The sequence below is a fragment of the Colossoma macropomum genome, unplaced genomic scaffold, assembly GCF_904425465.1.
Source record: "Colossoma macropomum unplaced genomic scaffold, Colossoma_macropomum, whole genome shotgun sequence".
Lineage (NCBI taxonomy): Eukaryota > Metazoa > Chordata > Actinopteri > Characiformes > Serrasalmidae > Colossoma > Colossoma macropomum.
The window spans coordinates 36798182-36848699 of record NW_023494785.1 but is presented as its reverse complement, the minus strand read 5'-3'; the positions used below and the strand labels follow the sequence as shown (position 1 = coordinate 36848699).

The 50518-nt window shown below is 40.2% G+C and overlaps 2 protein-coding genes across 2 annotated transcripts; both read right to left on the bottom strand.

The window, feature by feature from the left end:
* Positions 1-8841: 8841 nt before the first annotated feature.
* LOC118823401 (ictacalcin-like) lies at positions 8842-11218 on the bottom strand. The gene is made up of 3 exons (XM_036592977.1): positions 11054-11218; positions 9657-9811; positions 8842-9140 (listed from the first exon to the last, which is right to left on the bottom strand). Exons 2-3 carry the CDS (start codon positions 9801-9803, stop codon positions 8994-8996), a joined length of 294 nt encoding a protein of 97 aa, XP_036448870.1. The 5' UTR covers positions 9804-9811; positions 11054-11218; the 3' UTR covers positions 8842-8993.
* Positions 11219-33734: 22516 nt separating this feature from the next.
* LOC118814154 (protein S100-B-like) lies at positions 33735-41161 on the bottom strand. The gene is made up of 3 exons (XM_036579793.1): positions 41030-41161; positions 36355-36497; positions 33735-34079 (listed from the first exon to the last, which is right to left on the bottom strand). Exons 2-3 carry the CDS (start codon positions 36493-36495, stop codon positions 33912-33914), a joined length of 309 nt encoding a protein of 102 aa, XP_036435686.1. The 5' UTR covers positions 36496-36497; positions 41030-41161; the 3' UTR covers positions 33735-33911.
* Positions 41162-50518: the final 9357 nt, after the last annotated feature.

Here is a 50518-nt window from a genome sequence, read left to right as displayed (position 1 = left end):
GAGTTTTAGCCCATAGGCGGGGCGTCGTTTTAGCCACGCACCCGCATTTTACAGCAGGAGGTAGGACTACATCCCTGTCCCTCATGGCCACATGGTGAGGAGTTAGATCTCACTGTTTTGAAGCAATATGTGTCCCAAAGTCTGAAAATCAGTGTGTAACATTAAGAATTGTTGTTATCAAAACACAGATGTTGGGTAGTTAAGCACATGTCTTTGAGTTTTAATGACAAATATTATGATTTTATGTGTGTACAGCTGTTCAAAGCTGTAGCATTTTTTAATTCTTCTCAAAATTATCTAAAATTGCCACCACCAAAACAGTTTCAGAGGTGTTATTACTGTTTTATTATTGATAAAATGTAATGTCTAATTGTTTGTTTTAATAAGATAAACACAATTAAGGTATAGGGATTTTAGTCTAAAGCCAAAGAAAATAAAGTCCAAAAGTGTTTTCAACTCTGACTTTAAACAAATTTGGTAGAATGGTCCATATAGTCGTTTTTAAATTAAACTCACTTGTCTAATTTGTGCATGATGTGGTCTTTTAATGGTGAGAAAATTGCTTCTACAATATCTTTTTATTTAATAATAATGTGTAAACTTCTAATCTGTTTTTTGAAACTTTTACCTTTACTTTATTACATTTTAAATTAAACATCCTATTTTTCACTCCATTACATTCTGCACAACTAAATATGATTCACCTTTAAATTGGAGCTAACCAATCATAGCGCACCTTAAACTAAACCCCTCTCTGATTGTCCAGTTGTAGTTATGCTGCATTTGAGCGGGAAATACCACTTTTCCTAGTTTTCCTACATTTAAAGTTCATAAGTAAATGTCCATTTCTAGTCCAAATCATCTGTAGTTTATTCTCCTTCATAATATACTGTAACAGCAGGCCGCGACCTGAGGGAGGCGCTGCTGCTCTGATGCAGCGCTGCCTCTGCTGTACTACTAGAGATTGACTGACGTTCGGCCAATCATATCAGACCTCACACGTTGTAAGCCAATCATGTCAGCCCTGGGGGAGGGGCTCTGTTTATGCCATGTAAAGTAAACCACAACCGAGCTGAGGAGAAGATTTTGGCTGAAAGCTCACTGAAGTGAACATTACACCTCATTCAAAACCAACAATAAACAGTGTTAAACAGAGTGAATATATCCATTTGTGGCAAATCGTGGTCAGTACAGGTGGATATCTGTGTTGCTTAACTCTAGCTAACTTCAGTTATCTCTGGGTTTAAGCGAGGTAAAAAAGAGGCTAGGCTAACGCTAACATCAGCTAAGTAGCTCTGCCTGTTCGCCGGAGTGTAGTTCAAGTTTTCCCGCTGCGAGGCGCCAAAATGAAACTGAATGAAACCGCTGCAGCATTTAAGGTGGAAAATTAAAAAAAATAAGCTGATTCAGCCTTTGTGTTAAAAGATCATCATAACCCAGTTTGATATCCCTCAATTCCTCAACCTGTAGATGGAAATTAGGAGGCAGCAGCTCCATCGAAGGCCAGTCAGGTGAGATTTTTACCAGTTAATACAAAAAAGTAATTGACTGATTATAATTTCTCTGAGTTCTTGTAAATCTGAGTTTAATAAAATTTATTTTATTACTAAACACAGGAGGAGAGGGAGAGGAAGAAGCTGAAGGAGACTGACAGGACCGAAGGAGCAGATCTGATGGAGGGTAGTGATGAAGAAAGCGAGGGAGAGTTGTTTAAGCTTCTGTTAAATTAAAACTGAATTTAATTTAACTTAACTGGAAGAATTTAATATTTGTCACCATGACCATGAAATTCTGTTACCTGGGTTATTAAACATGACCACAGAGCAAAATCACACTCTTTCTGGCTGCACCAACTGAGACTGAACTGATCGGTAATCTGTGTGTTTGAATAATATATTTAGGACGTTGCAGCTTATCTAAGAGAGAGGAGACAGCATTGCTTGATTTCAGTACCTTTTCTTGATCTGTGCCTGTTGTAAGTGGATGGATATCGTGTTTGTTATAGTAGTTCTGTGCTTAATACAAACTATGAAGAGACAGATCTACTGTTTTGACTAAATACCAATTTTTTAATATACTTAATAGGCTGATGTACTTAACATTTTTTTGCTCTAAAAGTGCACTCTAAACATTTTGAGGGCCATTAAAAAAATTCTCATTGGGGACCATGTCCCCAGACCCCGCTAGTACAGGCTTAGCCCCCTTATCCATGAACCTCTAGTGACACCCCTGCCTTTAATGGTTTACAGGAGTGAGAAATGCTAAACTTGTAGTGAATGTGAAAAAATATATACCCGATGCTCTTCTGTTAGATCTGTGTGCTTTTTAATACAGCAAGGAGGAAGCATGATGCAAAGACGCAGGCAGTTTTCAAAATGGAGCTACAACAAAAACAAACCTGTGTGAACAGTGCCGGCTCTACCTAATAAACGACATGAGCAGCTGCCCCCTAAGGACCCCCTAACATCTTCTGGGTTATTACTGTACCATTATGCTGTCTAAAGAATTAGTTTTAGATGAGGAGGTGGGCCAATATGATTAGTACTAGAGGTTCTCAGTCATTATAGTCCTATCCGAATGCACCATGTCAGTCTTTTTTACTGACAGTGCATTAGGCACTGTGTGAACTCAACAAATTGCCTAATGAACGAACCTAGATAATGAAGCTGGTTCAACTTAGACATGTTGATTGATTTTCCTTGTTTTAAAACAGCGAGTGCTTTTACATGCATTTAATAATCTGATCATAATCGAATTTCTGAAGTTATCAGATTATTCAAATGGTCATGTAAACACCATACTCCGATCTAGAAATCCGATTAAGAAATCTGATACAGAGAGCTGAATTTTAGCTCAGTTATCCGATTTCTCAGTGCATGTAAACTCTTACTCTGATTTCTATCGGATTTCTCAGTCTGCGCAGGCACGAGATGTCGCGAGATGCAGCAAAACACTTTTGGAACGGTGCTGAACCCAAACACGAAATAAAAGATTTAAATATTCTTCATCTTCTACATGATGTGTGTTCATATTTTCAGCTAAAGTGGCTCAAAATTTTGAGTTTTACATTCGTTTTACGTCACGTCTTCTTCTGTGAGTTTATTGGCTGGTTGCAAAGCAGAAATCTGATTATTAAACTTTTGGACTACATAAGTCAGGTAGACCCAGAGTTTAATAATAGTGGTATATCTCCAGGACCAGGATTGGGCACCCCTGTTTTAAACAGTCTGTTTTTTTGTTTTTGATTTACAGTATTCAGTATTTTCCCATTGAGACATTCCAAAACGTTTCCAATTCTTTTAGAAATGCGACCATTAGAATAGCAAAAATAGTTCAAATGGCCGTTCCTTGTTTGGATGAAAAGAAACAGATTTTACCGTTTGGTTTCCCATGCTATGGACTGCAAAAGAACTCTTAAGACAACCACAAGATGGAGACATTTACCTGAATAGTTTACACAAAGTAGTCTGGGCTGGGTTTCCTGAAAGCATCTTAGTCACAAAGACTTAAAGGGTAGAAAGTACTTAAAGGGCAGAACAAGCATCACAGTGAACACTACCAGTAAGATGATCGTAACAAGATGTTCTGGGAAATTGATGCCTGGTCTTGAATTGAGCATGTAGTACATAAACTGAAAGCCCTAAGTCAATGAAAGAGTCATAAACAGCCTCCTTTTAGACTCAGTTTAGAGCTAATGAACTTGTGAATGTTCAGAATGCTGCATTCACTGAGCTGAGCATAATAAACGATTGAGTGTGCATGTGTTTTGCACAGGAATCCTTGCCTGCGTACCAGAAGGCTGCCAGTACACTTTACTCTTGAATAAATTGTGCTGCAAATGGCCTGGCATCAGGCTAAGATCATCCTACTTGAATTACAGAAACAGAGAGAGAGAGAAAGAGAGAGACCTGGGCACCGGCTGCCTGATTTAATCAGCGTGCTTGATATTATGCCTTGGCAAATCTAGAGATTCATTTTATGAAGAAAATGTACAGTATATAGCCCATTATGTTGTATGGAAACAATGTTATAGTTACAAAACATACCATTCACTTCCCAGGCTGTACTGCTCGTATATGGCAGGGGTCGGCAACATGGGGCTCTTTTACTGCCCTGTTGTGGCCACACAGCAAAATGAGATTTTAGGTAAAAATAAAATAATCCTCCTTTGCAGTTAAATAAAGCTCTGCTGATCGTTTTAACACAGTTTCATCAATAAATGGTCTTAAACGCTGGATTTAATGTAGTCTGTAACTGCTAATTCACCCTTTAACCCTGAAGATTGGCGCACAGACTGCTGGTCACCATAGCAACACAGACAACAATCTTGCGTAGCTAGTAGCTAACGAGAAGGCAAAGAGAAAGATTTAAGATCAACAACGATAATTTGGAGATGAACAGACTTACTCGCGTTTATAATCACTCCAGCTGGTTTCGTGATACATTAAATCTGCAGCGAGAAACTGTCAAACACAAAAAGTCGTGAAGCTAAAGTCAGCTTCTCATTCGCCAGCTTCTTATTTGAATCTTCCCGTTCCCGTTAAGCCTTGTAAACAGTCAAATGCTGAGACATTTTGTAAGAAACTATTCCATTTTTGTGGAAAAGTGTCCTGCTGGAGATGTGAGAAAAGTGGTTATAGCTGAGCTAAAGCTTAAAGCAGAGCAAAGTCTGGTTTTTCGTTTATATTATGTTTCTTAGTCTATGCTAGGACATTAGTACATACTGAGATATATTTACAGCCAAGATGGTAAAATGGACATTACATGTTGTGGCTCCCAAGGTGGTTTGATTTTTGTTAAAAGGACAAAATGGCTCTTGCTAACATTTGGGTTGCCATCCCCTGATATATGGAAACAAAGCTGCAAATGCAAAATAAACCTTGTACTGATGAAGATGACAATAGCAGATACTTCACTTACATCCTTGGAAGACACATCCTTCACCAAGTTTTGACTGAGTTCTCTTTGAATACTCTAATTCGCACGCAATCATCAGATTCATCTACTCGGGGAAGGGGTCCGAAGCCAGGTTACAAAATGTTCTTCTGCAAATTGTGGCAATAACGTATTTCCGTCTCCAAATCCCCAAAACTTAAATAATATAACTTAATACTGCTTTCTTACATGAAATGACACAAATATAAGGGGACCTCAGGGGGCAAATAAAATGCAGAAAAAATGTGTGACGTGAGCCTTTTAATAGTTGCTAATAGGGACGATAAGGAACTCGAGAAGCATTAAAGTTGGCCAAAGTTAAAATATCCCCCCAGTTTAGTTGTGTCATTGTGCAGTTCCACCCACTAGCTAGCTGTCCTCCTATCACACGATGCTACCAAGCTAGGAGGGTGAAGAATAGCATGTGCTTCCTCTGAGATACATGAAGCACCACAGCAACTTTTCAAATTGTTGATAAGGCAACGTCAATGATCAGTTCCAAAAGGATCATACAGGGAAAAACAAGGAGCAGATTTTTCAATAGCAACAAACTGCAACACACTGTGAGGCTAGTCTGAGTTAGCTTATTAGCTAGCTAATCAAACAAACTGAAACCCTTATTTGAGAAGTTGCATTGTAGAATATATAGAGGTTTTTAATAATTGCTACATCTGTTTTAAGCATGGTGCACTGCTCTTCTTTTTATTGTTGTTGGTTATGTAGCCCTTAGCTTACTAACTAAGACTCTGCTGAAAAAACAGCTTGGATCAGGATGAAAACTGGTTTTGAGCTGGACTGGTGCTGGTTTGGCTGGTCAATCAGCATGAGGATACTGAGTGACCAGCCAAACCAGCACCAGTCCAGCTCAAAACCAGTTTTCATCCTGATCCAAGCTGTTTTTTCAGCAGAGTCTTAGTTAGTAAGCTAAGGGCTACATAACCAACAACAATAAACATACCAGTATCCAAAACACAACATATTGTAGGCATGTTCTGAAAATGGTTTCTAGCATTTATTCATTTATTCTGACAAGGACTCTTATAATGAAAGTGAGACTAGCCTTCTTTGTTTGGGTTTTGCTTAGTTTAGGAAGTAGTGTGCCATTTTATCACTGGCAGCTGTGTAGGCAAAACGTAGGTAGGTCTAGAGCGAATCCTATTGTGGCATGGCTGATGCCAACTTAAGCCATCAATGAAGTACAACGATTTGTGCAGTAAACTGCCTTTTTTATAGTGTATAACACTACAATATGCCATATTTCAAGCAGTGTAGCAAGTTAGCAGAATAAACTTAAGGATGGTACGAAGGGTAAGTTGGTGTGAAGGGCTTATTAAAACATTTACATGCTATCTGTCACTGAATAGATTTGCATTCATGTGCACACCCCTCTTAATTGAGTTTTGGTGTTTCTGCCACTCGTGTATAAAATCAAGCAAATAGCCATGCCATCTCCATAGACAAACACTGTCAGTAAAATGGGGTCATACTGAAGAACTCAAGTGAATGAATGCAATTGTGGAACTGTCAGAGGACACAACACAAGTCATTTAATGAAATTCTGCTCTGCTAGATCTGCCCCAGTCAATTGTAAGTGCTCTCATTGTGAAATGGAAGCATCTAGGAGCAGCAACAGCTCAGCCGCAAAGCAGTAGATTCCTTAAACTCACAGGAGTGCTGCTGAGTGCTAAAGTGCGTAGTGCATCAAAAACAACTATCTATGGTGGCATTCTGTTGCATTACTCACTACTGCCTTTGGAAGTAGCATCATCACAAAAACTGTGCCTCGGGAGCTTCATAAAATGGGTTTCCATGGCTGAGCAGCTGCACACAAGCCTAAGACAACTATGCGCAATGCCAAGCGTTGGATGGAATGGTGTAAGGTATGTCGCCACTGGAGTCTGGAGCAGTGAGAACATGTTCTCTGGAGTGACGACTCACTATCGACGACTCACTATCTGGCAATCTGGGTTTGCCGGCTGCCAGAAGAATGCTACCTACCGGAATGTATGGTGCCAACAGTAAAGTTTGGTGGAGGAAGGATAATGGTCTGGGGCTGTTCCAGGGTTTGGGCTCAGGCCTGAATTTCAAGTGGAGGTTAATGTTAATGCAACAGGATTCAAACACATTTAAGACAATGATTTGCTCCCAACTTTGTGGCAGCAGTTTGGGGAAGACCCTTTCCTGCTACAGCGTGACTGAGCCCCTGTGCACTAAGCGAGCTCCATAAAGACACAGATTGGCGAGTTTAGTGTGGAGAATCTCCAGTGGCCTGCACAGGACCCTGCCCTCAACCCTGTTGAACATCATTTATTGCGAGCCAGGGCCTCTCATCCAACATCAGTACCTGACCACAGTAATACTCTTTTGAATGGGCACAAATTCCCACAAACAGACTCCAAAATCTTGTGGAAAGCCTTCCCAGAAGAGTGGAGGCTGTTATAGCCACAAAGGATGGCCAACTCTATATTAATGTCCCTGGTTTTGGAACTGAATGTCTAACAAGCTCATATAGGTGTGACGGTCAAGTGTCTATATACTTTTGGCCATATAATGCACATCGTGCATATCTCAGCATACGAAATGAAGTTTGCTAGACTCTTTTCTTCATTTTTTGGTTCAAAAATACATGCTAAAGCTCCAAAATTAGAGGTGTAAGCAACTGGAAAGCAAAACAGGTTCTGAACCCACAGAACTGAAATGAAACCTAAAAAAAAGGAATTGGGACTCAACGTGAATGGCTAAAAGGGAACAGATTAAAAAGTAGATTACTTTTCACATAAAAGTAATTGAACAAAAATAAGAGTATCATTTGAAAAAGTCTAGCATGACACCGCATAAACCAAGTTAACGCCTCTTTCTCTCAACTTGCACATGTGTAATACCTCCCGCAGGCTCTCTTTTTTTGCACAAGTTAATCTCCTGGCTTTGCGAAACAGCTACGGTTTTTATTGCTTTCTCCTGAGTACAGAACCTTCTTTATTCTCTCTCTCTCTCTCTCTCTAGCTCTCTCACACACACACACGCAGCATGTAATACTCTTATGGCAAAATGCCTTATTAGCAAGGTCCAGTTTAAAAATTGAAATATTTATATTGTTTGTATCGAACTTCGATGTTGAGTTGACTGATTCATCTGTAAAACAACTAAAATGAATGATATAGTCATATTTGGCCATTCTTAGTTGACAACTGACATTAAAATCAGTCAGTAAAGCACCACTTAAGTGGGAGTTCTTTTAATTTTGAACATTTATGCAAAAAATGTATGAACAAAGTCGTTTGGAGTGTGCATTGTACAGTCAGAATTGTTTACAGTAATGGTGATAGGAACCAGACATCCAAAGAGTTCAATGCCTCTGAAAGCTCCCTCACAGAAAGCTGTTGGTTACAAATACATTCCTTCATGCCTAAGACATTGTTTTACAATAGTTTTGACAAAAGATTTTGGCCTAAAACTCGTTTTTAAAGTCCATTAATGTTGGAAAGGTACATGTAAGTTCACTGGTAGTTTTGGATAGTGAATAAAATGGCTACATTTGTGTTGTAGACATTGCGACCTCTGGTTCCATTCAGCACTGTAAAAAAGTCTGTACGTTTTTTGTACCATGCACAGTTTTGCATCAAAACACAGTGAATGACTTTGTTTACACCACAACCATTAAATTATGCAGACATTTTGAAAATTTGGGAGACTAGCGGAATCTGTTACATTTTTACTGTATAAAATTATAGTAACAAGAATTTTCATTTTCATATTAGTGGGACCCCAATTTTCCATGTTTATATTGAAGTTTGCCATTAAGATTCTTCTTGACTGCCAGTGTATAATTGGTGCGTTCAGTCATCAACCCCAAAAAAAAACACACACACAGACCCACATGCACACGGAATTACCAGAAAACACCGGTTCTGTTAACACATATTAAAATAGTTTATTTCAGACCTGTTCATTGTACAGAATGAGAAAGCATTTCTGTTTACGATCAAGCAAAAATGTTTTACATTTTTAATGAGAGTATATATATATGCATGTTTGCGGCTAGTCTGTGTCCCTCTCAACTATTTCTTTTGGTCTTTGAAGAATTCGTTGCAGAGCATGGTGAGGCAGGCCACCAGGGTGACATACTCCTGGAAGTCCACGGTTCCGTCAGCATTGGCGTCCAGGTCCTTAAAGATCTTATCCAGTGCTTTCTGGTCTGTGGATTTCTGTCAGATAAAACACAAACCAAAGGCAGCACATGTTGATTCCACCTTCCTGCATGTAAGTCCTGCTGAACTGTACAGACTTTAAGGCCTTCAGTATACTAGTCAAAACATGTTTGGTGCCCAGCGTTTGCTTCTGCACTGGAGCTAAGAGGCTAATGTCACTAACGAATAATGGAAACGCATGAGCACCAGTTAGCACTGTGCAAACTGCACGCATAAGCCCTTCTTGCTTATCTATATGTTGTCTATAAAAATGGAAAAAAAGAAGTGTGTTTTCGCTGAAAACAGTGGCAGTAGCTCTTTTTTCCTTGTACTTTGTATGCTATATCGCTCAAATATGTAAATTGACCAATCATTAACATTGTTACACCAGTGCCAAAAACTAAAAAGCAACTACATTTGGGGTAAATTTGATTTACAGCTACACATTAAACATTGATTCTATGCTAAATTTGGCTTTCTGGATGTGAGATGGAGCTACTATACAGCTTATATAGATTGTCAAGTGACTCTCACCCCGAAAATGTCTCCAAGCTCATTAGTGAGCAGGTCCTTCAGCTCCCCCTTGCTCAGAGTGTACTTGTCTCCCTCCTTTCCGGAATAATTATGGAAGGCCGAAATCAGAAGTGCCATGGCACTCTGCACCTGGCTTGGCTTGGACATGGTGGCTTCTGGAGCAGAAAGGAAACGGTACATTTCATTTATATTTCATTATAGGTCAAAAACCTTCATTTCACTTTTGTGCATGCGTTTGCTTTACATATTGCAAATTGTACCATATTTTCACAGTGCAAGACAACTTGAGAAGATTATGGAACATTTTGTGGTAAATGCACACCAGAGTGCATATAATAATTTAGTGATTAAGAGCAATACAGTTCAGTATTATGGGTAAAAATTACAAGTGCATCCATTTATAGAAAGAGACATTTTGCATAGCTCACATTTAATTTGGTGCCACATGGATGCAAAGCAGAGAAATGAACCAAGACACCCCACACTGACTAATAGCGCGCCACACCCTGCTCTAGCCTAGAGGAAGTTAAGGGTATTCTTCCCTGTGTGCCGTGATAGGAGGAATCACCCAAAAGGAAGTGGAGAGAGAGAGAGCGCGAAAGAAAGAAAGAGGGGAGGAGAGAAGGAGAAGAAAGGACGAAAGTTGGGGGGAGAAGAGGAGTGGTGAAGTAAATGACCGGTTTACACACAAGCAGATTATGGCCAACGCCCTTCGCTCTGCTCTGTAATTAAGTCATTGGGTTAACGAATGAAGAACACATTTGCAGACAAAGCCTCCCACTTCTCACGTTCTCTGGCCTTCGCAGACCCACAGGTTTGACCTGAACGATCTCCTAGATGGAGAGCTAAATATGTGTACATGCTTTTACACATAAACAAAATGCATTCCATCAAGACGATTATGGTCATAAGTGGACAAAACTGTTAATACCGAAAAGACAAGTCTGTGGATCGCTTTTATTCGGTGAAGATGGATGCAGCTGCATTTCAGTGACCACCGGAAGGAAATTTCTGGTCTCATAGCTTTGAGGGTGAGAGGAGATGAGGAAGGAGCAGAATGGAAAAAAACAGGGAGGAGTGTGCTTGCGAGAGAGAGTTTACAAGTCCTACGCAGCTTCTTGGCTCGCCGTGCAGAGTGAATGAAACAAGCACTGAAAGAGGTTGTGGAGCCAGAGAGAATAACTGCGCGATCCTGAAGAGGAATGCCCTTTAAGAAAACACCAACAGTTTGCTGCGGTAACAGTCGAGTAGATCCCCAGAAATGCTGCCAAAGTCTGCACCACCAGGTCAGGAACCAGCAGCTAAAACTTAAAATAGTTATGCTAACATTTGTTGCACTGTCACTCACTCTTTGTAGAGCGCTAACAACAAGTTTGACAATCTTTTTCCCCACTCACCTTAGGTTTGTCCGGAGACCTCAATGAGCAACGAGTAGGAGAGAGAAGGAGGGAGTGATGGAAGGAGGGATGGACCTGCTGTTATATGCACTAGCTGCCACACCCTCTGGCTATATCCGTTCTGCCCCTCTTAGCTCATGGTTAACTCCCTCCTCCTCGTCTTCTTTCTCTCTTCATGGCCTTTTATGCCTCCCTGAGTGTTGGAGGGTTATGGTAGCACTATAATTACCCCATAAGATGCTAAAACATCTCCAGCCTTTTGTCCTGCCTAGGATGCAGCATTGAATTTCACCCTCAAACTACCATAGAAACTCTGTTTGTTCCTTGTGCGAGTTGTGGTGTAACGTCACTTGCTTTTTGTAATCTTCCAAGCTTGCAAAGCTCAGTTTTCCTGAGGCCAGGGTGGCTCAAACAAACCACAGTCAAACTTTTATTGACAGCCTGGAGATGTAAACTGTGACCTACTGTTAATACCCTCCCCACGATTCGCTGGACGAGCGAGTTTAGCCAGGTTTTCTGAAGCAACTAAGACTTGTGCACACAGTAAGGCTAGGTGTGTCTGCATGTAGGACTGGGTAGTATTATAATAATCCACATATTCTCAAGAATAGACGGCAAATAGAACCACCTGCAAATTAAGCAAGTGAAAAGTACTGGCTCAAGTAGGTTATTGGAAGTTGGCAGGGCAATAAAGCTGAAACGAGTCCTTATCAGCAGCTACTACAGATATATTCTATAAAATATGCATGCTTATGCACTGTGGCCACTTTATTGGAAACTCCTACCTTGCAGTTCCACCTTGTTGGCATACACTTAGGCCATCTGCTGATAAGCATATTGTGTTAGCTATTCATCAGTGGTCAGTTTCTGACCACAGAGCTGCTCTCAGCTGGATATTTTTGGGTGACTGAGCCCATAACATGGCCAGTGAGTGGAACAAATGGTTTCTAACGAAGTGGCTAATAAGTGGAAAGACAAGGGGTTCCTAATAAAATGGCCAGAGAGTGGGAAGTACAAGGAGTTTCTAATAAAGTGGCCAGTGGGTGAGGTGCAAGAGATTTCTAATAAAGTGGCCAGTGAGAGGACGGACAATGGGTTCCTAATATAGTGACCAGTGGGCAAAGGACAAGGGGTTTATAATAATGTGGCCAGAGGGTGAAGGACAAGGGGCTTCTAATAAAGTGTCCAGAAAGTGGAAGAACAAGGTAGGTGTTTCTTATAATGAAGGAGCCAATGAGTGCAAAAGGACAAGGGTTTCTAATAAAGTGGCCAGAACATGGAAAGACAAGGTAGGTGTTTCTTATTATAAAGTAGCGAATGAGTGCAAAAGAAAAGAGGTGTCTAATAAAGTGGCCAAAAAGTGGAAGAACAAGGTAGGTGTTTCTTATAATGAAGTAGCCAGTGAGTGGAAAGGCCAAGGGGCTAACTGACCAATAAGTAGGGACACAGGGTGTCTAAGGAATGGCCAATGACTGGGTACAAGGGTTTTTTAATAAATGAAATGGCTGGTGGATGAAGGTCAAGGGGTTTCTAATAAATTGGCCAGTGAGTGTAAAGACAAGGGGTTTCTAATAAAGTGGCCAGAAAGTGAAATGTCAAGGTAGGTGTTTCTCAAAAAGAAGTAGCCAGTGAGTGGAAAGGCCAAGGGGTTTCTAATAAAGTGACCAGTGAGTGAAAAGACAAGGACTTTCTAATAAAGTGGCCAGTGAGTGGAAATACAAGGGAAGAGTTTATCTTATAAAGTTGACAGTGGGTGTATATTGTAATTGGTTATTGAGAAACCTCAAATAGCAACTCTGCACAGTATGTTTAGTTTATAAGCTGAGCTACTCCCTAAAATGAAGAACTTACAGGAGGTGAACTGTGAAGAGTGTTAGAAATATTGTTAGGTCACTTAGTTAAACAGCAAAATCATAAATCCTCACCGCAGGGCCGTGTCATTCAGCAGATAAAGCTAGCAAGGCACATTATGGGCAGGTGCGCTGAATGGTCATGCCGCGCTCTTATGTCTAGTGCAGAAAGATATACAGTACACACCCAAACTTCAGGGTTGAGCAACTCTGAGAAAAGTCTATACGTTATCTAGTGTCAGTAAAACTAAGCAGAAATTAGTTTGACATAAAATTTAATGTCCACAATGTTCCCTTTACCGCAAATGTAATTGCTAGCGGCTAACAGTAAAGGCACTATGGACTATTGTTATCTATGGAAATGGAGTGCAGACAAAATTCAGGCTTCAGAAACCACATAAGCAAGTCTGTTCAAGATTACTGAACAACGTTGGAGGCAGTGTGTGATGATTTCATTAGGCAGGGACCCTCTGGGCAAAAAAAGGTTCATGTGAATCACCGTTAGCTTAGCAAACCGCTAGAATGCCACAGGAACACTAGCAAAAGTTAGCATTGCTGTAGAGTTGTTTTTATTTTTATTTTTTCTTCTGACATTTATGCTTTGAACTGAAGGCCTAGCTCTATAATAGTCACGGTTTCAGCATATATTTTGCACTATAAGCTTCTGTTGCTTGTTAGCTACATTAGCCTCGTAGCACCAGTGCAAAATGAAGATACCAAATTTGGCTCACTGACTACAATTTTGGAAAAAAATGGTCTTTGAGAATAATTCCTCAAAATGAAATGTTCATACATTCAAATCCAAACTGGGGAGATACCATGTCTGCCTATGACGCATTGCGTGAACAGTCAGAGTTGAGTCAAACAAAGCTGTTGGTGATTTCACTGTCTGACAAGTGACTTAGCAATCATCCTTACAAAAAGGAAAAAGAAAAACATTAGTGTGTTTATTTCTAGGTAGTATAATGATGTATGGCGCCTTTACAGGCAAAAACAAACTTCCTGCGTATCATTTTTTAAAATTTTATTCGGACATGGGCTCTGTGCCCTTGTATTTTTGTGGAGGTGCTGCCAGTGTTGGCAGTACATAGTAGAATATTTAGGACGCCACTCACCACAACCGAAAGATGCACAACTTGTGAGAAATAAACATTAAACCTGCATTGAAATATGGTTTTGGATTAGTAGTAGCCGACCTGGTTGCCCTGGTTGTGGCAAAGCACAGATATGTCAACATGGTAAGCGTAGTTTTGCTTTTTTTTCCTTGTACATGCTCTTGAGTAATATCAGAAGGTCCTTCTCAGGCTAAAATCAAGTGTGTTAGAACAGGAAAACACAAAACTGCACAGTGCATCTGGAGCCTTGGGGCCCAAATGACTGGGTTTTTAAATTGTGCAGAATAAATTCAAGTCTGTTAAAGTCAACCTGGTGGTGCTGTATGTGGTGTTTTGTCCTTATTGTGGTAAAGCACAAATAAAGCACCTCACAGGCAAGTGGAACAGAGTATCAATTTGTGTGCTATGCAGAATGAAAAAGTAGTTCCCTTAATTGGTTTGTAGGGAGATACTAAATGCACCTGCTAGTTTAGGCAAACTGCAGTTAGTGAACTACATTATATGGCCAAAAACATGTGGGCAGCCATGCTAATTATTCAGCAAGAGTTCAGGTGTTTCAGCCACACCCATTGCTAATAGGTGTATAAAATTGACATAGACAGATATTGGCAATAGAATGGGTCGTCCTGAAAAATTCAGTGACTTTAAATATGTCATTGTCATAGGATGCCATCTGTGCCACAAGTCAGTTTGTGAAATTCCTGCCTTGCTAGATCTGCCACAGTCAACTGTAAGTGTATTTTAAAATGGTAGCACTAGGGGCAACAACAGCTCAGTCCCTCAGTTGCAGTGAAGGGTAATGTTAATGCCACAGCATACAAAGACATTTTAGACAATTACATGCTTCCAACTTTGTTGCTGCAGTTTGAAGAAGGCTATTTCCTGTTCCAGCATCACTGTGCCCCTGTGCACAAAGCGAGATCCATAAAGATGTGGTTTGATGAGCTTGGTGTGGAGGAACCTCAGTGACCTGCACAGAGCCCTGACCTCAACCCCCCTGAACACCTTCGGGATGAATTGGAACGTCAATTGCAAGCCGTTCCTTCTCGTCCTGACATCAATGCACTCTTGACTGAACGGGCACAAAGTCCCACAGATGCTCCAAAGTCCTGTGGAGTGCCTTGCCAGAAGAGTGGAGGCTGTTACAGCTGCAAAGGGAGTGACCAACTCCATATTAATGCCCATGGTTTTGGAATGGAATGTCCAACAAGCCTACATAAGTGTGACGGCTGTGTCCACATACTTTTGACCATATAGTACAGGTCACTAAAGGGCTGGATACCCAGAGCAGGGTTGAGACTAAGTCTAAACTAAACAGGATATTCATTGGTGAATGGTGAGTGCCAAGGCCTAGACTGAATCCATGTGCACAGAATCAGCGGTTGTTATACGCCTATGCAGTGTAGCACCTTGTTTGTTGTGCGGTTTGTTTTATTTCTTATGTAAAGGATTACAGTTTGCAAACCGATTATGTTTCAAACAAGAAATGCTAGCAATGATGGACTGGACTGGCAAGAAGCCAACAAGTGCAATATGGTTGGCGTGCAGCATGGTATGCTAATAGTTGTGGCCTATTAGCGTGCATGCATGAGCAATGTTGCACATTCATGGAAAGACACTACGGTAGTACAGATCATTTTGATCATATTAGTTCATATTTTGTGTCACTCTTTTTGCCAAAAGAAGAGCGGCCAGGACGCCCAGTGGTCACTGCAATGGAGCAGTCACTGGACGTTCTGCCTGGACATTAGTTTTCTGTAGTCCAGTCAAACCACACCAGTAGTTACATATTTGTCAAGTGCTTTTGGACAAAGCACAATTCTTAACATTTTTTTCATAACAGCTGACCCCAAACACCCCAAACACTATTTGCTTTGCAAAACAGTTTGCTGTTACGGAATGTTCTGACAAACTGATGTATTGTTCAAAACAAAACAAAACATGTGGCTCTTTCCTTAAACCTGTCCAGAATTTTGAGCTACAGCAAGGAATAAGCAAAAGTAATATAAGAATAAATATGTCGATTTTTCTTTTTAGTTCTTCAGGTTGAAGTGTCAGGTAACTGGTTTAGCATGTTAGCATGCTAGTTTGCTCGCTGAGTTTTTGTCTGAACAGGTGTCCAGGACGAGGACGAGCGAGAGTGTAAAAACTGCGTTTACAAAATAAGTTTTACAGTATTTTAAGCTAATTATTCAGTTGTGTGTAGTTAGCTAGCTAATGTAGCGGTGTGCTAGGATGACTAGCTGAATGAAGCAGCTTCTAGGTACTTTGGATTAACACTGATGTTAGTAATGTAACATGAGTTTAAATGACATTTCCGAGGCTAATGTTAGCTTTTTCTGACAAATCACCTCAAAACTACGCATCCTCAGGGAATAATCGGCTTTGTCAGAACACCGCCATGGAGGAAAAACTACTGTTTACTAGAAGTTGGCTTCTTAATCGAATTTTCCGTTCCACATTAAATGGTGCAGCACTAACATTCTGGCACCTGTAAGAAGCTAACCTTAACTTCATTTCCCCCCTTACCCCAAGCTTAGTCCATCAGCCAAGTCATGTTTTGTATCTGAAGTCTGAGTTGAGGCTAAGAGGCTAATATTATAGGAGCCTGTTTCCGAATAAAGATTTTTGGTGTCATAGGCTTCTATTACTTGTTAGCTATATTAGCCTTCTGGCTGCAGTGCAAAACTAAAGAAGCAAACTTAAGACACCAGACTTTTCTCAGCTGATTTGCTCAGTTTGAGGTAAGAGGGAAAGTGTGTACATTTGATTTATTTTTGTGAACATTCCTGTAAGTTGGCCAAAGTACTGCTGATGTTAGTTTTCAACTGCTGAGCTACTTTGTGGGCTAATTTGTGCTGTATGTGCTGCTTATCTGAGCTACTTTGTTGGCTAATTTGTGCTATACGTGCTGCTCATCTGAGCTAATTTCTGGACTAATTTGTGCTATACATGCTGCTCATCTGGACTTATTTGTGCTATACGTGCTGCTCATCTGAGCTAATTTCTGGACTAATTTGTGCTACACGTGCTGCTTATCTAAGCTCATTTCTGGCCTAATTTGTGCTATATGTGCTGCTCATCTGGGCTAGTTTGTGCTATACGTGCTGCCAATCTGAGCTAATTTCTGGACTAATTTGTGCTATACGTGCTGCTCATCTGAGCTAATTTCTGGACTAATTTGTGCTATATGTGCTGCTCATCTGGGCTAGTTTGTGCTATACGTGCTGCCAATCTGAGCTAATTTGTTGGCTAATTTGTGCTATGTGTGCTGCTCATCTGGGCTAATTTGTGCTATATGTTCTGCTGATCTGAGCTAATTTGTTGGCTAATTTGTGCTATATGTGCTGCTATGTGTTAGTCTTTCATGAGGGGTTTATACTGGTTTATACTGTTCAGAGCTTATGGAGTATTCACAGAGTGACCTCTAGTAAGTTATCAAGACTTGACTTGTGCAAGCTTATGGTGAGCAAAACTGAGGGAAAGCAAAAAGAAAGAGAGTAAATGTCCTGTTACTCTGCCTACATGCACGCTGGATGATTCAGTGTCAGCTGCGTGGCTTTGATTAGCGTCCCCTGTGTGTGCCACTGTTGTGTTTCTATGGCAATGCAGTCCGTTGCTGCCGTGAGAAGCTACATTTGCTTTTGTTATTGAGAGGTGCAAAGAAAAGAGGGAGGAAGCGAAAGGGTGCCCGTGTTTATATTCAGCGAGTATTGTAACCAGACATAAAAAAGATTTGGAGGGGTCCGAGTGTGTATTTAACACTTTGTATGGGCCAAATGTCTCCAGAATGATAAAAAATGTGATATTATTTTTGATGTGCAAACCTCAATTGGGATATTATGTGAAATGTAACTGAAAGCAGTGGTTTGTAAACCCATTATGACCTGTATTAAAACGGCACAAAGGCAAAATTTTAGTGTTTCGTCTTGTCAATTTTGTTGTTTTTTTAAATAAACATATGGTCATTCTGAAACTGACGGCTGCAACACATTACGAGAAAGTTCGGTCAGAGGCAATTCGAGAGTCTGAACATTGTGAAATGTTCAAAAAACATCTTTAGCTGGTGATGCAGTCATGCTTGGGTATAAAAGGAGTGTCCAGGAAAGGCCTAGTCCCTTATGAGCAAGGATGTGTCGAGGCTCAGCCAAAAAACAACGTTCTTCAATGGGCGATTGAAAGGATTCGAGGTATTTTACCCTCTATAATGCACAAGATCATCAAAAGATTCAGGGAATGTGGAGAAATCTCTGTGCATAACAGGCAAGATTGCAAACTGAACCACATTTTTGATCCCTCCGATGGCCATGCATTAAAAGCCTCCATGCTTCTGTGATGGATGTTGCTGCATGGGCTCGGGACTATTATGACACACCGTTGTTGATAAAACCTGTTTGTTGTGCATCCACAAATGCAGACTTCTCTGGGCTTGAGCTCATGTGAAATGGACTGAAGCACAGTGGACACGTGTTGTGGTCTGGTGAGTCAACCTTTCGGATTGTTTATGGAAATAATGGATGTCAGGCCAAAGTAAAAAAACATGCAGATTGTTACCAGTGTAAAGTTCCAAAGCCAGGGTCGGTCATGATATGGGGGTGTATTATTATTGCTGCTTCTTCTCTCTTCTCTTTTCCCTTGCTGCCTTCTAGATGGCATCTTTTTCAGGGATGTCCGTGCTTATTTTGACAAAACAATGCCAAGAAACATTCTGCATGTGTCACAACAGCATGGCTGTGTAACCAGAGAGCGGGGATGCTAGACTGCCTGGCTATTAAGTGCAAAACCTGAAAATCAAGGCCTCATATGGCCTAATCTACTTACCTACACCAATACTCCTGTGCAAAAAAATGGGTCAAGACCAAAATATAATGGGTTTTACTGCTGTAAAGCCTCTATGTCCCTGTTGTCAGAAGAAAACCTCGTATCTCCAAAACAGACTATTTACTTTTAAAGTAAATAAATGGAACAAGATTTTTTTAAATTAGCATTTCAAATGCTGTCCCAACTTTTTTGGAATTGAGGTTTGTAAAGCATTAGGAAAAATGCCTCTTTGCAGAAAATGCAGCTTTTATTTGTAAAAGAGTCAAAAAGTTTGCTTGTGTTGCCTTGAGTTAAGGGGAACACATTATCTTGAACAAAATGCTAACGAGGCTAGCACACACACACACACATTTTCATCCATCCATCCACCCATCATCTAAACCGCTTATCCTTCTGGGTCATGGGGTAATGTGGCTAACAGTGAAAATGGATGTGCAGAAAGATGAGCTTCTGGTTCCTGTTTAAGTTAAAGGAACCCAGTAGCTCAGTTGAACATGCCAATGTGGCTAACAGTGATACACTGGTGGCTGTTCATTTTATTTATTGTTCTATAACATTATTTGCTCCTTTTTTGGTCGGTTTAGGTGTGGCTTTTAGCTGCATTCATACTGAACGACCCCACAAAGACAGGAATACCAATGTGTGTACTGTGCTTGAGCGAGCGAGATAGAGTCAGTGTTTGTCTTTGCATTGTTGTGGGACAATACAGAGCAGATTGATGGAGTGATAGCTTGAGCATGTTTAATAACTCTGTAAGCCCTGAGTGACAGTGAGCGCTAGTGAAAGAGTGTGAGAGGTTTGAAGGAGAAGAGAACTGGTTTGGGAGGGGGGATTCAGCCGGCCCGGGGGACAGAAGGGGCGTGTAGGAGTAAACTCAGCTAACCTCTCTGTCATTATGTAACACAGCCGTGAATCACTGGAATAGGATTTCTCTCTCGTTTGTGCCACGACTGAGTTTTGTGCATCGTGTGTGTGTGTGTGTGTTTGTGTGTGTGTGTGTGTGTGTGTGTGTGTGTGTGTTTGTGTGTGCGCGCGTAGGTGTGCATACGTTTCATTCATTGTTTTCTTGTACATGCATGACGAGCCTCGGCACAGTCGTTGGTTTTGTACAATGCACAAGCACGCATGCATTGTGACATACAGGACTCACAGGTCCTGTGAAAAACAGACGAAGAGAAGAGAAGAGAAGAGAAGAGAAGAGAAGAGAAGAGAAGAGAAAAGAAAGGAAGAGAAGAGAAGAGAAGAGAAGAGAAGAGAAGAGAAGAGAGTAACAAATAAAAGAAGACAAGAAAGTGGCAAAAAAAGGGATAACAAAACAGTAGAGAAGAGAGGGCAAGAACAGAAGACTAGAGAGGAGAGGAGAAGAGAAAAGAAAAGAAAAGAAGTGAAGAAAGGAAAGGAGAAGAGAAGAGAGGTGAAGAGAGGAGAAGCGAAGACAAGAGAAGAGACCTAAACACAAAAGAGAAGAAGAGCAGAGAACAAAGCAGTGGAGAGGAAAAACAGGAGAAAAGGAGAGAGAAAAAGAGGAAAAAAGAGAGAGCAGCAGAGAAGTGAATAGAGGAGAACAGAAGAGAATAAAGGGATGAGAAAAGCAGAGAAGGCAAGAGAAGAGAATAGAGGACAGGACATAAGAACAGAGAAGAGAAAAAAAACGAGAAGAAAGGAGGAAAAGAGAACAGCAGAGAAAATAAGGGAAAAGTAGAGAGGAAATAAAGACAAAAAAGAAGAGTAGAGAACAGCAAAGAAGAGAAGCACAGCAGAGAAGCGAATAGAGGAAAAGAAAACGAAATAGAAGAGAAGAGGAGAAAGGGAAGTGAAGAGAATGGAAGAAGAAAGATGGCATCAGAGAAGAGAACAAAACAAGAAGCTGAGAAAAGAGAAGAAGAGAGCAGAGAACAAAAAAAAACAGAACAGTAAAGAAGGTAATGGAGGGGAAGACAGGAGAGGAAAAGAGAAGAGAAGAAAAGGATAGATGAGATGAGAAAAGAAGAAAGGAGAAGAGAAGAAAGAACAGAAGAATGCAGCAGAGAAGAGAAGAGAAGAGAAGATCGTCTTGATGCATTTGGAAAGTACCACTCTGTGCAGCAGGGAATGTGCATCTGGGCCAAAATGTTTGTGGACATTTTTGCATGCTTGTACACACACACACACACACGCACACACACACACACACACACACACACGCACACACACACACACACACACACACAGAGCTCTGTGTTTTTTCTCTGGTACAGTCAGATGCGCTGAGGAGTTTTCAGCGCTCAGATGACGGTTGGTGTGTGGTCAACGTGTTGGTTTGGCCATCAGATTTACAAAGTTTCCTCTTACTTCAACTAGAACATCTGCCAAGACCTGTCCTGGCGGATGGCCAAGTTTTGCTGCTTTTTTTTAGTTTTACACTAAAGGTACAAAGCTAATCTCTCTCTTTCTCTCTCACACACACACACTCATCCACACACAACACAGCTTAAAAAGCCTGTTTGTCAACAGTGGTCCAAAACTCTTATTTTGGCTGGAAAAAGGCCAGAATTCCTGTATTAGGAAAAGAAGGAATCTGCTTGTTGTAAACAAGACTGACTTTACAATTGCCCGACTCTGATTTTAATTGGAAACAAAATTTGGATGCAGTTTGAGTGTGGTTTCATTCTAACACAAAACAGATGACAGTTTGAGTTCTCATACCCCTAATAAACCTCCATGCTTGGAGGGGAATACCAGCGATTTTTCAAAATTTCTGCTACTTAAATGGTCGAGATTTAAACAGAGTCATTCAGAGAGGTTTGGTGTGAAATGCGCCATTCTAGAGAAATTTCCTGAGTCAGAATTGCTCACAGTGGTGGTGGTACGAACCAGACGTCCGAAGCATTTAAGGGTTTTGTGATAATGTTTTGGCCTTAAAACATATTTATTTAAATGCAGTCATAGTGGAGGGGCGTCTGCAGGGCGTTGCGAGGCAAAATAGTCTCCAAAGAAAACATAATTTTTCAGATTTACCACTGTTTTACCATAACCAACATTATCTATGAAAACTTATAACACATGTAGGTTCACTGGTGGTTTTGGATGGTAAATAAAATGGCTGTATTTGAGTTGCAGTTCCCTGCAATGAAGCACTTCACATCAAACCACTGTGGCTGACTTTGTATGTATTTCAACGACTGAACTACAGTACTGTGCAAAAGTCAGAGACCATGTTTCATTTATTTCATTTCCAGTTAAAATGACTATTAAGTGCAAGTTATTCATTTAGATTAGATATAAGATTATACCACTTGCATATGAAAGGGAAAGTCAAAGGAAAATAAGTGAAAAAACAGGAGTTTCCAGAAAAGGAGTTCAAAAAATCTAGCATAGCGTTAGTTCAGGCAGGCCACAATCACCTGCTGTTATCAGCTGATGGCTGGCTACACATACGATTGGCTAAATTCGTCAGTGTGCTTATTAAAGTTACTTTAGCCTGCCATTCTTGCTGCTTCCTCTGCAGTTTTGTTGTCATTGATGCCTGCTCTTTTCTGTACCCTAGCGGGGTCTTTTTGCTTTCTTTAAAGGGCAGGGAGGTTCCAAAACCCTACCGCCAAATATAACACTGCAAATGGAAATACAATTAATTTGACAAAGTGGTCCTGACTGAAATGATTAAAAGATACAGAGAAACTGGGATTCTTAACAACCACCTGCAAGACCTGGTAGACCACCAACACTGTCCCCTTCAGATAAAAAGCTTTCATCTTTGAGAGAGAGGAGAAAATCAAGCTGATTCAGTTCTGAAAACATCCACAGGTGTTTCTGTCCATCCTTCCACTTTGAGAAGAACTCAGCGCTATGGGTCTGAAAGGATGTGTAGCTGTTCAAGAAGACATCAACATCACTGAATGTACTTGGAAACGTTAGAAGGAGAAAATGCAACCAAATTCTTAGACTGAACTTTAGAAGGTGTGTAAAAATATCCTTGCAGGATTTCCTTCAAACACTACAAGCAAGTCTCCTGAAAGGAAGCTGCAATAAAGGTAAAGGGTGGACACACTGGAACCCAAAAAATAGTAGTTGTACATTTTTTTAATAGGTTTTGTGCTTTTTTCCCGATGCTGTTTTGACTGGCAAATAAGTAAACAAAGCAGGGTCACTGAATTTTGCACAGTACTATACAAAGAAACTTTGAAAAATCAGCAGAATTCCTCTTTAAAAGAAACTGTGTCTGTAAAATATTATGGATAGATTGTGCAACAGCAAAGAATGGGCCCATTTAAATGTACTTGGCTGTTTGAAGCTTTACTGCACTGGCAGAGAGAGACTTCATTAAACCTTCCTGCTCTAATTCTTGTGCCCTTGCTTGAAGGGCCTGGACACAGTCCAGCGTGTATTCATTACAGAAGCCCTTTATGCGTGACTGTAACTCCAAGCAGGACAGCCACATGACATTGATACAGTCTTATTACACAGTAGAGGAGCAGGCCCTGCCACCAAAATCCAAGTGTGTGAGGTTTTGGTACTAATGCCATTCTTGGCACAAAGGTGCAGGAGTTAATGAATGAATATTTGGGCGGGTTTCAGTCCCTATAATGGGCCCTGTCCCTCGTCCCTAGCCCCTATGATGTTTCCATCAACTTGTAAAGTTGGAAAATTCTCACATCACCAAGTCTTAACTACCAGTTGTTTGGATTCAGATTCGATTTGGTAGCTAGTAAATTTACCACATGACACTGTGTACAGTCATCTGCAAAAGTTTGAACAAATCACACATATTGTTGAAAATATGTTAACATATCTATGGAGAACACACTTAAATATGGCATTTTTTCATATTTGAGTGCTCAGTTTCTATTTGTTTGCTGGGTTTAACATATTGAAAAAAAGAAAGAAAATCTACAAAACGTTATTCGAACAGGGGCACAAACGTTTGTTCATGACACTTTGTTCTACTGTATTATCTAGAATGTAGAATCTAGAATGTTTTGTCTTGTACACTTTGACAACATGGAACTTGCCTGAGTTTACCACTTGCCTATTGACCACTTTATCAGGTGTTCCAGTATGATTTGCTTGTGGCAAAACCACAAATTCCCTAGAAGATACGAGGAACATTCAAACACACTGTTATTCACAAAGCTGCCATTTTGCCTCACTTTGTCTCACTCAAGGTAGAAAGTTAAGTAGACTTGCTGTGTCTTACTTGCTGCCAGCCAAAGCACTTACTTTAATCTAACAACTTCACTACCATTACCAGTCATAGCTGTGAATAACTTTAACGCTGGCAAACTTACCTAGATAACTCTAGTCTACCTATGAATAGCCGCTAGCTGACTAGCTAATAGAGCTTAAATCCAGTCCGAATTTTTGGTCTGAACTCAAATACAGCCCGGTAACTTTCTGTCCAAGCCCCAACCGATCCACAGCACAAAGTTTTGAGTCGGGACTCCGCCATGTTTGAGATTTCTTGGATCTTGAGAAGCAGAAAGTACAACCAACTTCCAAGACTGAACTTTGGAGGCGTGGAAAAATAGCCCTGTAGTTTTTTTAGAAGGGGCCGCGAAATTCACGGATGCACCAAAGGGTAACGTAGGTAGAGAAGCTAAGCGAGTGTAGTCAGAAAATTAATACAATGTCCAATTACGAATTTGAGGATCACATTGTATATAAGGCCTCAACTGTCCTGCTGAAGAAAACACCACAGCAGCTGGTCTAAACTGGTTTATGCTGGTCTTGTGCTGGTTTAGCTGTTCACCCAGCATGGTCATGCTAGTTGACCAGAATATCAGCATCCAAAACACAACATATATATTATAGAACTAGTCAGTTGCATCCTGGACCCTCCAAACAAAGGCAGAGAAAAAGTAAACAACACTTAGATTTACTTCTTTGAGGTATCGTCTGTAAAAATGAACTTGGTACAGCTGTAGACTTCAGAACATTCCACAGCAAACTTCACCACAGCACATACACGGTAACCTTACTGAACGTCTCTGTTACTAGCTTGTGGTTCATGGCTAAAAGCCATAGTGAAAAATCTGTGGTAATGTTTCAGACTAGCCATAGAATTCTTCGTTTTGTATTTGCGGAATGGAACTTAACACCTCATTTTTGTAGGTTATAGTTATTCACTATGCAATTTCTGACTCTCTTACAGTAAGCAAGCCTTGGATATTACTGTGCTAACAATACACTTACACACTTACACACTCCTGGTCTCCAGCCTCCCACAGTTTGAAGGCGAAATAGGGCCAGAAAGCAGGATGCTATGTTGGTGATACGGTTGTTGTAGCTTAAATTATTAAATAAAGTCTATCGAAGCTGTCCTTTTTAAAAGAAATAGCTTATAAACATAATTAGAAGCAAATTTATAAAGATTTTGGCATTTATTTTCGGGTGACTACTGACTTCCAGTGTCTGTCAGCAGCGTTAGCCTAGCAGCTCCAGTTCTATACTAAGCAAAGCAAAATTTTGGACCTGATCAACTGCATTTGAGGTTGAAAGTGGAAAAATCATGTAAAATTGATTTTTCATCAAAGTATTTATTTAAGTACAGAAAACCAACAGAATATAGAACACAGTTCTGATGTTCCTGCTTGGCTCTAAATGTATATCAGGTTGTTTGAGTTTCAGAAAAGCACACACTCTCTCTCTCTCTCTCTCTCTCTCTCTCTCTCTCTCTCTCTCTCTCTCTCTCTCTCTCTCTCTCTCTCTCTCTCTCTCTCTCTCTCTCTCTCTCTCTCTCTCTCTCTCTCTCTCTCTCTCTCTCTCTCTCTCTCTCTCTCCCTCGTGGGGGTTGACAGAAGCTAATGTTTTCCTGCTGCCTGCCCTACTTCCCTGGCACACTGGCACAATAACTCTACAGAGGAAACAGTGCAGCCGCCCAGCCTCCAGTCTGCAAAGAGCCGTTTTCCTCCCTCGCTCTTCTCTCTCTCTCACCCCTGCAACCTCTCATTCTCTCTTTCTGTGTCTTGTTGTTGGCGAGCAACTCATTGTGGGTGAACAACGACAAAAACAATAATATAACAGATATTTTTGGACTCGTGCGCTCCCTCTGTACTCAGAATAAACCATTGCCTAACATGAAGAAAGAACTGGATTCAGCTAATAACGCTAGATGCCGACTCTAAAATCAAAAAGGAAACTAGTCACAGCCCTTATACTTTTATTAGCCCGGTATTAGTGACACGAAAAACATCACGCCTGCGGGTGTCCGGAGCAGCCCGGAAAAGATCAGATTCTCCAAATGCTATGACTGAGTGAGTCAGGAATGTATCACTGTGTTTCATCCTCTCTTAAAGGAACCGTTTAGAGAAAATGTATTCAGCTCTCACCCTCCTCCCTTAACCAACATGCAGTAAATCAGCCAAGACATGTTTCATCTGAAGTCTGCTTTGGTAGTTTTACGCCGAAGCTAAGAGGCTAACGTAGCTGACGGCTCTACTGAAAAAAAACAACACAGACCAGCATGCATTCCGTACTGGTTTAAATTGGTCTGGTGCCAGTTTAGCTGGTCACCCAGCATACAAGCATCCAAAACATAACAAATGTTTTGCTGTTGAGCAGCCATGCTAATCTACGCTGGATTTCTAGCAGGAAAGTCATTTAAGATTTTAACTACTAAATTAGCACTGTGCAAACTGTCAGCAGTGCACTGGCTTTTTGCTTATCCATTTCCTGGTGGTAAACTAGTGGTTAAGCAAAGCTTTTAGGCAAAATGCCACTTTTTCACTGCTCATTTTGCATAGAGAATCCAGTTGAGTTCTTTCTTCAGCCCTTATTGATTTTATTTTGTTTATCCTTTGCAGATTGTCTTAAATGAATATTTATGATGTTACTGTTAAAATTACAGTCATTTATATTCTTTAATGCAGAGTTTCTCCACCTGTGGGTTTATCAGTTTGAGTTTAACTACCCAGGTCGCTGATGCTCGGACAGAAATCAATCCCATCTCTTTGGTATTATTTTATTGCTATCGTTTTATCAGCTGACTCTGGTCTGATAAATTATGTTTTATGACTAAAAACTGACGTTGCCGGTCCACTACAAACCACTGCCTCCCTCTCAGTACAGGCCCGCAGACCACTAGAGGGTGCTTCACGGCCCACCGTGAAAAAGAAGCAGATATCAATTAAGGTTTATTATTATTGTTGATTGTGGCGACGCTAAGCCAAAAGCTCCCTGAGTGGTGTGAGGTTTATTTCAATTGAGGCGCTAAAACCCTCAAAACTACAGGGACATCTCGAGACCAAACAGTTACTCTTGTGGGAGCCGCAAGAGTGTTTTCAGTAAAACCGTGATGGACTGCAGCTCCAAATCACAGTCCACTTCTACAGCTACCTTTTTTTCTTTTCCCCGCTTTTTTGACATCTTTGCAAACGTTTGTTTTTTAACATGTAAATTAAATTAGTCAATTAAATAGTTAAAACATGCTATTTAAAAAACTTGATTTTAGTTTTTCTGTGGGCCGCTGTGCTTATAAGTATAAACAGGTGGGCCTTGGGGTGGAAAAGGTTGAGAACCCCTGCTCTAATAATCTAATACATTCATATTAAAATGTATGACTAATCTTATAATCAGTGTAGTTAAAAACGACAGCAAAGATGCTGGAATGCTAAACGATGCTAAAACTCAGTTTAAGCTGAACTTCTGTGTTGCATTACTGAGAACGAGTGAATTTTATGAGCTGATATAAACTACTGATGTGGTTCGTTTGAAGTATGAATGCAGTACAGACCAAAGAGGTCTAAACAGACCAAAGACAGAATGAACTGTCATCTCCACTCTGCGGAACTCTGTGGTACGTGGAAAAGATGGGTTTCCAATGCTGTTTTTTGAAGTCATAATAAAATACTTAATATACTCATTAGACTGCATGCATAACTTATATTATGTAATACGGCGCCAGAGTTTCTCTGATCTGTAAAAGCAGTTAGCCACTCAAGGCTGCTACGGGGATTCGACCCTGCTTTGTGTCATGGAAAACCACGGGTAGTCTCGTCGTTTATTGTTCTAATATCAATAGACACATAAAACACAACATAAATAAAAGTGGTGAGTCTAGATAGAACAAGAACAGCATGGTTTAGAAAGTTCAGTGGGCATTATCAAAGTTATTGTACCTCATAAAATCTGCCCAATGAGTTGTGACCATTTACTTTTGTGCACATCTTTTGGTTCGATGTTAAATATGTCAGTTTGAACGCTAAGCAAACCAAAGATAAGATGCACTAAGATGCACCAATGCGTCATTTTCTGCTTTGGTCTGGACCAAGTAGGCCTAGGTCAATTAATTGTTTTGTCATTTTTCTAAATAAAAGTCTGTGAACGTTTAAAAACTGAGATTAAAAGCAAGTTAGGCCTTGCATGGAGGACAGTAATCTGGTTCGAGGGTGGACCAGCAGTGGCACACTGTCAGCAGGACCACGGACTGATGCTTGCTTGCTACCTGGGATTAGTCTCCCTCCCTCCCCCACAAGTACCACACCCAGACAGGTAGACTACACAACAAAACATGGTGAGAAGGTTTACTGAGCGGTTATGGAAAGAGTCTAAGTTGTTGGATCAAGCCGGACTGATTTTAATCCTAAGGACATTTCTCAAATGAAATGCAAATGAGTGGAATCATCCGCGGCGCCACTCTGTTGACTATTAAGCACAGCATTATTAGCCCTTTGAGCGAGACTATCCTCGCAAATGCGTTATGGAAATGTCATGTGAGCGCTGTCATGAAATGAGCTTTACACACAGTGGTTTATATTTGTGTAAGACACACTGTAATTTCTACAGTATCTACAGCAATGTACTGTGTTTGAGCCAAGGTTTTAAGGTTTTATACAGCATCCCATGTTAAGTCTGAGACCAATTTTACAGCACATGCAAACTATACTGTATCAAACACCTTGTTGTGTGGCTACTCTAATACTATTGTCTTGTAATATTACATCAAAACATACAGTTTTACTGTAAACTCAGGCACCAAAAGTCCTTTTCTGACACAGCACCGTCACCTTCACAGTACTGTGCAAATGTCAGAGACCACCCTTAATTTATTCAATTTCCAGTCAAAATGGCTATTATGTATAAACTATTCATTTTTATATTTCTGAGGAGGATGGGAGACCACCAAAACTGCCCGCATCAGATAAACAGTACTTAAAGCTTTCATCTTTGAGAGAAGATCAAGCTCCACTCTTTCTTCAGATCTGAAAAAATCCAGAGGCGTTTCTGTCCATCCTTCCACTGTGAGAAGACAACTTAATGCTATGGGTCTGTAAGGATGTGTAGCTGTCAAGAAGCCCTTACTGAGAAAAGGAAAGAAGAAATCAAGTAAAGAAGCTGCTGGTTTCATCAAAACAATGGACTGACCGCCCCGGAGTCCAGACGCCAATGTCACTGGATGTGTTTGGCATCACTTTAATCATGAGAAGCAGAAAATGCAAGCAACTTCTAAGACTGAACTTTGGAAGTGTGGAAAAATATTCCTGCAGATTTCTATGAAAAACTGAAACCAAGTCCTCTGGACAGAACGGAGGCTGTAATAAAGAAAAAAGTGAGCAGAATAAATAAAAATGTATTAAATTTAATTATTGAGGCTTCTGGTAACTTTCTGGCAAATTAACTTTTAACTTGTTAATGGCAGTTTTAACTGGAAATGAAATAAATTAGAGCTGGTCTTGGACTTTTGCAAGGCACCGTAAACCAAAATACACACAAAAGTATGTGGATTTGTTGATATGTCCAAGACATTTGATCAACTGTCTTATTTTTCAGGTGTTTTTTATTGTACATGACTGGAAAAGTAGTCTATAAATTTCCACTTTTATTTGCCGACATGCATAAACATTAGCTTAATTCCATGCTTTATGTCAACAGCATACTTGGTACATTTACCAATGTCACGTAAAGCTTGCCCACCTTCACAAGGGTTGCTATGAGAATGCAGTTATGGGCGGAGCATGGATACATAAATTATTAACTACTGAACTAAAGCACGTTATATAATAATAAGAGCAAGGGACTGAAGTGTGCACCTACTTACAGAGCCTTGGGGTTGGTTTCCTGGAAAGGGATCAAGTCTGGTCCTTAACTACACAACATTCTGAATGAGGTTTCTCCATTGAAAAGACTAGGCTAATTCCCTGTCCAGGAAACCGAACCCTAGGGTTTAGGGGGTTAACCTATCCATAGGGACCAAACATCCTCTTGGTACAACTACCAAAACAATTCTTGTGCTGACATTTTTGGTCCCAAGAGGCCGAAATGCAGCTTCTATTTTCTTAGATCTCTGACATTAAGCTTAGGGTTGGGTTTAGGTGTAGGCTGAAAAGTTTTTAGCTCCAGTAAATACATAGTTCAGTGCTGTACCCCAAAAAAGAGAGTAGTTTCAAGAGCGTCTGGTGTATGTGTGCCTGATCCCAGAATAGCAGACGGCCTGTTGAACAGGAGCAGGAGAATAACAGGGACTGCAATATGGGAAAAACAGTTCAGAAGGCTCACAAGAGGCACCTCACCTCACCTTTAGTGAGCATTATATTACATCAGGGCAGTCAGACATGGCTATCGGTGTGCAAATGCAAAAACGTTTAATCGACCTTGTATGTTTTATTGGGGAAGCGAACAGGCTAAAGCTGAGGAATGTGACAATGAGCAGCTAATTGCTCTGGAGCCATCCAGAGCTGTTTCATCTGGATAGGAGCAGCTGAGCCGGGCGTATTTGCTTAAAACGCTGGCTTAGGTCACCAGCACCCCTTTTAAAGCAGGTAACAAAGGCCACTTCTAGGTATGTTTGACTAGGTAAATTGCGATTAGTCTCAGCTCTACTCCTACAATTGGAATGACGAGTACCCATGATTAAATCAGAAGGCCAGATAATAAATTCAGAAGGCCCAGGGTGTACAGGGGGGTCATATTTACATACTGGCCATAGCAGAGCTATCAATTTGAATATGTCCATAGGAGCTCAAACAAGGCTAGTGTGCTGCCTGTCCTGTAATAGCTTAAAGCAATAGTCTAGCACAAAATCAGCTTAACCCTTAACCTCTTACTAGCTAGTTCTCTCAACATGATGCTACCGGCGCTAAGGCTAGCACATTTTTCCTCTAAGTGTTGTGACAGCCAGTGCATCTTTTTGAACAGCCGCTAATGCAGAATCATTGGACAGCAATGCAAAGTCTTTGGACAGCTTCAGACACTTACGAAGAATGCTTACCGCCAATTCTGTTATGTTAGCTAACAGACATGTTGGCTAGCATCATGCTAAGTGATTGGGGGGCATCCTACCCACTTACAGTTGTGCTGTCTTGGACTCCCAGTCATAGATGGCTGTGGTATCACTGGCTTCGAACTTGCCATGTCCTGATGATATACGGTGGCTTGCTTGCCTTATATTATCTGGCATGCTATATAAGGAGTTATATAAGAAAATGATCTTCCACCCACTGAGCTGTATAAGGTCCTAGGAGTTTGCTCTAAGCCTGCCTCAACTGAGTGAAGTGAGGTCTAGATGGACTATAAACCTTTATCAGGTCAATAAACTATGCTGCAGCTAAGCCACTAAGAGCTTTAAATGTCATTAACGAGGCCTTGTAATCAAACAGGAAACCGGTGTAAACTGAATAAACAGTAATATGGTCAGTTTAAGCCTGTTTAGTGAGACAGCAGGACAACCAGCCAGTAACACATTACAGTGATCTAGTCGTCTAGTAGTTGAAAGCATGAATCTCAACATCTTGCACGGATAGCATGTAGTTTTTATGGATATGTTTTATTACTGTTTTTCAGACTGTGTCAGAAACCTCATAAGTCTGTTTGAGATTACTTAACCACCCGAAGTGGTTTGAGGCAAGGGTGTGATGACTTATGCATATAGTTTGCACAATGCGGACCTACCAGCTAAGCCTCTATTGCTTGTCAGCTACATTAGCCTCAGAGCTCCTGTGCAAAAAAAAACAACAGAGCCAAACTTCTTGGCTGATCGACTACATTTGAGGTAAGGCCAGGTAAAAAAAAAAAATCTGATTCATGGTCAAAGCATTAGCTCAAAGCTGCTGAGCGTAATGGTACAGTAGATGCTGGTGGTGGAGGTTCCCAGTCCTGAGGGAAAATTGCTTAAGAGGGGTCTGTCTAGCAAGACAAACAAATGAGTCATTGCTTCATTATAACCAGCCTATGAAGAGCACGCACACCCTGGCTGGAGGGTGTGCACACATACTCACATTCTCTCTCTCTCTCTCTCTCTCTCTCTCTCTCTCTCTCTTTCTCTCTCTCTCATGTTTGTATTCCTGTCATTGTGGGCTTTTTTCATTGACTTCTGTGTAACTGTAGCTAAATGCTACTGTGCTGCAACTTAACCTAGCTCTATCCTTAACCTCAAAGTCTTTATAGGAAATTTTGTCCACTCTGTGTCCATCTTGGGCAGTTATTTCCAGTCCTACAAGACCAGGTTCCTGTCTCTTTGAATGAGGATAGACCTATAACCCTGAAACTGAGAGAACCGTTAATGTTTCAAAAACATATTTCAAATTAATGGTACATATTTGACCAAAATCGGCTCAAATAATTTGCAAACAGGTTGCAGGCTTTTCCTACTTGCAACTAGGGCTGGGAGTCAATCCTAAAGGCATACAGGAACTCTAAGTCTTTGGATTCGATTCCTCATAGCGAGATATTTTGCTGTCACTATCCAGACCAAGCATGTCAAACTCCCCAGTTCACCTTCCAGGCCAAAGTGCTGTGGAGATTAGTGTTTACCCTCATCTAACGCTCTGAATTCAGTTAATGAAGGCCTTACTAATTAGCTGATGAGCTAAATCAGGTGTGTTTAATGAGGCAGTGTGCTGAAGTCTGAAGTGTTGTGGCCCAAGAGGACTGGAGCCTGACACATGTGATATAGTCTGTATGAAAAATACTTCCTTCTACATACATCGGTAGTCCAGCTATATTTCAGTTGTACTTCAAATAAAATGGGAAAAAAATGTTACATTTTGCCCCCATTAGTCAGCTAAGCTAATTCAGCTGTCATTAGCTCTCCAAATTTGCAATTAATTTACAATTAATTGTTTTACACTTTATTGTTGGTAGATGTCCATGATATGTCTTGGTTTTTTGGTCATTTTTTGCACAGAATTGACTCTTGGAATCAGTTCCCATCACTTTGAATCAGAGTAGACATTCCATTTTTCGGAAACAGACTAGCATTCATTGATGCTGTTTTAAGCTAATCTGTGCTGGTTTATGCTGGTGTGGTGGTTTAGCTGGTCACCCAGTATGGTCATAAGCTGGTAATAAGCATATTAACTTCCATTCCTGCTCACCACTCTGAGGCAGACCAGTAATGCATCTCTAGTTAGACGTTTTTATGGGTGAAGCAGGTTAAACAACTACTTTTGTAGTAAAATGCAGAATTCTGAAAGCTGAAATCAGAGATGCCAGTGCCTAGTTACAGTTTAGCAAAGGGTCAGTTGGTGCAAGTAGGCCTGTGAGTGGTGTGGGTGGGGCAAGGGGCGGCCTCAGCGGTGCCGGACACATTCCTGAGCCAGATGGTGGACTTACAGAGCTCACTCATGAGTACTGATAAGTGCAAGTGCCCCTCTAAGCAAATGCCTAGTTTGCTTATATGGATGTATCGGCCTCAACTGCCAAATTGGTTGGGATGTATCGGCCTCACCTCTCAAATTCAGACATTGGTGTCTGAAGTTTGTTTCTTTACATTTGCATTGGAGCTATAAGGCTAATCTCGCTAACCAGTAATAGAAGCTTATACCAAATTAGCATTGTGCAAACCTACCAATTTCAGGCAAGTTATGGCAAGTTTGCAATGTAATATAAGTGGCTTCATTAGAGACTGATGTCCCATAATTGATAGATTGCACTTTCAATACAAGAATAGCAAGTTACACCAAGAACAACACTCCAGACTCTGAATGTTTGTTTATGCTTTATTATATTTACTAAGATGTATCTACTTTAGACCATGAGTGGGGCTGAACATGCCTTGCATGTGTATTAACTACAGGAAGCGCTGAGCAGGTGTACATCACAAAGCTTCTACTGACCCTAATACTTATACTAACGTCATAATAAGAGCATGTATGAAGGTCTTTATTGGTTGCCCTTGTCTTTGCCCTTTCCCTTGCCATGCTTCTTCCTGAAGTAGCCCCTGGCAAGAAGTGCCACGCACTGACTGAACTCGCGGAAGTTCACCTGGCCATCATGGTTCTTGTCGATTTTGTCCAGGGCTTCTGTGATGTCGTCTTTGTCTATCTTATCCTAAAAGACAAGAACAAAGGAAGGATCTTCCATCAAAACGCAATATATTGCAATACACTGTCCATATATTCCATCACCCAAATGATTTGGATATCAAAGTCATTTTAGACCCCCATTCCCCCCAGCTCCCTTTTTCTACATTTTTCTCTCTCTTATGTTGGTACAGCTTAATCTTCATCTTGTCTGTCCACGTGCATCGTGTGGTGCCACTTATATGTATTGATGTGTATCATCTATATAAATACGGAAGGAGACCCTTATGGTCTGTGTGAAACTGGATCCAGTTGCAGTATGCAAAAAGAGAAGATGAGTGGGCCAAGGATAGACCCTTGGGGAACGCCATGAAAAATATTGTGCCTTTAAGAAAAATGCCTCTGCTAACAAAACAAATTGCTGTCTTCAACTCTTATATGTGCTAAAACAAATTAAGACAGTTAAAAAAGAGAAGACGAGTGGGCCAAGGACTGATCCCTGGGGAACATCATGAAGAATGTTGTGTCTATAAAAAAAACCTTATGCTAACAAATCGCTGCCTTCCATGAATATATGTGCTAAAACAAATTAAGGCAGTTTAAAAGAGAAGATGAGCAGGCCAAGGATTGATCCTTGGAGAACACCATGAAGAATATTATGCCAATTTTCCAGTTAAAAAATATCTATTCTAAGACAATCCTTCCCCTTATATATGTGATAAAATAATTTTAGACAGTTCCACAAATACTGATCCACTTTTTAGGCGTACTTAACAATGTTCTGTATGTTGTTTGTTTAAAACTCTTCCCCTGAGCAATGGAGAACATGCACAATTAGGGAGTGGCTACTTTGTGTGTGACTCATCACAAGCTCCAGAGAAGAAAGGGATATTCTGGAGTGAGTGGTGTGGTGGGGGCATGACTCATACAAGGAATCCCCTTCACTGGCGTGGTTGCTATAACAGCCGTCCTTTGATGCCCAGCCCCATTTTCTGTTGTGTGGGTGGATTGTTTGAGCAAGAGCAGATTCCTGAGTTTGAACATAGCACTTGAAAAGAGTTTTAAAAAAGGGTTTGTTTTAAAATACTTTTGACAGCTTTGCAAGAACAGTCTGCATTTTGTCTTGTAAAAGAACTGATGCTAAACATATTGCTTTGCATTAAACCACACATTTGTAAATTTAGCACAATGACTGAAGGCTGCATTATACTTTATTTTAACTATGCAAATGTGTGCACAGCTGCTGCACAAAGCAGCACTGTTCACAAGCTTGTTTGCATACCTTTCGTGTATCTACAAGACTAAAAGCTACGTCCATTAGGGGGCAGAACGTGTCAGAAACGTTCCTGTCCAGCTCCTGGGACTTTTATTGAGTCACTTTTTCTGATTTTTCACAAGATCTATGATAAGTTTGGCAAAAGTTGAGGAAACTTACTGTTTATATCAAGAAGTTATAAGAAGTAGTTGTTGTGGTCTGTTCAGTTTACTAACCGATATCCTGTCACATGATGTGCTGTCCCAACCTTTTGCATTGGTGTTGCATCTAATCTCACAAACAGTGCTCTAAATGAAAGAAGAACTTGCAAAGAAGTACTAGAGCCTTAAGTTGCTCTTAAGTGTCTTGTAAATTCTGTACATTTTCTATCTGTATTATAGGTCAAATCAAAACCTTGTAATCTCCATTTCCATCCATGTATTTACATTTGCTGTTCATTTATGGTCTGCTTACCATATACATTACCAGGCTGATATCATAGACCTTTATTTCCTTGATTTGTAGTTAAAACAGCCATTTAGTTTAAGTTTTTAGCATCAGCAAAAAAATATACACTCCTGGACAAACAAATGGGCCAAAACAATGGTCTTAACAACATAGCATTAAACAACTATACACAGTAACTTAATATGGGATAGCTTTGATTTTTTTTTTTATGTTGGAAGTTTTGTGTGTAAATTATGCTGACAGCCTTTTACAGAAAGGGGAGTCAGTATTTTTCCCCTCAGCATTGATGGCTTCAAACAGTTGAACAACATTGCCAAGCTAGTTTGTGTTTAATGTGACACCAACTATTCTCTAAAGGGTTTAAAGCTGGACTCTGATCAGCCCAAAACTATCAGTAAAAAACATTATATTTTGGGCGTGGCCCATTTTTTTGCCCATGATGTACTGTTTATCTGATTGGGACAGTTCCAAAATACTTCACAGCCATCTTTGCATTCATTCATCCAACCATCTAGCTAAACAATGAATCTAAACAACAGTTTATGCAGTATGACCTAAATGAACCCCACCACGTTCTCACCTTGAAATCAGGGCTGCTCAATTGGCTCTTTAGCAGCTCGCTGAGCTCTGCACCACTCAGCTCTCTCTTTTTGTCATCTGTCCCGGCATACTCCTCAAACACTTCCACTATTGACACAATGGCTTTCTCCAGCTTAGACATGGCTGAGAGAGAGATAGAGATTATTAAACAACAGTAGTTCAGAGACAGAACCACAGCCTGAGTTCATCTTCCAGCTTATCAGACTACTTTTTGTTGCTAGCTATCAGATCCAAGCCATCTACCAAGGAAACTGAATATACTATGTGGGTTAAACGATTTGGAGAAATCCCTCATTGTGCAAAATTAAAAAGCTCAAAATACACATCAGAGGGAGAAACTTCCTCGCACAGAAACCACTTTTCAGCTGTCAGAAATGCCTCTTTGGAATTTCAGCCCGTTTTCTTTGTCACACAATGATGTAATCTTGTAACACAATCCTTATTGCCCGCCTACCTGCAAGCTTGGCACACCCTCACACAACACACAGAAACTACTGGAGGCCGAGAAGAGTTTGTTCGGTTTTGTTACCCTGTCGAGAAGACACTGGCCTGACTTTCAGGATCGGACTTTGGGTCAAACTACAGCAGAACTGACACCATTGGGGAAAAAAGCCACATCAGCGTTTAGGGCTGCTCAGGAGAGAAGGATCTGTCTGCAGACTGCAAGACAGGGGCAGAACATGTAGAGGCAGAACCGCTCTGGCAGTTGACCAATCAGAACAGAGTGGGCAAGTTCACCAAATAGAGTACACTGGGATCATCGGGAGGCGTGGCTTAAAGACACAGGCGCTCTAACACAGCATTTCAGACAGAGGGTGGATAGAAATGTACAGTATGAGAAAAATAATTAATATTTTTGGAATATTGAATGTATTTTTGAATGTAAATGTTTTCTAGTAGACCCCAAAAATAAAATGAACATTGACAACGAGCATAATAGGTCTCCTTAAGTTTAAGCCCTTTTTTTTATTTGTTTTTGACAGTCGCAACGTTTAAATTTACAGCTTTGAATTTATCCCTAAATCATTTAACTTAAGATAAACTCTTCTGCAAGTGGCCACAAGCCTGTCGTTTTGACCAAGCAGGCCAGCATATCAGTGTTTTCCGGCTTTTTGAATGCTGAACACTGTGTGCCAAACAGCCAGTTAGCTGTGGTTGTGTTGTTCTGTGCATGTTATGTAGATGTGGGCTTGTTCTGTGTTTTTAGGTGAAGTTGTCTCACCTAAAACAATGTTGATGATGATAGGTTATAATTAAAATGGCAGGTCTTGCAATCAAGGGAAACACCTTTCAGACAGCCTCAGGTGAAACAGCTTCAGAGATGAAAGTACCAGGCTAAGCTAAGCAGGCACTGTAAAGTTATTTACTAGCAATAAATGAAAACACCCAAAGCCAGCTGAATGGCATGAGAAATTCTCTGGTGGAGTTTTTAGTCTTTGTGAAGTTGAACGTCAGGCTTTGCACTAGGGCCCCCATGAGTCAATACAAATAAGATATACCATAAGTGTTCATGTTAAAAAAAAATATATATATATATACATATATATATATATATATATATATATATATATATATATATATATATATATATTGTAGCAGTTACAATAGTATGAACAAGAGAATTATGTGATAATCTACATTTTGGAATTGAGGTTATTCAGGATGATTTTTCTAGGTGCTGAGAGGGAAAATCAGTGTCATTTAAGTGTAGCAGAGAAACGTAAAAATGGAAGAAAGCAAAATGTTGCTTCACTCCCAAAGCTAATTTAATTTGCTCAATCAAAACAGAGTTCTGCACAGGTTCAGCAGACAGTACATAATGCTAGCATTAATGTCAATATAGATCGCTCCAGTGCTTAACTCAAAAACATAAGCTGTTACTAATTATTACTGTTAAAATGTAGTGGGATTATGTTATGGAAAAAGCAATCTCATTACTCGTATGTAACTCTGTAGCAAATTATCTCATTATATTGGCTCTACTCGGGAGCAAGATGCAGACGATTGTGCCACTAAGAAGCCCAGTGCTGCAACAAAATGAAAAGTGTGCATTCAGGGGGCTCCATTTCTTTTTTTTATCTAGAGCCCCAGAATCACTAAATCCACCCCTGCTTACACACTGGTTAAATTAGCACTCCCTCCATTTTGTATGTTCAGTGCTACAAAGATCTGCCCAACATTACATAAAAATAAATGCAGTGCAAATTCAGAAAACTTGGCTGGCTAGTTATCTGACCATGTCATATCTGGTATTGCTATTTGAAATTCTACAGTTACAATCTACAGCTAATGCCCATTATGACACAATGATATTAGTTATCTCTTCAAATAAGACGTATTTTTCGTGTGAATGTTTATGCTGCATAGAATTCAGAAGTTTGAATGGCTCCTTCCCTTTTGAGTGTCCTCAGGAAACCTTTCCATTGTGTTCTGACTGTGTTTCTGAAGTTGCATGCGTTTTCTGTATTTGCAGAGCTAAATTAACACAGTTAATTTACAACCCCATTTCCAAAAGAGTTGAGACGTTGTGCAAAATGTAAATAAAAACAAAATGCAGTCACATGCAAATCATTTAAACCCTATATGTCATTGAAAATAGCCAGACAACATATCAAATGTTGAAACGGAGAAATGTTATTGTTTTTTGAAAACTATTTGCCCATTTTGAATTTGATGCCAACAACATGTTCGAAAAAAGTTAGGATGGGGGCAACAAAAGGCTGGTCAAGTTGTGCAATGCTAAAATACACCTGATGGTTGATTGGCAACAAGTCAGTAACTTGACTGAGTATAAAAAGAGCATCTCAGAGAGGCTGAGTCTATCAGAAGTAATGATGAGGAGGAGTTTACCACTTCTTGAAATACTGCAAAAGCAAATAGTGCAACAGTTCAAAAATAACATTTCTCAACATAAACTTGCAAAGACGTTTTGCTTTTCATCATCTACGTTACATAATAACATTAAAAGATACAGAGAATCTGGAGAAATCTCTGTATGCAAAGGGCAAGGCCAAAAACCAGTATTTGCTGGCCATGATCTTTGGGCCCTCAGGTGGCACTGCATAAAAAACAGACATGATTCTGTAGAGGAAATCGCTGCATGGGTTCAGAAACACTTCTGAAAAACACTGTCCATGAAAACAGCTGCCACCTTCTCTGGGCCCAAGCTCATTTAAAATGGATTGAGGCGAAGTGGAAAAGTGTCATGTGGTCTGACGAATCAAAATTTAAAATCTTTTTTTTTTTTTTTTAATTTTTACCCGATTTTCTCCCCAATTTAGTCATCTCCAATTCCACCCGCTAGTTAGGACTCCCCCAATCACACAATGCTATCAACGCTAGGAGGGTGAAGGCTAACACAGGCTTCCTCCGAGACCTGTGAAGCCAACCACCGCTTCTTTTCGAGCTGCCGCTCACGCAACGTCACTGGACAGCTGAACGCGCTCGGAGGAAAGCGCCAACCGCCAGATCTGTTACGTCAGCTAACAGACGCCTGCGCTGACTAGCATCACGCTGAGTGATGGGGGGAGAAGGAGGGGCCATCCTACCCACCCAGAGAGAGCGAGGCCAATTGTGCTCTCTTGGACTCCCGGCTACGGATGGCTGTAGCATCACCAGGGATCGAACTCGCGATCTCCTGATGATAGGGCCAACACTTGGACGGTTGCGCCACTCGGGAGCCCCTAAAATCTTTTTTTGAAATCATGGACAGTGTCCTCTGGGCTAAAGACCACTCAGCTTGTTATCAGTGCACAGTTCAAAAGCCAGTATTCATGATGGTATAGGGGTGCATTAGTTCACACGGCTTGGGTGACTGGCACATCTGTGCAGGCACCATTAATGCTGAACGATAAATACATGTTCTGTCTCTTTCAGGGAAGGCCTTGATTATTTCAGCAAGACAAAACCAAACCACAGTATGCATGTATTACAACAACATTGCTTTGTATTAAAAGAGCCTTGTAGTATTTTTTTCTTTAAAAATACATTTTACTTGATTTACACATCATTGCGTTCTATTTTTATTTACATTCTGCACAGCGTCCCAACTTTTTTGGAAATGTGATTGTATTATCATTTTGATACGTTGTTTTCTGCATCTGTGGTTCGTTTTTTTATTTTTTATTTTTTATTTTAGAATGCGAATTTGCATTTCAAAGTTCACTAAAATTCGCATTTCACCCACAAAATGTATTCACTGCGGCACAAAATCGTCAAAAACGTCACAGAATCAAAATGCAAGTGTTCAGTTACAGTAATACTAAGTCCAAATCTTCCAAAATAATAATACTTAAGTATAGTGCAGAACTAGCTCACTATGTGAACTACAAACTAGTAATGGAACTACAAGAACCACAATCCTCTTGGGAGTCAAAACAGAATTCCAGCTGCCTGCAGAACTGTAACTTCATTATTCCCCAGTGTCCCCTAAAATACGTTTTTCTAATCTCTGCTCAAACAACACACACTTCTCACCAAGCACTGCGCAAATGGTTTGTATGCTATGCGAATAGCGTATCAGCCTTTTAAAGCCATTTGGAAGCAAAGTTAAACAAGCCCGCATGATTTATGACACCTATCTGAGCATCATATGCCTTTCATTTCTGCCTCTTGTGCTACACTGTGCTCAATAACGCACCCCCCCACCCTCTCACCTGAATTTGTGCAGAGTGTGCAGTGATCTCAGATGATAACCGCTTAATGCAGCTTGAGAGAGCACTTTTAACTGCACTAATACAGCTGTGATTCATGCCTGGGCAATGCGAGGTCTGCTACACGCCCAAATTTGCACCCCTTAGGCCACAGAAAAAAGAAGAGTTGAGGGTGGGGTGGAAGAAAAAGGAAATATGGAAAACAGTGCTAGACTATGCATATCATTTAGATTGTCAGATCCTCTTATGATTACAAGTGCAGTTCAGAAGTATATATAGGAAATAGTGCTTCTTACTCGCACGGCATGGGTTAACATTCATGGAGACTTTCCATTCCGGGCATTCTGACTCACTGAAGCTTTCCATCCTGCCCCCCTTCTCTCTTCCCTTTTTTGTTTTTGTATGCTTTCCTGACATTACAACACTGCATAACTGACCCGACTTTCTCCAGGCTTCCTTTATGCAGCATATCAGGGATATTTAAGTAAAACGTCCAGTTATATCAGACGTTTCGCTTAAAAAGGTCTGTTGCTCTAACATAAGTGAATGCCCACCCAGCTGGCAAACTCATCTGTCCCAATTGCCCCTTACTGCAGGCACAGTCGGCAGAGTGTCAGACATAGCCATGAACGATACGGCCAGCACCGGTTCGTTTTTGCCACAGCTGGGTTTGGTTAGTACTTATAGTACTTATAAAGCTCTGGACCAACTCTGGATGGATGGATGTGGCTCTGCAGCCACTCTGTCCCCCATTTTTAACAAACACTCGTCCACTTGGTTTCATCATTTTCCCTCAGCGGAATCCCCAGCGCCATCTTCAGGGCCCTTCCATTACTTTATTAGATGAGATGAAGGGTGTTAGAGGAGCCCTCGGAGGGCTGAGGGATCGACCAAACACTGGTGGCTGGTTAGATGACATAGGCTACCACGATTAAGGGGCTGCAAAGAAACAAGCAAGATGGAGAGCCGGGCAGGACAAGCAATTGCCCGCCTAATGGGGGCTGAAATTTCCGCGCCACCCAAACAATGTCCACCTTGCATCTAGGAACACATACACGCCATACAATGCAAAGCCATTTCTCAAAAGAGCTCTGAATTAGGCATTTCAGAAAGCAGCCTTTGAAAAGCTATGTGCTACAATCGGACCATCTCTATATCAATATCATTCATCTAACTTTTCTACCTTGTCTTAGCGTAAAACTCTTTTTACAAAATTTGTTTTTTTTTCTCTCCAGCTTTTTAAATTCAGTTTTTTTTTGTACATTTTCAAAATTCGCAAAAGGTGGGTGGATGGGAAACCCGCTGCAGTCGACTCCAGGAGCATTTATGTTTGGCCAAAACTGAACACTGCATTCCAGCATAAGAACCTCATTCCAACTTTGAAACACAGTGGTGGCAGTATCACGGTTTGGTGCCATTTTACTGCTATTGGACCAGGAAAACTTGCCATCATTTAATGGTGCTATGAATTCTGGATGTGAGGCAGTTCAAGTAAATGTGTAAGGTTGACCAACAGTTATAGGGACCAGTTGGTTAAAGTGATTGCTGCTCAATGCTGCTCATCTGGATTTGGGCCAGTGTCTTTGGCCAGAAGTGGGCCAGTGTTTCATAAGTAGTTGGCATGTTGGTTAAACTTATCTTTCTATAAATGTTTTAAAAGTGGTAACTGAGTGACCAGTCAGTTTAGAAGCACACACGCCAATAGAGAATGTGTTAAATGTCATCGATAATGAGGCTGGGCACTGAGCCAAAACATAAGCAGACACCCAAGAGAAGCCAAGGAGGAAAGACATCCGATATGCAAGATAGAGCCTGGAGGCAATAAAGTTGTTGAATGCAAGAAATCATTTTTTACAAGAAAAAACTTTAATGATGGCAGGTGGAAAAATTTGGAAAAACACAGTTAATTCTTTTTTATCTGACTTGATCGACTGAACTAACTTTTGGGATAATTACATTCTTTCAGCATTGTTACTTTAGTACATTTTGAAAATGGGTCAGTTCAGTATCTCATATCAACTTAATTTGTTTTCTTAACTTGTACAAGAGCCACTAGGGACATCACTATCTATTATATTGGCAAATGAGTAATCTAGCAAATTTTTGACGATTAACTGAGAAGGCCAAACAATTAAGGAGACTAAATTTAGCAATAATAAATTAGCCTTTACTGAGAAAAAAATCAATAAGGAAGCCAATAAAAATTACTTAATCATTCAATCGTTTAGATGTAAACAAAATCATTCAGAGTGGTTTGGTGTAAAATGCACCTTTCTAGAGAAATGTACGAGTCAAAATCGTTCACCATTGCAGTACTAGGAAACACATGTTTATAAGTCTACACTACAAATATCACCTTTTTATCTGCTATCCAAATGACCAGTGAGCTTACATGTGTCTCATAATGTTTTATATGTCATGCTGATAATGGTAAAATGTGATGTGTGTAGATGAAATACCTCTTTGGGGTACTATTTATTTCTTACAATGCCCTACATGTGCCTCTCTGCCCGGCACGCTTTTGTGTTGTTTTTGTTGGTGGCATTGCATCACATGGTGTCAGCAAAACCTATAGCTTACGTGAGTAACGTTATTTATCAGAGGAGCTGCAATAGATCATAGTTGTACCTCGCTGTCCTACCCCATAAACTGGTGAGCAATGTGGCAAGTAGTTTGTTGTTGACACTGTTAATTTCTATTCGCCCTGGGTTCTTCTGCTTTGGCGCTGGCGGGTTCGCGCTCTTTCTCTCTCTTCCTTGTTTGCTCTCTCTTCTTCAAGCCACTACAAGTAATTTGTGTGTTCTGGTTTAAAACGCTATGGCTCTACGACATTTTGGAAACAGACCTTATTGAAGTCCTCCACACACTTTACCAAAAATAGGTAAGAATACTATAAAAGCAAATAGAACAAAAGCTGCTGCCGATGTTGTATCCAATTCAGTTCCCCCTCAAATTCACGTTGCCTTTGGCAGATCAGGTCCTCGGGTGCGTGCGTTCACTGAACAACAACAAGCAACACTGGAACTATGGAAAGCGAAAAGATTGAATGGCCACGTGTTTCATTCACCCAAGATAACACGGCATCATTGAGATTTCGTGATAAATATTCTTTTCAATTTGAATAAACAGTAAACAGTCGTACTGATAAAGACTTTTTGTACATTTTGCGTGAAAACAGCTGCCGTACAAACTTTTTTTGAACCTTTTTGCTTTCTGTAGTTCCAGTGTTACTTGCCGTTGTTATCTGTTTAGTAAAGGTGCGCGCCTGAGGACCTGATTTGTCAAAAGGATTGTGAACTTGAGAGGGAACTGAATCAGATGCAACACTAGCGTTAACCGTGTTGAACGGCTGTAGCTACAGGCTGGGAACTACAAAAGCATGCTAGCCTGCACGCATTAATCTCAGTTGAGAATACAGTTTTGAGAGGAAACATGGAAGTAATCCTGGAGTAATAGTTTGTCTATGTCTGAGGTATCATGCTACGCATTCATAACTATTTTGTGTAATAACTTAATGGGATGTAGCTTTTAGAGCCATTAAATGCTTTGGACGCCTGGTTCCTAGTGCTATAATGGTGAACAATTCTGACGGTAAATTTCTCTATAAGGGTGCATTTCACACCAAACCACTCTGAATGATTTATGTGTCAATGTTTATATCTAAACCACTGAATGAGCAAGTCATTTAGCAAAATCAAGTTCTTCTTTAAGAACATTTTTTTTTTTTTTTGGTACAATTTTTCCATTATTCACTGACTCTTTTTTGGTAAAGTGGTGAGCCTCAAAATTTGTTCATGGTGGAGAGTTAGATTCAGGGTGTTATCAGGCAAAATAGTCCCCAAAGAAAACGTTTTTTGCCAGATTTATGACTATTTTACCATGATCAACATTACTTAAGTCAGAAGACAAGTAGGCTCACTGACAGTTTTGGTTAGTAAACACAATGGCTATATTTGTGTTATATATCCTAGGGCCCCTGGTTCCTTTGACCACCGCTGAAAATAAGAGTCAGTCTGCAGCATTAAACCTCAAACCACTCAGAATGACTTTGTTTACATCTCGACCTCTGAGTTATGCAGACAAGTACAATTGAAGTATACTTCGTTCTGTGTGAGTCTGTACATGGACCCTGATTTATGGTGATGATATAATTACACCTGGTTCTTCAGCCTTTCAGCTTCTCCTCACCTGATCCACCCTCACATCCACACCCTCTTCTCCCACATACATTAACAGGCTTTAGGGTTTTTTTTATATACAAAACGGAGCCCATTTGATAGGATGGAGCAATAAGCCCTTTGGCTGTTTTTCCTATCATAGCATGTGAGCTCATCACCCACCTTGATCCCACAGCAAAAGCTTCAACCTGTTTCCCATGAAACAGCCAAAGACACTTTCAAAGAACTATTCACAAAATATTGACCCTAAAACAACACTAGCAGCCTGTACTATGTTCATTTTTAAGGATAACACTATCAGAAATACTAGACAGAATCCATATTAACTAGTCTATTTGACATTACTTAATAAGGAACTCCCAGGTTTATGAATAGTTAAGTCATTAGAATGTAAACAGACTCATTCAGAGCGGTTTATTAAGAAATGCCTTATTGTAAAGAAGCTTGTCGACTGTTCACAATGGTAGTGATAGGAACCAGACATCTCAAAGGTATAAACGCTGCATCAGAGATATGAAATGGTTACACATATGCTGACACTATTTTATGATAGTTTTCAAGAATATTTTAAAAAATGGCAGAGAGGTACATGCAGACCCTTGTAGGTCAAAATATAACATTTACCATCATCAACTTTACATATAAAAACTTGTGTAGTTTTGAATAGTAAATGAAAAGGCTATATTTAAGTTGTAGACATTGTGACCCCTGATTTCATTCACTGTGAAGAACCCAGTCTATACGTTTCTCTGCATTGTAAATGAAATCTGTTTAAAAAGAAAAACAAACACAAAAAAAACAGTCAAAAGTCCATTAACAGGAGTGCCAAAACACATAAATTACCATTAAAGTACGTTTTCTCAATGACAGAAAAATCTGTAAAAATCCAGTCATTTAATTACAGCCTTTTACAGTAATGCAACAGTTTTACTAGTTCAACATCTTACTCTCACATTCAGTATTTTACCATAATAACAACAGTCACAGCTGTTAAAATAAACACAAATGTCTCTGGAACAAAGGTGATCATTTGCTTTTCTGTAATTAACAATAGCTGTGTAGTTAATTTACATGTATTTAACCGTTTTTCCCCCAAAAAGCTGGTGTTGGCTATTGTACAGTACTTTAGTAAAAAGTTAAACTCAGAAGGCTCGTATAGGTTCACTGGTGCTTTTGGATAGTAAATAAAATGGCTATATTGGTGTTGTAGACACTGTAACGCCTGGTTCCTATCAGCACCACTGTATCACAGCATTACAAGTTGGGTCACGTTTCCTTGAATGGTTGCAGTGTGATGATTTAGGCTTGTGGTTTGAACAGTTCTAATTGGTGTTGATTATATTCCTGTTGTCTGCTACATTAGCGTCCACAACTCTGATGCCAATCATGTTTTTTGCTGACTTATTCCCTTAGGAACGTATGCTTTTTTGCTAACTTCTCATAGTCTGTCTAAGATCCCACATCACTTTATACTTTGGCTTTCATGTTTGTTGAATACAGGTTCCCCATTTTAGGCCAGAGGGGAGTGGAGTATTTGTCTTATCCGTACCACACCCAGCACTTTTTGAAAATCTAAAGGCCTTCAACATCACATGCTAGGTCAATTTCTCTTTGAAAGGTTCAAGACAAATAATACTTTGGACTGGTTACCTATAGAATTCATGTCATAGTCTAACAGGTTAATATCTTGCTTCGAAAACATTGGTGTTCAGAGTTTAAAGGTGCAGTGTGTAAGATTTAATGACATCTAGCGGTGAGGTTGCACATTGCAATCCACTTAATACCCCTACCTCACCCCTCCCTTTCTAAGCGCGTAGTACAACTGACATGTTTTCGCTGCTTAGACGACGAGGATTCACCCTCCCTTGCTTTTTCTTATGCTAAATAATACATATGCTCCTCCATTTGTCGAAGATTGGGTTCTTAAACTTCTCACAACACAAAATGGTCAGCCAGCACGAGCAGAAATCACTGATTCTTCTCCTTTCTCTTAAATTCGAGCCACTTCAATGTAAAAATGCTAAAGGCGCTCTCTAGAGCACGATGTCAGGCTCCAGTCCTTTTGGGCCAAAACACTTCAGACTTCAGCACACTGCCTCATTAAATACACCTGATCCAGCTCATCAGCTAATTAGCAAGGCCTTCATGAACTGAATTCAGAGTGTTAGATGAGGGTGAACGCTAACCTCCGCAGCACTTTGGCTCAGAAGGTCCCCAGTTTGACATGCCTTCTCTAGAGCCAGTGTTTGGTTTGTCTGTTCTGGGCTACTGTAGAAACATAGTGGTCCACACTTGTGGCCTCTGTTGGAAAAGGACCCGCACCCTATGTAGATATGAAGGGCTCATTCTAAGATAATGAAAACACAGTGATTCACAGCTACAGGTGATTATACACTAAAAACATGGTTTTGTTTACTGTATTCCATTGCTGCTAATAGATCCCCCTAATTTTACACACTGCACCTTTAAAGCTTAAAATGGTGCTATATTGTGATAAAAATTATATGCATTTGGCAGATAATCTTATCCAGTAATCATGTTCAGGTTGGGAAGATCACTTTGAAAACGTATTTGTGCATTTGGACCACACCCAAAACTGAGTCGGGCCAGACGAGGGTACTGGGAGAAGGCGGGGCAGGAGTTCCGAGACAGCTTGCTGAGATCGATGTTGCAGAATCCTACTATAAGCAACTGTTTGCATTTACGAGAGAATGACGCCACTGTCAATCATTGTGTGTTCTGATCCGCCCACACAGATATGAGAAAGCAACAGCTAGGAATTTTTGGAGCATTTATCTACTATTGAATTATTACTTTTCTCAAATACAACACTGGTAAACACTTCTTTTCGTGGCATATCAAATTTAAACTTTTCAGGGACTTTAAAAATTATATTTGAGTGACCCTATACCAAATGTTTCGGCAGTGACTGTTTAAGCAATGACAATTTTACCTAATTTTTTGCAGAACTTAAAAAGGCTAGCCAGTACTTGACAAGCAAACACAGCTTTGAACAGCTCTATGCTGAAAAAAGTTATACTATTTTTCGTTAAAAGTCAAAAAAGTTTACTTAATTGCAGAAAATGTGTTTTTCGGTAATGACAGTTTTTTAATGGTACATGCTGATTTTCAGACTTTTGGGACATTTGGGACTGCTCACCTTGTGGCCATGAGGGACAGGGATGCAGTCTTACTTCCTGCTAATGGTCCATATTTGAGTCTCTAAGCTAGCTGAGTGTTTCTTTGTAACTACGCTTAAATATTATTTATGAACATTTGTACAAGTACTGAATTTGTCATGACAAAAATGTTTCTCCTAATCCATTTTTCTCTTGACAACCAGTTGAGTTCCCATGAATTTTAATTTATTATTAATTCAGACTTTCAAGAGTTTAGCTAAAATATGCTGAAATATGCTAAAAGTTTGCTAAAATATGTCAAAATGTCAATACTTCTTGACTTAAGTGTAATTGTGTCTCCATACTTTCACTTTTAACTGAGTAGGATTTTGACACTGTACCCATACTCTCGCTTAATACACCAATCAGGCATCACATTATGACCACCTCCTTGTTTCTATGCTCATTGTCCATTTTATCAGCTCCACTTACTATATTGGTGCACTTTGTAGTTCTACAGTTACAGACTGTAGTCCATCTGTTTCTCTGCGTACTTTGTTAGCCCCCTTTTGCAGCAACACTGACGTAGTGGTGTGTGTTAGTGTGTATTGTGCTGGTGTGAGTGGCTCAGACACAGCAGGGCTGCTGGAGTTTTTAAACACTGTCCACTCACTGTCCACTCTATTAGACACTCCTACCCTTGTAGATGTAAGGTCAGACAGAGTAGCTCATCTGTTGCTGCACAGTTTGTGTTGGTCATCCTCTAGCCCTCAGTCAGTGAATCTAGTCAATCAGTGGTCACAGGACGCTGTTGGCTGGATATTTTTGGTTGGTGGACTATTCTCAGTCCAGCAGTGACACTGAGGTGTTTAAAAACACCTGAGTAAGTGTCTGATCCACTCAGACCAGCACAACACACACTAACACTGTATCACTGCATTGTTTAGAATGATCCACCACCCAAATAATATCTAATATCTAATTAGATGTATCTAATACAGATGTGCTCAGTTCTGCTTCTGGAGATCTACCACCCTGCAGAGTTTAGCTCCAATGCTGATCTAGCACCTGATCCAGGGAATGAAGGCCTTCAGGGGCATCTAAATATTAGAACCAGGGGTGTTGGATCTGAACTCTCCAGGGTGATAAATCTTCAGGATCAGGACTAAGCATGCCTGATTCAATATTGCTCAGTTTGAGATTGTTGTGAAATATTAGAAAATTATTTATATTATCACTATATTATATTATCATTTTGCTTGTTTTAAGAAACAATACGGTGGCGATGAGCTGGCATGCAGGAAAGATGCTCATGGGAGTCGCACACCCCAGTTACCTAGTTACCTAAATGATAGTTTATTTTATGTTGATATCTGTTAGTTAAAAGGTGTGTGATGTGTTATATGTGTTATTCTGTGGATGTTTGTGTGTTTTGCAGGGTCGCTGGTAGCGTGAAGTGTGTGGTTGTCTGTGACGTTTCCCCAGGGTTCACTGTTATGTATGTGTTTTTCTGCCGGATTGCTTAATAAAAAGCTGTTCTCATATCAGAGTTATGGCAGAATTATGACTTTTAACCACCATTACAATATTTTATTTACCAATATAGTGAGACAGTTTGGTAATATATACAGTTTGGTAATTTACCAATATAGTGGACAGTGTAATGTAGAAGTAAAGTAATGTGATCATTTTTTCCAGAAAATACAAAGTACTGTAATTGCATTACATTTTAAGAGCAGTAATTAGAACTTGTAATTAATTGCTTTTTTCGAGAACTAACTTCAACACTGGAGTCTATACTAACATTAATGCTAGCATTATGTACAGTCTGCTGAGGCGTGTCTTCTAAAACTTTATACATAATGGTGAAGGTAAAACAGAGATGTTTTAATTTTCCCTGCTTTTATCTCTCTGACATGAATTGCCTTTAAAAATGTTTTAAACCACAACTTTATTGCAATGTCTTAGGCATCAGGTAATGCATGTGTACCCTATTTGTGTAATCACTTTCAGTGAGGGAGCTTTTAAAGGCATTGAGCGCTTAAGACGTCTGGTGAACATTTCGCATCAAACCACTCTGAATGACTTTTTATTCCATCTTAACGATTTAACTGTGTAGAAAAGCAGCTCTGTAAGCAGGGATGTCATCTTGAGGCTGTACGTTGCTTCCACCTAGTGGTCATTTTGTTAATGGT

What these genes read in the sequence shown, in the direction of transcription:
- LOC118823401 (XM_036592977.1), bottom strand. Translation starts at nt 9,803, where the DNA reads ATGTCCAAGCCAAGCCAGGTGCAGAGTGCCATGGCACTTCTGATTTCG. An exon ending in AGCTTGGAGACATTTTCGGG is followed by an intron (nt 9,141 to 9,656) that starts GTGAGAGTCACT and finishes TTTATCTGACAG; the next exon opens with AAATCCACAGACCAGAAAGC.
- LOC118814154 (XM_036579793.1), bottom strand. Translation starts at nt 36,495, where the DNA reads ATGTCTAAGCTGGAGAAAGCCATTGTGTCAATAGTGGAAGTGTTTGAG. An exon ending in TGAGCAGCCCTGATTTCAAG is followed by an intron (nt 34,080 to 36,354) that starts GTGAGAACGTGG and finishes CTTGTCTTTTAG; the next exon opens with GATAAGATAGACAAAGACGA.